The sequence below is a fragment of the Ranitomeya variabilis genome, chromosome 5, assembly GCF_051348905.1.
Source record: "Ranitomeya variabilis isolate aRanVar5 chromosome 5, aRanVar5.hap1, whole genome shotgun sequence".
In the NCBI taxonomy this organism is placed as follows: domain Eukaryota; kingdom Metazoa; phylum Chordata; class Amphibia; order Anura; family Dendrobatidae; genus Ranitomeya; species Ranitomeya variabilis.
In genome coordinates, this window is record NC_135236.1 from 287,003,251 (window position 1) to 287,075,339 (window position 72,089).

The 72,089-nt window shown below is 45.3% G+C and overlaps 1 protein-coding gene across 1 annotated transcript; it reads left to right on the top strand.

The window, feature by feature from the left end:
* Window positions 1-22,727: 22,727 nt before the first annotated feature.
* Window positions 22,728-30,434, top strand: LOC143775830 (carboxypeptidase A2-like). Its single transcript, XM_077264435.1, has 11 exons — window positions 22,728-22,797; window positions 23,829-23,910; window positions 24,903-25,037; window positions 25,708-25,806; window positions 25,919-26,020; window positions 26,239-26,337; window positions 27,370-27,480; window positions 28,722-28,812; window positions 28,891-29,090; window positions 29,188-29,272; window positions 29,894-30,434. Exons 1-11 carry the CDS (start codon window positions 22,733-22,735, stop codon window positions 30,079-30,081), a joined length of 1,257 nt encoding a protein of 418 aa, XP_077120550.1. The 5' UTR covers window positions 22,728-22,732; the 3' UTR covers window positions 30,082-30,434.
* Window positions 30,435-72,089: the final 41,655 nt, after the last annotated feature.

Sequence of the window (72,089 nt, forward strand, 5' to 3'; positions counted from 1 at the left end):
TCTTACCCTTGGGAAAATAAAAAATTGGGGGGCGAAAAATAATTTTTGTGAAAAAATGTGATTTTTTATTTTTACGGTTCTGCATTATAAACTTCTGTGAAGCACTTGGTGGGTCAAAGTGCTCACCACACCTCTAGATAAGTTCCTTAGGGGGTCTACTTTCCAAAATGGTGTCACTTGTTGGGGGTTTCAATGTTTAGGCACATCAGGGGCTCCCCAAACGCAACATGGCGTCCCATCTCAATTCCAGTCAATTTTCCATTGAAAAGTCAAATGGCGCTTCCGAGCTCGGTCATGCGCACAAACAGTGGTTTACCCCCACATATGGGGTATCGGCGTACTCAGGACAAATTGTACAACAACTTTTGGGGTCCATTTTCTCCTGTTACCCTTGGTAAAATAAAACAAATTGGAGCTGAAGTAAATTTTTTGTGAAAAAAAGTTAAATGTTCATTTTTATTTAAACATTCCAAAAATTCCTGTGAAGCACCAGAAGGGTTAATAAACTTCTTGAATATGGTTTTGAGCACCATGAGGGGTGCAGTTTTTAGAATGGTGTCACACTTGGGTATTTTCTATCATATAGACCCCTCAAAATGACTTCAAATGAGATGTGGTCCCTGAAAAAAAATGGTGTTGTAAAAATGAGAAATTGCTGGTCAACTTTTAACCCTTATAACTCCCTAACAAAAAAAATTTTGGTTCCAAAATTGTGCTGATGTAAAGTAGACATGTGGGAAATGTTACTTATTAAGTATTTTGTGTGACATATCTCTGTGATTTAAGGGCATAAAAATTCAAATTTGGAAAATTGCAAAATTTTCAAAATTTTTGCCAAATTTCCATTTTTTTTGCAAATAAACGCAGGTAATATCAAAGAAATTTTACCACTATCATGAAGTACAATATGTCACGAGAAAACAATGTCAGAATCGCCAAGATCCGTTGAAGCGTTCCAGAGTTGTAACCTCATAAAGGGACAGTGGTCAGAATTGTAAAAATTGGCCCGGTCATTAACGTGCAAACCACCCTTGGGGGTGAAGGGGTTAAAAACATCAGTTACTTATTCAAATCTGTGAAAATGGGCTGTTTGCCCACTTTGATGCCAGTTCTGGTGCCCAGAACCCATTTGGGCCAGACTGTATGGACCTGTTTTTGATGTAGGGCTCCCTGTTCTATATGTATGCACTGTGGTATCAGTGGCCCAAAGGCATTTAACCCCTTAAAAACATCAATTACTTATTCAAATCCGTGAAAATTAGCTGTTTGCCCAGTTTGATGCCAGTTTTGGTGCCCAGAGCCCATTTGGGCCAGGCTGAAGGGACCTGGGTTTGATATAGGGCATCAATATCTGTGTATTTTAAGTGTCAGATCAGTGGGCCAAAGGCAGTTAACCCCTTAAAAACATCAGTTACTTATTAAAATCTGTGAAAATGGGCTGTTTGCCCACTTTGATGCCAGTTCTGGTGCCCAGAACCCATTTGGGCCATGCTGGATGGACCTGTTTTTGATGTAGGGCTCTCTGTTCTATATGTATGTGTGGCGCCCCTAGGGGTATTTGCCACAAAAATAGTTATTGACACCAAATACAAATACTAGAATAGCAAGACTGCACTACCATCTCCGGCCAGAAGGGGGAGCTCCAGAGACTCCCCTTGATCTATTCTGGTCTGAGAAAAGGACTGGCAGTTGGGCTGAGGAGCTGAAAGTGAGAGGTCGTATAACTGAACTCCTAACAGCCCTATGACGGATTATAGGCCCGTAATACCCATAGTAGGAAAAGAGGAATAGAGAAAAAGGACAGTGTGAGAACCGGGTAGCAATAATCATTACCCATAATAGGCGCAGAGACGGATACCGGATCCGTGGCTATATTCATTATATATAATACAGCAACCGGAAGGACGTGAGGTGATATCAGCTTCACTAGGGTAAGACGCAGCAACAGACACAGAGTTCAGCGGTACTCCCAGAGGGGGTAAGCCGACAAAAAGGACTCGGGTTGTCCGTCGAACCAGAGCATAGAAGAGACAGATTGGGCCGGCAGCCAGTTCACATACAGCAGCAGGGCCATACAGAAACTGCGCATAATAAGAGGTGGAAATCCTGACAGGGTCAAAGTAATTCCAGAGTTCTTATACAGACTCCGGTGACAGTGTTGGTCACAAATCCCTTTTTGTTGAAGTAAACTGGTTAAACGTTCCAGCGCCTCAGTCTTTCATTTGGACAATAGCCATCAATCCAGGATCGGAGTCATCACAGCTGAGAGGACCTGCTGCTGATCAAGTAAGTGTCTGTTCCTTCATGATATCCCTTACACTGTGCATCGCCTAAGGCCACAGCATCGGGTCAAGCCACTAGTGACATCCCCCTCAAGAGACGGACCTCATTGATCTGGTGCTGGGTACCTCGGTCTCCCGGGCGTCACAACTGGCGTCATGAACAGGATTGGGCCAGCCCGTATACCGGGTATTGTGTGCCGTAATTGGGGTCTGAAACTGTGAAAATTTGGATGAAAAATCTTGGAAATTGACTTTGTTAAAGAAAATCCCCTTCCCCATTGAAAACTATTGAAAGTGACTTTTCTCCATTGGTTATAATGGGGTAAAAATGGCCGCCATCCCCTGATGTAATCATCTCATAACCGTTAGGCACAAAACTGTTAATCGAGCTACGTCATTACCCAAGCCCAAGTCTAACTGAAAAACTTAAAAATCCATCATCACAGAGCGTGCGGCAGTTGGAGGCAGCAGGGGGCGTGTCATTGTCATCCTGCTGCACAGAGGAACGAATCTACATTATCTAGACGGAAGCTGGGACCGGAGGGGTCTGGATTAATTAAGGGGGTACAGTATGTCGCAGCACGGAGACGCCGCAGCACCCGGCGACGCTAATGCAGCTGAAAGACAGAGTGTCGATAGAGAGCCTGACAGCGCAGCAGTGCAAGGAGTGGCACCCATCATGCCGGTGTTGATGCCATATACTCCGGGTGGCCCGTGGCTTCCAATGTATGAAGGTGAACCTAATACCCTTGACGGTTTCAGGGAAAAGATGCTGGCTCATTTTGATATGTTCCCCGTGGGTGAAGCTCAGCGTGTTAGTCTCCTGATGATGCAGTTAAGTGCCCATGCTAAGCGAGAAGTCACGGCATGGGCAACTGATCTAAAAGGTACTGTTGAACGCATATTTGCTGCATTAAAAGCTACATTTGAAACCACTGCCAGCAGCAAAGCTAAAGTACGATGCTTTAATTGCAATCAAAAAGCTAATGAGGGCGTGAGAGATTTTGCCTTAAACCTGCAGGAAGCCCTTAAATCACTTACACTGGCTAAACCCATTTTTAACACAGGAGTCGATAAACTGCTAAGAGATCAATTTATTGAGGGACTCTACACCCCTTCTCACCGGGGGCATGTGAGCATGCTTGTTTTCAAGAACCCTGAATTGACATTTGCCCAATTAAAGGAGAGCACTATACGTCTCCAGCTGGCAGAGGCACCTCGGGATCAGGATCTCACACAACCTATGGCAGATGCACTTCAGCAACGGGGAATGCCAGTGACATCAGCTATGTCCGGTGCCAGTGCTAAGTCCCTGGGGCCCATTACTAATGAGGCTCTTCAGCAAAAGCTTGACTCTTTAACTGATGTTGTTGCTTCAATGGCTAAAACCATGCAGGAGATGAGAGAACCCAAGATGGAGTTGGCAAACCGTAGAGAGGATGTTCCATGGATGAGGTCCTGGAGGTACCCGACATGGAGAGGACGACCCCGTGACCGCTACCAACCGGATGGACGACCCATTTGCCGCCGTTGCCAGCAGCCAGGCCACTTTGCACGAAATTGTGATTTAAACGGGAATCCCCTGGGAATGCGGGCCACTTCGCAGGAATGAATTTTCAAGGCCCAACACCCTGGCACGACAGGTACATCGGAGGACGACCCATCATCCCTATCGTGCTGGACGGAATTCCCCTCAACGCTTTGCTGGATACATGTTCCCAGATTTCATCTATACCATATATCCTTTATAAGAGGTACTGGCCTGAGGTAGATATTGATAAAGGACCCTCTGATGTTGAACTAGATATATGGGCCAGTAATGGTAAGTTGGTACCGAAACTAGGATTCAGGGATATGACCATAAAGATTGGTAAAGCAGAATTGGAGAAACAGGGTATAATTGTCGTTGATGTTGACTGGCAGAACTGTGAACCAGCTGTATTGATAGGAATGAATGTGTTAGAATTGCTTTTCCAAAGTTATTTCTGTCTTACAACAAATTGCTGAAACTGCCCGATCCTGCCAGCAGAGAGTTCTCCGGAAGGAAATAAAAGTATTAATGTTAAGGCAACAGATAGAAGTTGCAGGTGGAGAAATCGGCAGTGTGAGGGTGAGTGATCCAACGTCTATTGTAATCCCACCAAAAACAGAAATGCTGGTATGGTGTAGAGCGGCCATTGGTACTAAAGGACGAGACTATGAAGCCTTAATAGAACCAGCGTACACCGACAGCAGGCCCATTATACTCACGGCACGAGGGGTGGTCGAGGTACACCGGGGACGGGTGCCGGTACGACTTTTGAACTGTGGAGAGGAAGAGGTCACTTTGCCAAGGTACGCTACAGTGGCAAAGTTATATACTGTTGACAACAATGCCATCACAACCGTTGAGCCCTTAGAATCGACCTATCAGGTGGAAAATAACGGCTCAGATGGAGAATCGGAGGATTGGTGCCAACAGCTAGACGTGGGTGTAGATTCAACACCTACCCATCAAGGACAAGGGGTGTATAGATTAGTGACGGATTATGAACAGGTCTTCAGTAAACACCCATTGGACTTCGGACGGATAGAAGGGGTGGAACATACAATCCCCACCGGTGACCATCCCCCGATAAAAGAAAGATATAGACCCATACCGCCCGCTCACTATCAATGCGCGATGGACATGTTGAGAGAGATGAAACAGGCCGGGGTAATAAGAGATAGTTGTAGCCCTTGGGCGGCCCCTCTGGTGATTGTCAAAAAAAAGGACGGAACCACGAGAATGTGCGTAGACTACCGGCGGATTAATAACATCACCCATACAGACGCCTATCCCTTGCCTAGGATAGAAGAGTCCTTGACTGCTTTGAAATCTGCGAATTATTTTTCCACCTTAGACTTAACAAGCGGGTATTGGCAAGTCCCTGTGGCTGAGAGGGATAAAGAAAAAACAGCATTCACCACACCAATGGGTCTAAGCGAATTTAATCGCATGCCGTTCGGACTCTGCAACGCGTCCGGTACTTTCCAGCGACTGATGGAATGTTGCCTCGGACACAAGAACTTCGAGACCGTCCTCCTGTACCTAGATGATGTGATCGTCTACTCAAAGACTTACGAACAGCACTTAACAGACCTGGCAGAGGTGTTCGAAGCCTTATCCAAGTATGGTATGAAAATCAAACCATCCAAATGTCACCTTCTCAAGCCAAAGGTACAATACTTAGGGCACATCGTGAGTTCGGAGGGAGTAGCACCGGATCCCGAGAAAATAACTGCCATAAGGGATTGGCCAAGACCTACCAACGCAAAAGAAGTGAGGCAATTCTTGGGATTAGTGGGTTACTATCGTAGATTTATAAAAGGATTTACTAAATGGGCAGCGCCCTTGCAAGATGCTTTGATAGGGCAGACGAAGAAACCTTCAAACCGAAACCCTCCTTTTCAGTGGAACGACGAAAGAGAAGACTCCTTTGAACAACTAAAGAAGGCACTAACCGGAGAAGAAGTTCTGGCGTACCCGGATTACCATCAACCTTTCATCCTCTACACCGATGCCAGTAATGTGGGATTGGGAGCGGTGCTGTCACAAAAGCAAGAAGGTCGGGAGAAAGTCATCGCCTTTGCAAGTAGAAAACTCCGGCCTACTGAAAGAAATTCAGAAAATTATAGTTCCTTCAAATTGGAGCTACTGGCAGTAGTTTGGGCTGTGACTGAACGTTTCAAACACTATTTGACCGGTGCAGAATTTATTGTCTATACTGACAACAATCCATTGACCCACCTAGACACGGCTAAATTAGGTGCGTTAGAACAGCGATGGATAGCCCGGTTATCTAATTACAACTTCGTGATCAAGTATCGAGCAGGTCGCAAGAATGGAAATGCCGATGCCCTATCCCGGATGCCACACTTGAGAGATGTAGAAGAAGAAACGGGGGAGCTTGAAGAAATTGACCTACCAGCCTTTCATCAGCCCAAGGCAAAGCATCGTCAGTCAAATACCTATCAGAAACAACAAGAAGTGAATTTTAATCCGTTAGCACACCATAGATGGGCTGACACCCAAGATAGCAATCCGGCTGTGAAGCTAGTGAAGGAACTATTGACTGAGCAAAGTGCATATCCCGATGAGGATGCCCCAGAAGAGACGCATCAACTCTGGAAAGAGAGAGGCAAAATGTTCCTGTATCAAGGGAACCTCTGTAGAAGATACACCAATCCGAAAACACATGAATTGGTTTGGCAGATTATCGTGCCTAAACAAGATGTGAAGATGGTCCTCGAGGCTTACCACAATGGTGCTGGTCACTTTGGTTGGAAAAGGCTAGAAGTACTTCTGAGAGAAAGATTTTATTGGGTCGGGATGAGAAAATCAATCAAACAGTGGTGTAGAAACTGTGGCCCGTGCAACCTCAGAAGGAACGATCCAAAGAGCACCACTGCAGCCCATAATCGCCAAACAACCACTTGAACTGGTAGCCATGGACCACATGAAGTTGACACCGAGCCGGTCCGGTTACGTCTATGCCTTGACCATCGTGGACCATTATTCGCGCTTCTTGGTAGTAGTACCTGTAAAAGATCTAACTGCAAAAACAGCAGCCAAAGCGTTCCAAACGTACTTTTGTAGACCCCATGGATATCCGGAACAGGTTCTCACTGACCAGGGTACAGCCTTTGAATCAGAGATCTTCAGAGAATTCTGTAATATGTATGGTTGCAAAAAGATCCGGACGACGGCCTATCATCCGCAAACAAACGGCTTATGTGAGAAGATGAACCATATTGTGATAGACCTACTAAAGACTTTACCTGAAACGGAAAGGAATCAATGGCCAGAGAAATTGCCTGACTTGGTGGATCTGTATAATCATGTCCCGGTGAGCTCTACCAACTGCACCCCAGCTTATCTTATGCGTGCAAGACCCGGCCAATTGCCAATCGATCTAGAAATGGGAATTCTGAAACCGGACGCAGAAGTTCAAGACTCCAATTGGGATGTCGTACGGCAAAAGCAGTATCGCCAAGTACAAGAGAGTGTGGAAAGAAGCCTCCAGCAAACCAGAGAAAGACAAGAGCGAACTTTCAACCAGAATGCTCTAGCAACTCCATTAAGACCGGGTGACCAAGTACTCAAGAGGAATCGTCGAACCAATAAACTGGATAATCAGTGGGAAGCCGTACCCTACACAGTTTTACCAACAAGAATGGATAATCCTAAAATGTGTCTCATTAGCAAAAATGGAGGTTTAACATCTGTACTAGTGTCAAGAGACAATCTTAAATTATGTCCGGAAACGTTGAAAGAGCCAGAAGTTGTCCAGCCAGAATCAGAAGTTATTCAAGCCATTCACGGTGGACTTGCCAACCCCATAGTGGTGGAATTATATTTAGCAGAGAGGGCAGATACTATATCCGCAGTAGAAAGTAGTACACCACATAAAGAGACACCGCTATTACGTAGATCCCAGCGTAGTACCCAGGGTCAATTACCGGCCAGGTATGCGGATTTCCGACTATAAGACTATAGTCATTGTTATCATTCTGTAACGTTTAAGCCCAGTACCTACAGAGACTTACCTGTATGAACTTTTTGCATATTCTTGAACTTTTTATCAGCCCAGAAACACTAAATTAAAGCTCCGGAAAGACTGCTTTGTGAACTTTGCTTCCTAGTACTTTCAAGGATAGAACTGTATTAATGGACGCTATTTGAAGTGACTTTTTACATAATTTTACCATTTTTTTTTTGTTTCTTTGAGTGGTTTTTGTAACTTTTCATTTTTAAGACTCTGTACATATCAATTGTTATTTCAAAATGTTATCATCCCACAGTCCCGGAGTACTGTTCTTAACTAAGGGGGGATGTGGCGCCCCTAGGGGTATTTGCCACAAAAATAGTTATTGACACCAAATACAAATACTAGAATAGCAAGACTGCACTACCATCTCCGGCCAGAAGGGGGAGCTCCAGAGACTCCCCTTGATCTATTCTGGTCTGAGAAAAGGACTGGCAGTTGGGCTGAGGAGCTGAAAGTGAGAGGTCGTATAACTGAACTCCTAACAGCCCTATGACGGATTATAGGCCAGTAATACCCATAGTAGGAAAAGAGGAATAGAGAAAAAGGACAGTGTGAGAACCGGGTAGCAATAATCACTACCCATAATAGGCGCAGAGACGGATACCGGATCCGTGGCTATATTCATTATATATAATACAGCAACCGGAAGGACGTGAGGTGATATCAGCTTCACTAGGGTAAGACGCAGCAACAGACACAGAGTTCAGCGGTACTCCCAGAGGGGGTAAGCCGACAAAAAGGACTCGGGTTGTCTGTCGAACCAGAGCATAGAAGAGACAGATTGGGCCGGCAGCCAGTTCACATACAGCAGCAGGGCCATACAGAAACTGCGCATAATAAGAGGTGAAAATCCTGACAGGGTCAAAGTAATTCCAGAGTTCTTATACAGACTCCGGTGACAGTGTTGGTCACAAATCCCTTTTTGTTGAAGTAAACTGGTTAAACGTTCCAGCGCCTCAGTCTTTCATTTGGACAATAGCCATCAATCCAGGATCGGAGTCATCACAGCTGAGAGGACCTGCTGCTGATCAAGTAAGTGTCTGTTCCTTCATGATATCCCTTACACTGTGCATCGCCTGAGGCCACAGCACCGGGTCAAGCCACTAGTGACATCCCCCTCAAGAGACGGACCTCATTGATCTGGTGCTGGGTACCTCGGTCTCCCAGGCGTCACATATGCACTGTGGTATCAGTGGCCCAAAGGCATTTAACCCCTTAAAAACATCAATTACTTAATCAAATCTGTGAAAATGGGCTGTTTGCCCACTTTGATGCCAGTTCTGGTGCCCAGAACCCATTTGGGCCAGGCTGGAGGGACCTGGTTTTGATGCAGGGCATCACTATATATGTATTTTATGTATCAGATCAGTGGCCCAAAGTCATTTAACCCCCTTAAAAACATCAGTTACTTATTCAAATGGACAAAATTGACTGCCCACTTTGATGCCAGTTCTGATGCCCAGAACCCATTTGGGCCAGGCTGGAAATAACTGGTGTGGATGTGGGGCGCCCTGTTCTATATGTCTGCAGTGTGAGATCAGTGGCCCAAAGGCATTTAACCCGTTCTTCAGCGCTCTTTGGTGCCCACTTTGCCCATTTTTGTGCCAGTTTTATTGTTTTTGTAGCCGTTTTTAAGCGTATTCACATCAGGACACCTCACTGCATTGTCTTTTATTATTGTGATGCTTATTTTTTGTTGTTAAACCTTTAAAATACAGAAAAGAAAAAATTGAAAATAAGAAACTGACGAATAAGAAACCAACTTCAGCTCCGAATAAGAAACTGAACGAATAAGAAACCAACTTCAGCCTCGTCCTCTTAATTAACATACTCCATTGAAGAATAATGTTTACACACACAAAGATAGTTAATAGATAATATATAGATAGATCTATAGATAGAGCGATCTATAGAAGAACCAATAAAGCGGAGCCGCACAATATGTACTCTCGGGTGCACAGGCCTTTACTGCAATCTATCCACTATGCAAATATCTGGGAGATGATTGTCCTGTTTACATTCTATATACCGCACAGTGCACAATGGGCACTTTTTAGGAATCGTCACTTTTTTAGAAATAGTCACATTATGTTGCACATTGAATTTATGAATACCATGTAACGTAGTAAATTTGTTACAAATCATGTTTAAATTATAAATTGTAAAGCTTATGAGCAATTAATGCATGTATTTAAACTCACTGTTGTAAATGATTCACTGCTTGAGAAAGGCTCCATAGGAGCCGAAACGTCGCCTGCCATGTGGGTCTGAAGTAAATCACAGATTTTCACCTAAACAAGAAAGGAGTGCTGCCTTATTTTTTTCTAATGCTATTAGAGCGATTCGTAGATAGATAGATTGATAGATAATACCAAGCCCGATGTTTAGTAATAAACATAATAAAATGGTACATGAAGAGTTAAATAAAGACACAAACACACAAAATCTGCGTTAGGCCAGGGTCACACTTGTGAGAAACTCGCACGAGTCTCGCACCTCAATACCCGGCACTCGGGACCGGAGCGTTCAGCTACATAGAAATACATGCAGCCGCACACTCCGGTCCTGAATGCCGACGGCAGTGCCGGGTATTGAGGTGCGAGAAATTAAAATAATAAACCAACATAAATACTCCCTGTCCGACACAGTCCATTTAATAACGAGTGTCCCGTGACGATCTCCCCATAGAGCTATAAGATCAGGAGATGTGACAGCACTATAGGCCTCAAGTGACACACTGACAGAAGACAATGGCCCCTGCAGTGTTATCACTGAGGGTTCAATGGGCTCTCACTTTACGGCACTGCTGCGTGAGAATTTTCCCACACAGCGGTGCCGCAAGTGACAGTATGAACTATACTGTACTCACGGCGGCGGAGGGATACAGTGCGGAAGGATACCTTCCGTCATTGTATCCCGGAGCCCCTGGAGAGCGGTCGCATCTGCCGATGTGACAGCTCTCCACGGGAGATCGTCGTGGGACACTCGTTATTAATTGGATTACATCGGATCAGGGAAGATATTGTTTTTTTTTATTTTAATTTTTTCCAGGTGATCGAGGGCTTTGGGGACTAGGTGATTGGTGAGTATGTACTGTATGTTGTATGTACAGTATGTGTATATGTGTGTACTTGTTTTTTTTTTTTACACAAACACAGTAGCGGATGATGGACTACTGCTGTCCCATCATCTGGCTACCTGTCACTGTAGCAGGCATAGCCGGATGGGACTAGTAGTCCCATCAGACAAATGTCTGCCTACACGCACATACAGCCCCGCACACACACGCACATCTTTTCCGCACACAAACAGCCACCCACACAGAAACACAGCCCCGCAGACACACATAAACACCCGCACACAGATACGCACATCTCCGCTCACACACATTCTCCGCCCACACACACAGTATCTCCCCACACTCCGCCCACACACTCCGGTCCTGAATGCCGACGGCAGTGCCGGGTATTGAGGTGCGAGAAATTAAAATAATAAACCAACATAAATACTCCCTGTCCGACACAGTCCATTGAATAACGAGTGTCCCGTGACGATCTCCCCATAGAGCTATAAGATCAGGAGATGTGACAGCTCTATAGGCCTCCAGTGACACACTGACAGAAGACAATGGCCCCTGCAGTGTTATCACTGAGGGTTCAATGGGCTCTCACTTTACGGCACTGCTGCGTGAGAATTTTCCCACACAGCGGTGCCGCAAGTGACAGTATGAACTATACTGTACTCACGGCGGCGGAGGGATACAGTGCGGAAGGATACCTTTCGTCATTGTATCCCGGAGCCCCTGGAGAGCGGTCGCATCTGCCGATGTGACAGCTCTCCACGGGAGATCGTCGTGGGACACTCGTTATTAATTGGATTACATCGGATCAGGGAAGATGTTGTTTTTTTATTTACATTTTTTCCAGGTGATCGAGGGCTTTGGGGACTAGGTGATTGGTGAGTATGTACTGTATGTTGTATGTACTGTATGTGTATATGTGTGTACTTGGTTTTTTTTTTACACGAACACAGTAGCGGATGATGGACTACTGCTGTCCCATCATCTGGCTACCTGTCACTGTAGCAGGCATAGCCGGATGGGACTAGTAGTCCCATCAGACAAATGTCTGCCTACACGCACATACAGCCCCGCACACACACGCACATCTTTTCCGCACACGAACAGCCACCCACACAGAAACACCCAGCCCCGCAGACACACATAAACACCCGCACACAGCTACGCACATCTCCGCTCACACATTCTCCGCCCACACACACAGTATCTCCCCACACTCCACCCACACACTTTTCCCACTCCCGATCTGCAGCGTTTCTCGCCGGCACATCCGCAGCAAAACCCCAGATATTTTTTAAACCTGCGGTTTTGCTGCAGATTGGCCTGACACAATGGAAGTCAATGGGTGCAGAAACGCTGCAAATCTACAAAGAGAATTGACATGCTGTGGAAAATACGGAAAATAAAATCCGATTCCGCACATTTTTTTCCGCAGCATGTGCACACCACATGTCACTTTCACATAGACTAACATTGGTTGTGCACTACACGGCGGATTTGATGCAATTATGCGCGTCCAAAAACGCTGCGGATCCACATCAAAATCTGCAAAGTGTGCTGCTCTTTCACGAAGCCTGCGATCCATTCGAACGACCTGCGTCATGGCCTCCTCCAAAGAGTCGGGCGGTGGATGCAAAACCAATGCGTCCTGAAGGTGATCGGACAACCCTCTTCGGAACAACACTCTGAGTGCAGAGTCGTTCCAAGTAAACTCAGGAGCCCAACGTCGATACTCAGAACAGTACCATTCGGCTGAGAGCTTTCCCTGAATGAGACTCATAATCGTGTCCTCAGCCAACCTCACATGATCCGGTTCATCGTAAATCAGCCCCAAGGCCTCGAAGAACCAATCAACAGACATTCTCTCAGGGGCATTGGGAGACAGGGAAAAAGCCCAGCACTGCGGACCCTCCCTCAAAAGAGAAATTACAATGCCCACCCTTTGTGTAATAATTATAGGGGATAACTCAGGAGACTCTGCGTGGAACAAGACAACTACAGGACACAGTTTTATAAGTGGTAAAGTCTATATTATCACACGGTGATTCAAACAGGTGCAGAGAGAAACTCAAGTCCACAACACTTGGAGTAAATATTAAATGCAGCTTAGCAGTTTCTATAGGAAACTTCAGAGGAAAATGCAATCACGCAGAAAGTCTATGAAGCACAATTATTCTTGAGGATTCTTGACATGAATAAGTCCTTGCTTAGTCCAAAACACAGATAGATATGCTTATAAGGCAGTTCAAATAATATCTTAGCTCAACCAGGGAGGCCTGGGTAATAGTCTCAGGTTCTTGCAGAGCAGCAACAGCTTACATGTCCAGCAAATGCAGATGGAAGTAAACACGAGCAGCAGATGAAGGAGGATTACTGAAACTGGTGTATGCAGCAGGAACTCAGAGCAGAGTAGCAGGATAACCCCACAGGTTCACAGGAGCAGGTATATAGCCAGGGAGTCACCAGAGGTCAGGAGCTGGATGCAAGGCAGAATACTCTAGCACAGACTGAAGGCTGGGGTGGAGTTTTATAGCAGAAGACACAGTGCACATGAGACCAAAGACGCCATCTTGAAAAAGGGCAGTAATGCACAAAAGGTAATAAAAAAAGTTCAGAGTCCTGACACTTTGGCTCTCATCGTCTGAAGACCGAGGGCGCAAAGAAAACAGTAGTTTGCATCCCTCCTTAAACACCTGGAACTTAATCTTGTCCCCAGAAAAGGTGTCCGGAGGTTTGACAGAGGGTTCAGTGGAAGGTAATAAAACATCAGACACACCCCCATCCTTACAGCCAGAAATAAAAGAAGCACTCCAAATGGGTTTAACAGTCTCAACCAGTTCTCTCCACACCTGTTGGTGAGATGCCACTAAGGACCTTTGCTCCACAGACAGATTTTGCATCATCTGAGTCAGATTAGTTACCTGCTCAGACAAAGCATGCAGCAGATCCATATACACAGACAAACAAAAAGTGCCCCCAAACAAATTTTAAAAGTGGGTCGGTGATAATGTAATGACACACGGTGTGTATCACATGAGGAGCCTAGGGGGTGCTTGCAGAGGGCCCAGAACCGAGCACAGGGAGGGTGAGAGCTAAAGCACGCAGTGTGCACAGGACCTGACACTAAACAGTCATGTGATCGCAGGGGTGGTAAAGCTACCGCGCGTGAGGACGTGGAAGCAGCTGAGAGCACGGAATATGGGGCACAAAACGTAAACGTCAAATGGAGAGCCAAGGGTCAAAGCCAAACGAGAGCAAGGTGCCTAGGGATGAGACAGCAAGTGAACCGAGACGAGACAAGAGGTCAGAGAACCAGGAAGGACAGGGCAGTACAGAGCAGAACACAGAGGCAGAAGTCAGGGGACGAACGGGTCATACACAGAATAGCTCAAACACACAGAGGCACAACAATTACAGATGAGTAACCTGGGTCAGCAATCCCTAGCCGAGTAAACGGAAGTATCACCAACACTGGACCCAGGAACTACCAGCCTTAAATAGCCACCCCAGAACTGAAAGGCAAAGTACTTAGCCCTGACCTGACTAGGACAGAGCCAGAACCACCCTGTCCTGAGTCATGACACCTCATAGCTCAGGGTGACCTCGCTGGGCAGGTACCCAAAGATATCCAGGGCAAGGGGTTAAAAACTGGACCCACTGGTCCTCAGGCAAATGGTACTGATGACACATATTTTCAAAGGCCAGAAAAAAGTGTCTAAGTCCGCTCCTTTGTTCAACAGAGGGAAGTCCTCCACTCGTAGCTTCGGGACCCGGCTCTGAGGGGACTCGTTACTGGCTGGGATCTGCGGCTGAAGCTGGAGTTGCTGTTGGAGCAATTGTAGCCGGTGCTTGTGCTCATGCTGAAGTTCTGCTGCTGCCATGAAGGTCTTATAGGTGGTCTTGTCTACAGCCTCAAGTCTGGCTAGTGTAGTTGTAGAAGGGTATCCGTGCCTGCTTGCCTGCCTGGTGCAACGGGCAGGTTGCGGGACTGATCACCGACAACTGGCACTTCGGGGAGCCTTGGCTGGCCTCCCCCTTACCTTCAACAACATCACCTTCCACCTCCTGTCCACCGTCCGTAGCACTGGATATCTCCTTTGCTCTGCCCCTGAGTCACAAGTCTGTCACGTTCTCCTGGGAGATTTGAGGCTAGAGGATTACAACGTATTGTGAATCGGAAATATTCCATTTGGTGCTGAAGAGGTTAATGACCCTTTCTATGCTTGTCAGAAACGTGCAGCTCCATATCAGCTGCTTCTGATCTGGTCATTACCTCTCCCTATAAAACCTGGCCAGACCTTCTCTTTCTTGCCAGTGAAAGCTTTGCTTCCGAGCTCCTTGCAGACACTGTGCTGAATTGGAGATCGTTGTTGCTACTTGAGATTGTTGTCACTCTTTTTTGGGTGTATTCTTTCCTCATTGTCCTCTTCCCTTTTGGTTGGTACAGTCCTATCCTTCCCTATATACCACTCTACATTTGGTGAGTGTTTGTATGTTTGTTGCTTTCTGTTATCCCTGTCAGTCTTATGTGTTGATACCCCAACATTTCTGTCCCGGGATGTTGTGAACTCTGTTTTCGGGCTCCCTCTTGTGGTCACTGGTGGTATGGTGTGACTTTTGCTTTGGGCTCCCCCTGGTGGCTTTGTTTGTTATCCTGCTGGTCTCTGGCTATCAGCTGGTTCGTTATCCTCTGGGAGGTTCCTATATAGCTCTGTTTTACTTCCACTTGTGGCCGGCTGTCGATGTAATCAGTGCTACTCAGATTCCTTCTGACTACCTTGCTCCCAGTCCATCCAGGATAAGCTAAGTTTTGTTTGCTCATTTTTAGATCAGCAGTGTTTATCATGTTTTCTGTTCCAGCTTGCTAAAATGTAATTCCCTCGCTTGCTGGTTGCTCTAGTGGGCTGAGTTTCTCCCCACACACCGTTAGTTGGTGTGTGGGTTCTTGAAATCTCAGGATGGATATTTTGTAAGGGTTTTTTTATTGATCGCATAGACCCCTGCTCTATTTTCTGCTTTCTAGTACTAGTGGGCCTCTTTTGCTGAATCTGATTTCATCCCTATGTATGTGCCTTCTTCTTACTTCACCGTTAATATTTGTTGGGGGCTTCTATATCTTTGGGGATTATTTCTCTGGAGACAAGCGAGGTCTTTCTTTCTCTTTAGGGGTAGCTAGTTCCTCAGGCTGGCTCGAGACGTCTAAGAATTTTTTAGGCACGTTCACTGGCTACCTCTAGTTGTTTTGGATAGGTTCAGATTTGCGATCAGTCCAGTTACCATCTCCCTAGAGCTCGTCCTTAGTTTAATCACTTGCTGATCTATTTGTGATCCTCCGCCACTAGGGATCATAACACCGGGACTCCTGGGGGGAGGGGACAGCTTAGGGACTAACAGGAGAACAGTAAGGCTGGTGGCCCAAACCTCCTCACCTTTAGAGGTAACTTTGGGAGCAGGGATAGTTAGGGCCCCAATCCTAGGAATGGTTCTGGGCCCTTTTCCTTAATCATGAACAGTCGCAGCATGACACTCTGGTGCCACTGGCCATCCTTGCAACCTTTGGTCACAGAGCTGCAAGTTAATGCACTCATACACCTCACAGTTTTTGCACTCGTAATGTTTAGTGTTGAGCTGATCTTTAGACCTCAGTGGCAAAAAGCTACTGCTGTTAGCTACTGCTGTTAGTGTTTAGTGTCTGGAAGTATGGGTCCCACTCTCACACATACTATTATCTCGATCCTACTGCACTGCCACCAATATGTGATGAACCAGACTTCGGCCCCACCTGTTACTATTACATCGGAGGGATCACGCGGTACAGTCTCCCCACTTTCACCAACATGATGTTCTGCACCCCATGGAGATATGTAAGGTCAGTTTGGCACAGTTTTACACAGACACCTCCTCTCCACACGGCCCTAGCAAGGCACAGGGAGTGAGAGGATGAAGCCCACGCAGATGCTGGCGTGGCAAAACACTCGCTCACAACCCTGACAAGCTGAGAGATCCCTTTCAGTAGCACTTGTGAAACAGAGCCTTGCCAGCCCGGTAGGATTACCACCAGTTTCTCGTTAGATATAAGTTTGGTCCGTTAACTGGATTATATCGAACCAGAAACCAGCACCGGAAGCATGTGAAGTTAAACCGAGAACACTGACATGTGGATTCATGGATCGAGATAAAAGTGCAGCCTAAGGTTAAATTAGATATTGAATCATCTTAAAGGCACACTAGACAAAACACTATATTCAAAATGGTTATACACATACAATGGTCAGATATGCAAATACAGGAGGTAGTATGAGAAGCATAAGTAGAAGAAACATATCAGTTACCCGCTTGATATTCGGTCTTGTGAGCTGGACCACCAGCTGAGCCATGTGGACTTAAGAAATTATAGGTATCAAAATAGGTACTTAATTTAGGTACCGTACTTATTTTTATTTTCTCTTTTCACAATTTTTACTATTTGTTCTCCCTCCTTTATTTTGATACCTATTATTTTTTAAGTCCACTATTTACACTGGCAACCTATTATCATTTAATAATTCAGCTTAATTTTAATTTGTCACTTTCCCCTTCTATTATAGTTTGCCAATTGGAACACTTTTTTGATCAAGTTACAATGAATTCTTATTACCCTCCTTTTTTTTTGTAGATATATTCCCTTTTTCTTTTCTAACATATTAATTATAACTATTTGGACATGTTTTCCTTTCCTTCATGTTCTTTTTCTGTGTTTTTCATTTTTTACCACGCTGCTCTATACACATTAATTTTTATATTACATACCTGTACAGCTGGTTCATCTCAGCGCGCAGTTGGCACATGCACGGTTACCGGAGTCCTCGTGACTTCCGACCCTGCTCACAGGGTGACGTCAGCGTTCCACGCTTCTGTTCCAAGAGCAGGGACACGGAAGTCACTGTTTGCATAGAGGCAGTCCGGTGAATTACGCATGCGCAGCCATTCTGATTGCATCGATATGATTCTCAGCTGTTTTCATACTATTTAAACATGCATACTACACTCCATACACACATGCTCCCATTGGAAGAAGCCAGATAGGCGAAACGGCGCTGTCGGGGTCACGGCCTTGGTGTGTCGGTTGTTTGAACTAACACTGATGTAAGTTTACTTCAGATTTTGATTCTTATGGCACCCATTTACATGCATTCAAGCACTTTAAACTTCCTTTTTTGATTCACTTATTTTGCTGGTAATTCACTTTGGAAGTTGTTTTTCTTTGATAACATTAGGCACTTTGCACTTTTATTACTTAAAAGGAATATATTCTTTACATATGCATTGGTTGTGAATCCTTCCAAAACCATAAATGCTGCTGCGTTGAACTTTTTTTTTTATTAATAGCCCCACACCTGGCCACTTTTGAGAAAATCCCTTTGTTTTAATTTCTTATAATGTTTTTATTTATTATTCAATAAAATATTGTATTTTATTCATTTTTGCACATGCCTTTTTTTCCCCTTTGTGACATTTCAGACTGGTTTTTTTTTTTTGTATATAACTATACTATACAGAGTCTGCCTATGGGGAGTTAATTATACTATATGGAGGCCTATGGAGAGTGCATTATACTATACTGAGGACTGTATTAAGGATTGCTGGTGCATTATACTTTATGAAGGCTGTCTAGGGGCCATCATACAGTGTGGAGATTACAGTGTTGGAGCTATCAAACAGTTTGTGGGATACAAAGGGGTCAGTATATATACAGTGAGGAGGCATTAGACTGTGTATAAGAGAGCATCATACTGTGTATAGGGGAGCTGTACAGGGGGAGACTCGGGACATTATTAAATGTAAAGTGGGCACTTATTGTTATAGGGGAACTCAGGTAACTGTGACTGTCAAAGGGGTACACAGAGGGCATTATTACTTTCTAGGGGACAAAATGTGGGCTCTGTTTTCTAAGGCATTTGCACCCTGTATTAATATATTCTAGAGGGTTCCTTTAGTATTTAGGTGCAGTAATAGGGACACATACGACAGCAGCGACACAGCATTGGGGTATCAGCAGAATGAGGAGTTTGTACAGGTTGGGGATAGTCCCATTGGGGACAGTGCTGAAAATGTGACAAGTTAAATGTGTCTTTGTTGTAATCTTTGCAGCCGAGTAGTGGCTGGAAGAAGTTGTAATGTCAATCTGGGCCAGATGGAAAAGACGTGAAAAGTGAACAATTACATTGGAAAGAACGTCAGCGGTAAGTCATCTGTAACTATGCTGTGATCTCTTATATGTTCTGTAGGGCTGGTATATACCACTGACCAAATGGCAATAATATCAATATCGGTCTTTATATAGAGATTATCTTCAGTAACAGCGCAGTCATTTGCTGAGGTTCTCCTCCACTATTAGGGTGCATCACACAGTTGTAATCCAGGTTACCTGGTTAGGGGCCCACTCAGAAGTTTCGCCCCCCCCGAACCAAAACCCTAGCTCCACCTCTGTTCCACTTGTTTAAAATCATCTTCCACTGCGAAAGAAGGGAAGATTTGGACACCAAGCCCCTAGGATGCCAGGCACATATCATATATATAACTGAAAGGTACCATTACCATTTCCTCTCACACTTCTTACACTCCTTTTACTATTTACCTGAGTTATCCTCCTGCTTTATTCACTACTTAACTGGGTCACCTTTTTTTCGTTTTCATGTGTGTTTTTCCACAGTGTCATAAAATAATAATCTTTATTTTTATATAGCGCTAACATATTCCGCAGCGCTTTACAGATTGCACACGTTATCATCGCTGTCCCCGATGGGGCTCACAATCTAAATTCCCTATCAGTATGTCTTTGGAATGTGGGAGGAAACCGGAGTACCCAGAGGAAACCCACGCAAACACGGAGAGAACACACAAACTCTTTGCAGATGTTGTCCTGGGTGGGATTAGAACCCAGGACTCCAGCGCTGCAAGACTGCAGTGCTAACCACTTAGCCACCGTGCTGCCCGTGATGTGGCGCCTGGCCATCATATGCCACGTTGCCTGGTCATTTAGGTGCATATATTTATATACATCTGTTTCATTTATGTTATTCTAATATAGGATTATTACCTGATTTCATTATGAGTCTCTGTTGCATCTACTGTATGTTACTATGTTGTTATGATACCCATCTTGGTTACATTGATATTTGCCTTTTTTGGTTTCTTATTGTGTAAGGATCACGTGACTGCACTTCACGTGTTTTGGATTACATAACCTACATTTGCCATTGTCAGACATCTTTGGGGTGTTACATGGGTGCTGCTGATATGTAAGCAGGTTGCGGGATGCAGTGATGGACAGGGGGCAGAGCAAGGGTTAACAAGTTTATTAACGGGAATACTCGCAGGGAGGTAAAGGGATAAACAGGGGATAAAACAGTTCAATGGCAAAGGATATGGTGAGGTGAAGAATGACGGTAATAGTAACGGCAGTTTTGATGAGAGTTAATGATTCCTAGGGCCATGAAACGGTTAGCGCCGACAACAGCTGGCGCGGTATATTTTACCTGTTGGTCCTGTGGGCATCAATGCCCCGTCTTCTGGCAGCAGCGGTTGGTCTCCGGTACCTTCCGCTGAGCCCTAGTCCATATATTGATGTAGCCGGAAGAGCGTGAGCCACGGCACTGTCTAAACCTGACGTGGCCCCTTCACGGCTCTCCTCACAGTCTCTGTCAGTGGTGGCGGTGGCAGTGCTTGGGCGCGGGCTTACGCTGTACATCCGATGCTCTGGGACCGAAGTGCTCACTGTTCCCTGCTGTAGTGTCTGACAAGGGTATGGGCCACAGCCCTGTATGAGCCCAACGTGGCTCAGCAAATCTATAATAGCACAGTCAGGGTGCAAGGGTCTGTCCTGTCCCCGGTCATTCTTATGGGGCACGTGTGTTGTACTCACGGAGACCGTGCGTTTGGTGCCTTGCTCTCTGGTAGTTACCGGTACACTGCACCTCTCTCTGTAGTTGCCAGGCACACACTGTAAATCACTCTTCCCCTCTGGTCCCCACTGCTGGTGGCTGGAAATGGCGGATGCTGGCCTGCATGTTGCTGGTGCTCGCCGGACGGAGCACTCCTCTCTCTGGCTGCTGCTGCTTGACACACAGCTCCCCTCAGCGCAGCAATTCCTGTCCTTCTGGTCTTCTCGGTGTGCACGGCTCTTCTCTGTTCTGCAGCGGTCCCTCTCCAGGTGACGGGGTCTTTCTCTATGCCACCTGTTGCAGCTCTTGTATCTGTGGTGAGGGCAGAGGAGGCAGAGCATGCCGCTCAATGCTCTGCGCGCTGCTCTGCGTTAGCGCCAAACTGACCTCCTGCGCTCGCTTTTATCTTTTATCCCCCCGCTGCTGTGCGCACTTTCTCCTCTTCTTTCTCCGCCCTCCTGGGACAGCAGGAAGGTCCGCACCACTAGCACTTCCCCAGGCAATAGGGGAAGGTCTGGCTTACTCAGGCTTCCCCCCGGGAACAGGGGATGCCGCCTCTCTAGTTCCGGACCCGGCACTCAGGTACCCGCAGTGCTGTCGACCCCCTTACAGATACAGTTGTCATATGCCTGCATTTGTGATCATGTGATCGCATTCCATCACATGATTATTTACTTGCTGGGCAGGTGACAGTACTCTCCTAGTATGTTGCAGTGTCTCCGAACCACTGCATAGGTGCCAGCGCAGCTGACATGGGATCGCATCCAATATGGCCGCTATCACGTGACTTACTTTCGCGATCACATGACCGTTTTACTACATGATCAAGTGACATTCTCACTTACTGCGCATGCATCCTCCAGTATATTGCACCGGTCTCTCTCATTTGTGTTTACATGGTACCCAAGTCCTCTCAATTAGCTATTTTAATTAGCTAATGTTAAGCTTTGATTGGTTTATTCCTCCTTAAATAGTTGGTCTTACCATTTGCGCCATACCCCAGACAAAGCTGCGGCGAAACGCGCATTGGATGTGTTCCAGGGTGGGTATGTGTAGCTGGTGACACATGGCCTCTCATAGTTTTTTTCTTTTGTTACTATTTTCTGGCTGCTATTTTCATTCTGGTTAAGGCTTAAGGTTGTGACATTTATGTCTTTAATGTCTACATTATTAGATATCACTATACCTGGATGATGATTGTATTTTTCAGCTACCCCTGTATCCCCCCGTTTTTTTTCTTCCTATACACACATGATGAGATAACATTTGTGGTGGCTAGCCTTTAATAGGAAGTTCCTCTGTTGCATATTTTTCTGGTGATGCAGTTCAATTAATTATCAACAATTGATTTAATTTCCAATTCTCTCTCAGCCATTTATATTTATTGCATCATATGGAGCCACCACTTATTTAGTGTATACCTTGACCATTACTATAACGGTCTTTTTAAATTGCTTGTTTGTTAGGCAACCCCCAAATGTGTTGGGCTATCTAACAGACGCAAAACATGCAGCTGCAGGGATTAGAACATATTATCCGTGCACGCCCAAGATACTCGGAAAACACCCAAGCATGCTCGGATAACACGTTATCGGAGCATGTTCGCTCATCACTATTTTCTATACGTCAATATAGTCATTGTTCATCCGTAAGTTCATATATTCATGTCCATTTTGTTATATTTCTACACACAATACACTTGATCAAACAGTAAACTTGTTCCATGAAAAGATAGCCAAGTGTTGAGTAATAACCAAGCCTTGTATCGGTGAGTTACCTTGAGATAAACCTGACCATCTGCAGCTTCTCACTGTTAAGAAATTTAGATATCAAATCCTATAAAACCCTATGCCTGGCATACAGAAATGCCACTTTACCATGAAGCTTCTGCTGCTCCTCGTGGCCTTACTGGCAGGTGTGCTCTGTGAGGAGACCTTTATAGGGTAAGTCTATAATTACGCTAATGGCAGCAGGGGGTATTGATCTGTGACTGTTTTTGTGGGCATGAAAAACGGATCTGTTAAGAATTGATTGCTTTCATGTGGTATAAATTTTTAATGGAGCCTCATTTATTGCATAGCCAAGGCTGATCAACATAGGACATATACTGAGTTTAAGGGAACAGACACACAACCGATGTATGAATACTTCTATCAAACTCTATGGGTTCGAGTGCTGTCCGTAAACGTCTGCTATTGCCGTTGTAGTCTACGGAGCTGTTCACATGTTCTTGTTTATTTGTGGACCGTTTGTCCGAAAGAGAATATGGGGAGTAGTGATGAGCGAATATACTCATTACTCGAGATTTCCCAAGCACACTCGGGTGTCCTCCGAGTATTTTTTAGTGCTCGGAGATTTAGTTTTCATCGCCTCAGCTGCATGATTTACAGCTATTAGCCAGGCTGAGTACATGTGGGGGTTGCCTGGTTTTAGGGAATCCCCACATGTAATCAAGCAGGCTAGTAGCTGTAAATCATCCAGCTGCGGCAAAGAAAACTAAATCTCCGAGCACTAAAAAATACTCGAAGGACACCTGAGCATGCTCGGGAAATCTCGAGTAACGAGTATATTCGCTCATCACTAATGGGGAGACATGTCCATTTTTGATCCAAGTCACAGATCAAAATTACACATACAAGTCTATGGGTCCGAGAAAAATCATCTGATGGCATTTTTGTGCAATCCGTGTGCTATTCGTGATTAAAACGGTAATGGATAGGAGAAATTTTGCAATATATTTATTTATTTCTTTGTCAATGAAAATCACAGATGAAACACTGATGGCAAAAACTGAAACACTGACCAAACCATGATGAAAATCGTACAGAAAATACTGATGAACAACAATCCATGTTTTTATGTATGACAAAAATCGTAGTCGTCTGAATGAGATCTTAATATAATAAGGTTTAATTAATACAATAAGTAAAAATCTTACCCGAAAAGATGTGTAAAGCGTAGCTGTCTTTTTCAGTGAGCAAGTGCTTAGGATCAAGGCCAGAAATGGCGACCAAATACATCAGTTGCAAGATCTCCAATCACTGGGTCACCTCCAGGTATGGTTACTTGATTGTAAACATATATGGTTTTAGTATTTATATATCATATATAGATGATTTTTCATGGCTCATGTTATTTTAATTTATAAAAACCAGATTAAATAATATCATTCCCTTTCACTGTGAATAAAATGTGTAATGAACATTGTGAAGAATATGGGACATATAATCTCATGTAAATCATTTGTATCCTATCGGGCATGGGATTACAAAATCCCCTTCAGCGTGCAGCTGTATGGGAACACCTAGCTCAGCAGAGGGTCAAATCTCAAAAGTCTGCAAGCGACAGATCTCACACTTGAGCCAGCTAAGCTCAGGACAAAAGGCTTGCTTGCCACGTCGGTACCATGCGGTCTAACTTCTTTGTTCCAACAGCTATGATTTCATACGGAAAATATGGACATATAGCATGTTCTGTCACACACCTGTTATATTTTCAACATCTCTAGACCGGACCCAACATCTTCCAGGGTATCGATCCATTCTAGCACCACAGGGTGGGGTGATACGTAGAATGGCTAGTAGGAACCAGGTAGCAAACATGTGTTTAGTTTCAACACATAGTAGGAGCCTGGCCAGATTAAATGTCGCCAAAGCCACCTCCCTAGGACCGTTGATTATCTAACCAGGAATTAGTGGCAGTCCTACTGGGCTGGCAGCATTTTGTTCCACTGGTGCTAGTGAAAGAGGCCTCTCAGCCTGTCAGGGTTGTGAGTGAGTGTGGTGCCACATCAGTGATCTCGTGGGCCACATCCTCTCACTCCCTGGGTCTGTGTAAAACTACCAAGCCGATCTTATGTGTCCCCAGGGGGAGTGAATGTCACGTTGGTTAAAGTGGGGAGACCACATTGCGTGATCTGTCTGGCATAATGGTGACATCAAGTGGGGTGGCGAGGAGTGGGTTCATCACATGTGATGGCAGCGTTGGGATTCTGCGTGATCTCTCCGGTGCCATCCTTCATGGAGATGTTACATTTCTTTCTTTGCAGCTTGATTTCTGGACTGAACCTTCTAACCCAGATATCCCAGTCGATATTCGTGTTCCATTCGAGAGTCTTCAGTCAGTGAAGATTTATCTGGAATCCAATGACATTGATTACTCCATAATGATAGAGGATCTACAGGTATACTATTTAAAGGAAATATGTAATAGAAATGTGCAAGTAATCACAAACTGTCTTAAATAAATATCGTAGCCAATTTTTTGTTTTACTTAAGCACATGGGGTACTATACTATGTTTCTAATTGGATGTATTTGCTAATATTATTATTACACCTACTACATATTTGGATAGGAGCTTGAAAATGGGATTATTCCTTTAACATCTAGACACTTCTGATTTTAGCTAACTGCTGCATGAAAATCTTTAGTTACAGTGTCCACAGGGACTGCTTTGCATGACATTTCAATTTCTTTGACTCTCCTAACGGGCACATGGGAGGTCAAGCAATCATGAGACTAAATACATCTTTAGAGCCAACAAAGTACAATTTTATTCAATTAGTATTTTTAAAAGGGGCACAAATAAGGATTATTGAAGTGTGTACAGTTTTTGGGCCATCTTGTATATTTCTTGTTTGCTAAACTCGTTTAATTAAAAATCACAACAGACGTCTACATAACTTCGACAGGAGTCTGCAGGTCCTCTACTTGAAAAGTCTTTTAATAGTGAATGTGATGATGGGAATGGGATGGGTAATAAAAGTGATTGTATATCACTAAAATATGTTTGTATACAGGATTTATTCCATTGCTATAGAGTGTATTGACTACTTTTATCTATTCGTTGTAGGAGGTAATTAATGCAGAGAAGCAGGAGATGGAAATCAATATGAAGAAGGAACGCAACTCTGGTGCTTTCAATTATGGAGCTTACCATACATTAGACAATGTAAGGAAGGAAATGTCTTTATAGGTAGACATAGGGTAATTGTCTATGATTTTATGCAATGTATTAAGTCATATTTGTACAGGACTTATGTAATATTTTTTCTTTATGTCAGCTATTCCACGCCATTGATGCTATTGTTCTGGATTACAAATCAATAGTCAGCAAACAGCAGATTGGACTATCATATGAGGGACGTCCGCTCTATGTTCTTAAGGTAAAAGTAATGAAAAGCTTTTAAAATAATCTGTTCATATGAAAATATTGAATGAGGTGGTCCAACCAGTAAAAGGACTATAAAATAACTGCTTCCAAAATCTGAGATTTAGCCTTAGTGATGAAGAAAAAAAGTCTCATTCAGACAGAGACTAATACATTGTGAACTATCTAAATATACTGTACTTATTTTACTGAAACTGCTAATTGACATTACAGTTCAGCACTGGTGCCAATCGCCCTGGCATATGGATTGATGCAGGCATTCACTCCCGCGAATGGGTCACCCAAGCTACAGCTCTCTGGACTGCACACAAGGTAATTGTCATCAATATCTAGAGAGTTTCAATACTCCAAGTCGATCACTATTTTGAAAGATTTTGTTTTTAGCCTATTACATTAATTTTACACCCCATCTTCATGTTAGACTAAAGTTGTCTGAACCTGCCAATCAGCCGACAGTCTAATGTGTAAAGGGACTCTCCCCCACCTGAGGATGTTAGGGGAGAGAAGGATCCGACTGCTGAATCTCAGCAGATGATCCATTTGTTCTCCCTGGAGAAAAGTCAAAGTCACCAACAGAGGAACTTCACAGCGGCTCTCTCAAAGAGAACTCAGAAGTGCTCAGCCGAGTGTTCCTGTGCCATGGGGGAGTCGGGAGAGACAAGTGTCGACAGATCAAATGTCCAGCCAACAGCTATCTAATGTGTATGGGGGTCTTTAGTTTGAAATGGCAAGAAAAATCTGCTTTGAAGTCCTGTGAATGACAGTATCAAGAGAATTAGGGAGTAATTTATGTTACAGTAATGTGAAGTACTTAAAAGAAAATTATGTTAATATTTGTCTACAATACTGGAAACATTTTCACAATTTAAATAATTATATATAACCAAAATAAAAAGGTATAAAAAATACCATTAAGGAAATAAATTAAAAAAATATGATATATATTCATACACTGTTACACCATAGATATAAATATTTCATATTTATGTCTTTACAATAAAGATGATGCCAATGGTGCTGTGTGCAATGATCTCCCAGGACTATGATATAAGAGGGTTCACGAGCAGAAATGTAAATCATACTAAGGTCCTAGCCACATTTAGCAGCTTGTATTGAAACCATAGGGCAAAACACAGTAGAATATTTAATGCTCCAGATGCAAAGTTGTCGTATTTCATTATAATCTGTTATAAACAACATTTTTATATGTATTACACTTATTAAAAACTATTTTCAAAGGATTCATAAAATTTTTAAATAATAAATGATGTATTTTCACAAATTGTGGACTGAGTTGTAAGATATTGTATACATTTACGATAATGCTTCACTTTCTACTTACAGCTTGCTCACGATTATGGAAGGGATTCATCTGTAACCTCCCTGTTAAATACTCATGACATATTTCTCTTGGTTGTCACAAATCCCGATGGATATGTCTACTCGCACACAAACGTGAGTATAAAAGGTAGAAAAGTGCTATTCTAGGTATCATTATTACTATTGTTTAATGACTCATAGGATGGTTGTAGGAAGCGAGGTGTATTATACTTTGTTCATAGAATCTAGACAGTTTCCATTTGTAAAACTTAAAGGTAACCTGTCACTTGATTCATGCTGTCCAAACCATGGACATCATGAATCAGAGTGCATCTGCTTGATTGCAGCCTGAATGTCTTAGGCTTCTTTCACACTTCCGTCAGTACTTGGCCGTCACGAAGCGTCGGCGCGACGTACCGACGGAAGTGTTTGCTTTCACATTTCCGTCTGTGTTGCCGAGCAGGAAAGATTGTGAGAGCGATATTTCCTGCTGGGCATGCGCAGTGTGAAACACTGAATGCGACGTACGGAAAAACGTTCCCTTGAACGTTTTTCCGAGACAACGGTCCGCCAAAACCTGACGCATCCAGTGGACGACACATGCAACGTATGGCCATACGTCACAATGCGTCACTAATGCAAGTCTATGGAGAAAAAAACGCGGGCAACTTTGCAGGATGCGTTTTTTCTGCAAAACGACGCATTGCGACGTTGGCCAAATGATGGAAGTGTGAAAGTAGCCTTACTCGGAAGTGCTGCAGGGTTTCAGAGAAGACATAGTTTGGAAAGGCGACCATAGGAATGGACGAGACTAGTCCTGTGTAGGCCGCTGCCACCTTTTCCCCATTCTTGTAGTTGATTGACATGTCTCACCCATGTATATACAAAAAGAGAGATCTGTCAATCACCTGGGGCAAGGCGGGAAGAAGCCAGTTGGAAGCCATGCCGGACTAGTCCGTTCTCACCCTGTGAAACCCGGCGGGCTTTTCAAGCTATGTTTTCCTGAAACATTGCAGCGTTTCATAGTAAAACATACCTGGCTGCAATCATGATGTCTTCGTATTTGTGATTGGTGGGGTTACTACCTATGCCATGAATGTTTTGATCGTAGAACTAACTCTTTAATCGAAAATAACAGTGAAATATTTACTCAGTGAAAATGTCTGTAGAGTTAAACCCTACTTAATTTGTGACATTTCCTATGTAAAACATACTATAGCATAGCAATACCTCAATCACATTTGGCTTATATTGTGCAAATTGTAAAATACATTTTTGTTCTTCAGTTTATGATGATGTCATATACTTATTATCTTAATGATGTCAGTGTAAGTTAAAGTGCAATGCTATCTAAATGTAAATTTCTGTGCTGTCAGAACCGTATGTGGCGTAAAACTCGCTCCATTACCAGTAGTAGCCGATGTGTTGGCGTAGACCCTAACAGAAACTGGAATGCTGGCTTTGGGGGTAACTAAAATTTCACGTGTAATTACATAGAAGGATGTAAATTATAAATGTGTGACTCTTAACTGAAATTCTTTGTAGGTCCAGGAGCGAGTTCTGATCCCTGCTCCGACTCATACTTTGGACCGAGGGCAGAGTCTGAGGTGGAAGTAAAGTCAATTGCTAACTTTATTAGAGGACACGGCAAAATCAAAGGTTTCATAAGCATCCATAGCTACTCCCAGCTTCTGCTTTTCCCTTATGGATATAAGTGTAGCAACCCGGCTCACTTTACAGAACTTGTAAGTCAGTTGAAAAATACTATGCAGTAGAGCAAGACTCACATTCTATTATATAGTGATAATTAAGCCAAATTAAATATCTTTTGTGTTTTTCTAGAACAGTGTTGGTAAATCTGCAGCTAGTGCGTTGAGCTCTTTGTACGGCACCCAGTACAAAGTTGGAACGATCTGCTCCACTATCTGTAAGTGACCCAATGGACAACTTTGAAGTTCTAGGGCTTTATCTGGTGATGAAGAACATCCATAATTTTAGTATCTATCCTTGGTGATCCAGGATCCAGGATGTGCCACCCCGGCGACATTTTTTTTATCCAGTGACTTAGTTTGTGTTCTCTCTTTAATGTTTGTGTTTCCTGTGGTGCGTTGTCCATCTTTGATGATCATTAATTTTAGTGAAAATTCAGCATTTTACCTTCTGGTTCCAGAGATGTCCTGAGATGAAGACATCCTTGATTTTCCTATTTCCAGCTTTATGCTACTTATTGTAAAATGTCACCCTAGAATTGTAACATCTCTGAGAATAGAATGTTGGTTTATTATATATGATTTATTATGTTTTCATTTATATGTATTCATTTATGTATTAATTTCAGTTGAAGGGGTTGCCCATTACTTTGACAAACCCTTGAATAGACGGTAGGCTACAATACCCTAGAGGGGGCACTAAGCAGTGTATGGAGCTGTTCTGGCTCTTTACACCGTGTACATACGTCCATGCAAGGTGTCGAACATCACCATTCTGAAGTTGATGACTTTTTCTAACAACCCTCCTAACATACCGTAACTTTTTTTTCTTGCTGCAGATCAAGCCAGTGGTGGAAGCATTGACTGGACCTATGACATTGGAATCAAATACTCATTTGCCTTTGAACTAAGGGACACAGGACGATATGGTTTTCTTCTTCCAGCTAATCAAATCCTGCCAACAGCACAGGAAACCTGGCTGGGGCTGCAAAAGATACTGGAGCACATACGAGACAACCCTTATTAAACTATGATCTATTAGTCGAAAACTAGAGTCTATATAAAATGTCAATCGAAATTTCTCAAGTTTAAAGAAAATGCTTAACATTTTTTTTTATTCTATTGATTTCTCAAAAACCTCCATATACCAACAATATCATTGTATATTCAGAAATAAAGATATTGCAGACTATAAATCATCACACTATATTTTTTTATACAAACACATCCATGAAGGGTAAACTCATATGTCTAGATTTTAAATGTTCGATCAAATCTTGACTGTGTGGTGGGCAGCTTGTGTCCTTTACATTTGCTATTTGGGTAAACAACGGTTCCTTCGCTTTCTGAAATCTAAGAATAAAGTAATATCCTGGCACCAATAAAAACCTCTACGAATTGGAATAATCATCAAAAAAAGGATATATTCCTATGAACACAACACTAGAATACTGTAATTAAGTTAAGGCGTGCAAATCTAAAACAAATATAGTGAATAATACCAATAGAATCCAGGAGATGTATAGGTATATACAGGGCCGGCCCCAAGTTTTCATGGGCCCTGGGCGAAAGAGTCTCAGTGGGACCCTTTAACACATACGATACTTCATGATGCACAGATACAGCAGAGAAATATAGGTAAAGTACACGGTGGGCCATTTATATGGATACACCTAAATAAAATGGGAATGGTTGGTGATATCAACTTCCTGTTTGTGGCACATAGTATATGGGAGGGGGAAAACTTTTCAAGATGGGTGGTGACTAGTGTTGAGCATTCCGATACTGCAAGTATCGGGTATCGGCCGATACTTGCGGGTATCGGAATTCCGATACCGAGATCCGATACTTTTGTGGTATCGGGTATCGGTATCGAAACAACATTAATGTGTAAAAGAGAGAATTAAAATAAAAAATATTGCTATACTCACCTCTCCGACGCAGCCTGGACCTCAGCGAGGGAACCGGCAGCGTTGTTTGCTTAAAATTCGCGCGTTTACTTCCTTACGTGAAGTCCCGGCTTGTGATTGGTCGCGTGCCGCCCATGTGGCCGCGACGCGACCAATCACAGCAAGCCGTGACGTAATTTTAGGTCCTTCAGGATTTTAAAATTACGTTCTGGCTTGTGATTGGTCGCGTCGCGGTCACATGGGCGACGCGACCAATCACAAGCCGTGACGTCACGGGAGGCAGGACACGCGCGCATTTTAAAATGAAATATAAAAATCACAAGCCAGAACGTAGTTTTAAAATCCTGAAGGACCTAAAATTACGTCACGGCTTGCTGTGATTGGTCGCGTCGCGGCCACATGGGCGGCACGCGACCAATCACAAGCCGGGACTTCACGTAAGGAAGTAAACGCGCGAATTTTAAGCAAACAACGCTGCCGGTTCCCTCGCTGAGGTCCAGGCTGCGTCGGAGAGGTGAGTATAGCAATATTTTTTATTTTAATTCTTTCTTTTACACATTAATATGGATCCCAGGGCCTGAAGGAGAGTTTCCTCTCCTTCAGACCCTGGGAACCATCAGGGATACCGTCCGATACTTGAGTCCCATTGACTTGTATTGGTATCGGGTATCGGTATCGGATTGGATCCGATACTTTGCCGGTATCGGCCGATACTTTCCGATACCGATACTTTCAAGTATCGGACGGTATCGCTCAACACTAGTGGTGACATTGGCGGCCATTTTGAAGTTGGCCATTTTGGATCCAACTTTATTTTTTTCAATGTGACACATCAAACTTATTGAGAATTTCACAGGAAAAACAATGGTGTGCTTGCTTTTAATGTAACTTTATTCTTTCATGAGTTATTTACAAGTTTATGACCACTTATGAAATGTGTTCAAAGTGCTGCCCATTGTGTTGGATTGTCAACGCAACCCTCTTCTCCCACTCTTGACACACTGATAGCAACACCGCAGAGGAAAGGCTAGCACAGGATTCCAGTATCCATTGTTTCAGATGCTGCACATCTCGTATCTTCACAGCATAGAAGATGTGAAGCATGTGAAACAACATATACTGGAAGCCTGTGCTAGCATTTCTTCTGCGGTGTTGCTATCAGTTTGCAGACACCTGTAGCGTACTGGGGGTACTGTAGCACCCGCATCTCTGCCTGCAGTCCCTCTCTCCCTGCAGAGACACCAGTGTACTCACCGTCGAGGCTCCTGTCGTGTTCCTTCCGGGTCTGCTGCTGCCCGTAGTGCGTGCACTCCTGGGAAGTCTCCGGGCACTGTGTTTAGCGTGCGTGTGCACACTTCCTCTTTCTTAACCCCTTCCCGACCTGTGACGCCATGTAGGCGCCATGAAAGTCAGTGCCAATCCGACCTGTGACGCCTTTGTGGTGTCATGGAGGGATCGCGTCCCTGCAGGTCGGGTGAAAGGGTTAACTCCAATTTCACCCGATCTGCAGGGACAGGGGGAGTGGTACTTCAGCCCAGAGGGATGGCTTTGCCCCCACGTGGCTATGATCGCTCTGATTGGCTGTTGAAAGTGCAACAGCCAATCAGAGCAATTTGAAATATTTCACCTATGAAACTAGGTGAAATACTACAATCCAGCGATGGCCGAGGTAAATCCGCAAGTAAAACGCAGTGCCTTTTACCTGCAGATTTTTCAAAAATGGTGTGGAAAAATCCGCACATGAATCCGCAACGTGGGCACATAGCCTTAGGGTTAGGGCTGGAACTAGAGTTAGGGTTGGAATTAGGGTTAGGGTTAGAATTAGAGTTAAGATTAGGGTTAGGGGTGTGTTAAGGTTAGGGTTAGGCTTGTGGTTAGGGTTATGGTTAGGGTTGGGATTAGGGTTTGTTTTGTGTTGGGGTTAGGGTTGTGGTTAGAGTTGGGATTTGGGTTAGGGGTGTGTTGGGGTTAGGGGTGTGTTGGGGTTAGGGTTGTGATTACGATTGTGGTTAGAGTTGGGATTAGGGGTGTGTTGGGGTTAGTGTTGGAGTTAGAATTGAGGGGTTTCCACTGTTTAGGCACATCAGGGGGTCTCCTATCATGACATGGCACCACCATTGATTGCAGCTAATCTTGCATTCAAAAAGTCAAATGGTGCTCCCTCCCTTCCGAGCCCCGACGTGCATCCAAACAGTGGTTTACCCAAACATATGGGGCATAAGCGCACTCAGGAAAAATTGTACAACAATTTTGGGGGTCTAATTTCTCCTGTTACCCTTGGAAAAATAAAAAATTGGGGGCTAAAAAATTATTTTTGTGGGGAAAAAAATGAATTTTGTTGTTTCACGGCTCTGCGTTATAAAATTCTGTGAAGTACTTGGGGGTTCAAAGTGCTCACCACACATCTAGATAAGTTATTTTGGGGGTCTAGTTTCCAAAATGGGGTCACTTGTGGTGGGTTTCTACTGCTTAGGTACATCAGGGGCTCTGCAAACGCAACGTGACGCCTGCAGACCATTCCATCAAAGTCTACATTTCAAAACGTCACTACTTCCTTTCCGAGCCCCGACGTGTGCCCAAACAGTGGTTTACCCCCACATATGGGGTATCAGCATACTCAGAACAAACTGGACAACAACTATTGTGGTTCAGTTTCTCCTGTTACCCTTGTGAAAATAAAAAATTGCGGGCTAAACAAATCATTTTTGAGGAAAAAAATGATTTTTTATTTTCACGGCTCTGCGTTATAAACCTTTGTGAAGCACTTGGGGGTTCAAAGTGCTCACCACACATCTAGATAAGTTGCTTGGGGGGTCTAGTTTCCAAAATGGGGTCACTTGTGGGGTCTTTCTACTGTTTAGGCACATCAGGGGCTCTGCAAATGTAACATGACGCCCGCAGACCATTCCATCAAAGTCTGCATTCCAAAGCATCACTACTTCCCTTCCGAGCTCTGCCATGCACCCAAATAGTGGTTTACCCCCACATATGGGGTACCAGCGTACTCAGGACAAACTGGACAACTTGTGGCGTCCAATTTCTCCTATTATTCTTGTGAAAATAAAAAATTGTGGGCTAAAAAATTATTTTTGAGGAAAGAAAAATGATTTTTTATTTTCATGGCTCTGCGGTATAAACTTCTGTGAAGCACTTGGGGGTTCAAAGTGCTCATCAGACATCTAGATATGTTACTTGGAGGGTCTAGTTTCCAAAATGGTGTCACTTGTGGGGGAGCTCAAATGTTTAGACACACAGGGGCTCTCCAAACGCAACATGGTGACCACTAACGATTGGAGCTAATTTTTCATTCAAAAAGTCAAATGGCGCTCCTTCCCTTCCGAGCCTTGCCGTGTGCCCAAACAGTGGTTTACCCCCACATGTGAGGTATCGGTGTACTCAGGAGAAATTTCCTAACAAATTTTAGGATCCATTTTATCCTGTTACCCATGAGAAAATGAAAAAATTGAGGCTAAATTTGTTTTGAAAAAAAAGTACTTTTTAATTTTTACAGATCAATTTGTGAAGTACCTGGGGGTTGAAAGTGCTCACTATGCATCTAGATAAGTTTCTTGGGGGGTCTAGTTTCCAAAATGGGGTCACTTGTGGTGGGTTTCTACTGCTTAGGTACATCAGGGGTCACATGTGGGGGAGCTCCAATATTTAGGCACACAGGGGCTCTCCAAACACGACATGGTGTCCGCTAAAAATTGGAGCCAATTTTTCATTAAAAATGTCAAATGGCGCTCCTTCCCTTCCGAGCCCTGTCGTGCGCCCAAACAGTGATTCCCCCCACATTTGGGGTATCGTGGTTCTCAGGACAAACTGTACAACAACTTTTGGGGTCCAGTTTCTCCTTTTACCCTTGGGAAAATAAAAAAATTGTTGCTAAGAGTTAATTTTTGTGACTAAACAGTTAAATGTTCATTTTTTCCTTCCATGTTGCTTCTGCTGCTGTGAAACACCTGAAGGGTTAATAAACTTCTTGAATGTGGTTTTGAGCACCTTGAGGGGTGCAGTTTTTAAAATGGTGTCACTTTTGGGTATTTTCAGCCATATAGACCCCTCAAACTGATTTCAAATGTGAGGTGGTCCCTAAAAAAATGGTTTTGTAAATTTTGTTGTAAAAATGAGAAATCGCTGGTCAAATTTTAACCCTTATAACTTCCTAGCAAAAAAAATAAATATTTCCAAAATTATGCTGATGTAAAGTAGACATGTGGGAAATGTTATTTATTAACTATTTTGTGTCACATAACTCTCTGGTTTAACAGAATAAAAATTCAAAATTTGAAAATTGCAAAATTTTCAAAATTTTCGCCAAATTTCCATTTTTTTCACAAGTGAACGCAAAAATTACACAGGTCAACAAAAAAATTTTTTTTTCTGGTGTCCAAAATATTTTAATGAATTTGGGGTATTTTTGGGGTGCTGATTCTGAATATGCTAGCAGTTTTGCCAGATTGGCTCAAGTTTTTGAGATTTTTGGTATCTTATTTATAGCACTTGTTGGTAAATGCGACGCATCATCTCATTAATTTCTTTGGATTAGTACTTGAACTGAGCAGTTCTTAATATAGTTTTGTGTTAATTAGTGTTCTAAAAGTTTGTTCATAGCTTGATTTTTGCACTAACTTTAAATTGTTGTCTGTTTTCCAGTGAAAAGCATGAACTCATCAAGAAGAAGTTGTCTTAACGATCCAGACTCATTCTGTTACATTTGTGGTGAATACACACTGCCAAAACATAGAAGAAACATAACAGACTTCGTAAAAAAGTGTATTTTGCCTATTTTGGGGTTATGCTTGGGGACCAAGACAAGTTTTGGGCACCACACATAGTGTGCAAAGCATGTATCGAATTATTACGAAAATGGAGCAAAGGACAAAGAAAAAGCTTCAAATTTGGTGTTCCAATGGTGTGGAGAGAGCCAAAAAATCATCATGATGACTGTTATTTCTGTGCAGTGCAAGTGCAAGGATTCAATAAGCATAAGAAACGAAAATGGGAGTAACATGGAATCTGCAAGAAGGCCTGTCCCTCATTGTGAAGATGTGCCTGTACCTGTGTTTACCATAAATAAGTCATCATTAGGGTTGAGCGACTTTCATTTTTTTAAGATCGAGTAGGGTTTTGGGAAACCCGATTTTGTCCAGAGTCGAGTCGAGTGCAGTCGGCCGATTATCGCTAAAAGTCGGGGATCGACCGAAACACGAAACCCAATGCAAGTCAATGGGGAAGCATAGTCGGCAGTGAGTGGAGGCCAGGAAAACACCTACAGTGCCCATTTTAATGCCAAAAACATCCATTCTTGTTTCTGAAGCTTGCCAATCTTAATTAACTGTATAATAATAGTTGGGCATAGGGAATTGGGGGAAAGTTGTGGGGGGAGTAGGGCTGGCTCAAGTTTTTCGTGGGCCCAGGAAATGCGGACTACGTCACGGCGGTGTTGCAGGGAAAGGTAAGTATTTAAAAGTTGCAAGTGCTGTGATCCTGAGCAAGCAGGGGGGGCCCACTCGTTCGCATTGCCACTGGCACAGGGCCCCTCAAAGTACGGCGGTGTGTTTGCATGGCGGGGGCGCCTCCCACCAGCAGCGACACTTTTGCGTACTCTGAGGGGCCCTGTGCCAGTGACGTCGCCAACGAGTATGCCCCCCCACCTGATGAAGGAACCTGCACTTTCATCTGCACCTTCCTCTTTGTCCCTGTGTAAGGTGGTATAACATGCGGGAAGGGGAACCTTACTTTCAGCAGGGACAGATTCTGGCTGTGTAGAGTACAAGGGGAATGTAGTGGTCTAGGTCAATGTACCAGCAGACTCATTTAGCAGTGGCTGGGCAATGGGCAGGATGAGGAGGAAACAGATATAGGGCCAAAGAATAAAGTAGGCTACATGCAGTTCAAAATTGGTAACAGGACTAAACAGGCGGCATTGCTTTGTTCAGTGGAGTAGCAAACCCAAGAGCAGCAGACACTGTTTCAAGGGCCTAACCACACTAGTAGGCCAAATGCAGTTTAATATCTGATAGTATAGGGCGAAAGCCAGAATGTGGAAGCTCAGCTTTGTTCAGTTGAGGACAACACCAGGGAGGGGCAGACACCTTTAGTAGGCCGGAAAAGCCTATTGCATTTTTTAAAATGGTAATTTGGAGCAGAAGGTTGAAGCTCAGCTTTATTTAGTTGAGGGCAACACCAGGGAGGGGCAGAAGCCGTTAGTAGGCCCTAACCACCATTTTTTTTTTTTTTAAAACCACTTAATGAGAGCCGGAAGGTTGAAGCTCAGCTTTATTTAGTTGAGGACAACACCAGGGAGGGGCAGAAGCCGTTAGTAGGCCCTAACCACCATTTTTTTTTTAAAACCACATAATGAGAGCCGGAAGGTTGAAGCTCAGCTTTATTTAGTTGAGGACAACACCAGGGAGGGGCAGAAGCCGTTAGTAGGCCCTAACCACCATTTTTTTTTTAAAACCACTTAATGAGAGCCGGAAGGTTGAAGCTCAGCTTTATTTAGTTGAGGACAACACCAGGGAGGGGCAGAAGCCGTTAGTAGGCCCTAACCACCATTTTTTTTTTTTTTAAAACCACATAATGAGAGCCGGAAGGTTGAAGCTCAGCTTTATTTAGTTGAGGACAACACCAGGGAGGGGCAGAAGCCGTTAGTAGGCCCTAACCACCATTTTTTTTTTTAAAACCACATAATGAGAGCCGGAAGGTTGAAGCTCAGCTTTATTTAGTTGAGGACAACACCAGGGAGGGGCAGAAGCCGTTAGTAGGCCCTAACCACCATTTTTTTTTTAAAACCACTTAATGAGAGCCGGAAGGTTGAAGCTCAGCTTTATTTAGTTGAGGACAACACCAGGGAGGGGCAGAAGCCGTTAGTAGGCCCTAACCACCATTTTTTTTTTTTTTAAAACCACATAATGAGAGCCGGAAGGTTGAAGCTCAGCTTTATTTAGTTGAGGACAACACCAGGGAGGGGCAGAAGCCGTTAGTAGGCCCTAACCACCATTTTTTTTTTTAAAACCACATAATGAGAGCCGGAAGGTTGAAGCTCAGCTTTATTTAGTTGAGGACAACACCAGGGAGGGGCAGAAGCCGTTAGTAGGCCCTAACCACCATTTTTTTTTTTAAAACCACATAATGAGAGCCGGAAGGTTGAAGCTCAGCTTTATTTAGTTGAGGACAACACCAGGGAGGGGCAGAAGCCGTTAGTAGGCCCTAACCACCATTTTTTTTTTTAAAACCACATAATGAGAGCCGGAAGGTTGAAGCTCAGCTTTATTTAGTTGAGGACAACACCAGGGAGGGGCAGAAGCCGTTAGTAGGCCCTAACCACCATTTTTTTTTTTAAAACCACATAATGAGAGCCGGAAGGTTGAAGCTCAGCTTTATTTAGTTGAGGGCAACACCAGGGAGGGGCAGAAGCCGTTAGTAGGCCCTAACCAAAGTTGAAGGCCAAATGCAGTTTAATTTCTGATACTATAGGCCGAAAGCCAGAAGGTGGAAGTTCCGATTTAGACAGTGGAGGACAATTTGAATTAGGGACTGCAGACAGACTTAGTAGGCTGTCCCCTGTGGACCATGCATCCACCACATTAACCCATTGCGCCGTAATGGACACGTAATCTTCCGTGGCCATGCCTACAGGTCCATGCGTCTGTTGTCAGGTGCACCTTTGTACTCACAGATTGCCAGAGTGCATGGACAATGCGGTCTTCTACATGCTGGTGGAGGGTTGGGATGGCTTTTCTCGCAAAAGAAGTGTCGACTGGTTAGCTTGTAGCGTGGTACAGCGTAGTCCATCATGGCCTTATTAATAGTAAATAAAATATATAACTAGGCTCTATGAACTTTTAAATAGGTTCCAGGGGTACACGGGCAGCATTGGTGTGGTCAGTGGAGGAGTATTGCAAGTAGGGGCTGCAGACAGGCTATCAAAGGCCTAAAATAACAAACAGTAGGCAGTCATGGCAGTTTTACATCGGTTACATGGATACACAGGCAGGCACTCCAGGCAGCATTGTGCTCAGTGGAGGAGTATTGCAAGTAGGGGCCGCAGACAGGCTATCAAAGGCCTAAAATAACAAACAGTAGGCAGTCATGGCAGTTTTACATCGGTTACATGGATACACAGGCAGGCACTCCAGGCAGCATTGTGGTCAGTGGAGGAGTATTGCAAGTAGGGGCCGCAGACAGGCTATCAAAGGCCTAAAATAACAAACAGTAGGCAGTCATGGCAGTTTTACATCGGTTACATGGATACACAGGCAGCTAGGTGGTGAGTGGAGGAGTATTTAAAGTAAGGACCGCAGACAGGCTATCAAAGGCCTAACATAACAAACAATAGGCTCATGGCAGTTTTACAGCGGTTACATGGATACACGGGCAGGCAGCTTGGTGGTGAGTGGAGGAGTATTTAAAGTATGGACCGCAGACAGGCTTCGAAGGCCTAACACAATAAAATGGGCTGGCTGTAGGCACTTTAAAATTGGTTCCAGGGGTACACGGGCAGCAGTGGTCTGGTCAGTGGAGGCCTAGTGGAAGTATGGACCGCAGACAGGCTTCGAAGGCCTAACACAATAAAATGGGCTGACTGTAGGCACTTTAAAATTGGTTCCAGGGGTACACGGGCAGCAGTGGTCTGGTCAGTGGAGGACTAGTGGAAGTATGGACCGCAGACAGGCTTCGAAGGCCTAACACAATAAAATGGGCTGGCTGTAGGCACTTTAAAATTGGTTCCAGGGGTACACGGGCAGCAGTGGTCTGGTCAGTGGAGGCCTAGTGGAAGTATGGACCGCAGACAGGCTTCGAAGGCCTAACACAATAAAATGGGCTGACTGTAGGCACTTTAAAATTGGTTCCAGGGGTACACGGGCAGCAGTGGTCTGGTCAGTGGAGGACTAGTGGAAGTATGGACCGCAGACAGGCTTCGAAGGCCTAACACAATAAAATGGGCTGGCTGTAGGCACTTTAAAATTGGTTCCAGGGGTACACGGGCAGCAGTGGTCTGGTCAGTGGAGGACTAGTGGAAGGAGGGAGCGCAGAAAGGCTTCAAAGGCCTAACATAACAAACAATAGGCTCATGGCAGTTTTACAGCGGTTACATGGATACACGGGCAGGCAGCTTGGTGGTGGTGAGTGGAGGAGTATTTAAAGTAGGGACCGCAGACAGGCTATCAAAGGCCTAACATAAAAAAACAATAGGCTCATGGCAGTTTCACAGCGGTTACATGGATACACGGGCAGGCAGCTTGGTGGTGGTGAGTGGAGGAGTATTTAAAGTAGGGACCGCAGACAGGCTATCAAAGGCCTAACATAACAAACAATAGGCTCATGGCAGTTTTACAGCGGTTACATGGATACACGGGCAGGCAGCTTGGTGCTGAGTGGAGGAGTATTTAAAGTATGGACCGCAGACAGGCTTCGAAGGCCTAACACAATAAAATGGGCTGGCTGTAGGCACTTTAAAATTGGTTCCAGGGGTACACGGGCAGCAGTGGTCTGGTCAGTGGAGGACTAGTGGAAGGAGGGAGCGCAGAAAGGCTTCAAAGGCCTAACATAACAAACAATAGGCTCATGGCAGTTTTACAGCGGTTACATGGATACACGGGCAGGCAGCTTGGTGGTGGTGAGTGGAGGAGTATTTAAAGTAGGGACCGCAGACAGGCTATCAAAGGCCTAACATAAAAAAACAATAGGCTCATGGCAGTTTCACAGCGGTTACATGGATACACGGGCAGGCAGCTTGGTGGTGGTGAGTGGAGGAGTATTTAAAGTAGGGACCGCAGACAGGCTATCAAAGGCCTAACATAACAAACAATAGGCTCATGGCAGTTTTACAGCGGTTACATGGATACACGGGCAGGCAGCTTGGTGCTGAGTGGAGGAGTATTTAAAGTATGGACCGCAGACAGGCTTCGAAGGCCTAACACAATAAAATGGGCTGGCTGTAGGCACTTTAAAATTGGTTCCAGGGGTACACGGGCAGCAGTGGTCTGGTCAGTGGAGGCCTAGTGGAAGGAGGGACCGCAGACAGGCTTCGAAGGCCTAACACAATAAAATGGGCTGGCTGTAGGCACTTTAAAATTGGTTCCAGGGGTACACGGGCAGCAGTGGTCTGGTCAGTGGAGGACTAGTGGAAGGAGGGAGCGCAGAAAGGCTTCAAAGGCCTAAAATAACAAACAATAGGCTCATGGCAGTTTTACAGCGGTTACATGGATACACGGGCAGGCAGCTTGGTGGTCAGTGGAGGAGTAGGGACCGCAGACAGGCTATCAAAGGCCTAAAATAACAAACAATAGGCTCATGGCAGTTTTACAGCGGTTACATGGATACACGGGCAGGCAGCTTGGTGCTGAGTGGAGGAGTAGTGCAAGGAGTGTCTGTCCCAGTACTCCCAAAATATAAATAGATGTTAATGTCTCGCAAAACAACCAAAACAAAAAAAAAGATGGCATACTTAGGTACAGGGGTGGGCTCATCTGCTGTGTTTCTGACATAGTAATTTGGCAGTAACTATTTAATGGTGCCAATATAGGACACAGACACAGACTACTTTAAGTTGCATCATAGATGTCTACAAATTTGTATTGTCAGTGCCAGACATTGAATGATGTCAGCGAATAGACTAAAGATTGGTGGAGCTGTGCGACATAATTTTGCACGTAGTAGAGCCCAGTTTGAGCTGGGGTAGGGGGGAACTCTCTTGAGGCCGGCGGGACCGCCCCAGGGCCACTCATGTTACAACGGTGTGTCTGACGTTGGGTGCGCACCACCACCGCCAGAGACACTACATTGTACTATGAGGGACCCAGTAGCAATGCCGTCAACCAAAAGCGAGCACACCCACCTCTTCAGACAAACAGCAGTCTCACGGGTGCTTGCGCCAAGTCGCGATACCACGGCCCCGTGTGGGGAGTTTGGCCATTTAGGGAGGTGTAAACATGTCGTATGCTGTACAATCTGCAGCAGCAAATTAGACATTAGAAAAGTAATTCACAGGCAAGAGCTTTTCATAGGAAAGCTAGGTGTCGGCCGGGCAAGGTGGGGCAAAAGATTTTGAAATCCAGTTGTGGTTCATTTTAATGAATGTTAGATCGTCAACATTTTGGGTAGCCAGACGAGTCCTTTTTTCGGTTAATATTGACCCTGCAGCACTGAATACTCTTTCTGATAGGACACTTGCTGCCGGGCAAGCAAGCTCCTGCAATGCATATTCTGCCAATTCTGGCCAGGTGTCTAATTTGGAGGCCCAGTAATCAAATGGGAATGACGGTTGAGGGAGAACATCGATAAGGGATGAAAAATAGTTAGTAACCATACTGGACAAATGTTGTCTCCTGTCACTTTCAATTGATGCAGCAGTACCTGTCCTGTCTGCGGTCATAGCAAAATCACTCCACAACCTGGTCAGAAAACCCCTCTGTCCAACGCCACTTCTGATGTGTGCACCCCTAACACTCCTAGTCTGCTGCCCCCTGGAGCTCGTGTGAGAACGATCACGTGCGCTGTGTGCTGGGAATGCCTGAAGCAAACGGTCAACAAGAGTTGATTGTTTGGTTGCTAATATTAGTTCCAAGTTCTCATGTGGCATAATATTTTGCAATTTGCCTTTATAGCGTGGATCAAGGAGGCAGGCCAACCAGTAATCGTCATCGTTCATCATTTTCGTAATGCGTGTGTCCCTTTGTAGGATACGTAAGGCATAATCCGCCATGTGGGCCAAAGTTCCACTTGTCAAATCTCCGGTTGTGATTGGTTGAGGGGCAGTTGCAGGCAAATCTACGTCACTTGTGTCCCTCAAAAAACCAGAACCCGGCCGTGACACGCAACCAATTTCCTGTGCCCCCGTGAAAGTTTCCGCATTAAAAATATACTCATCCCCATCATCCTCCTCGTCCTCCACCTCCTCTTCGCCCGCTACCTCGTCCTGTACACTGCCCTGACCAGACAATGGCTGACTGTCATCAAGGCTTCCCTCTTCCTCTGGTGCAGACGCCTGCTCCTTTATGTGCGTCAAACTTTGCATCAGCAGACGCATTAGGGGGATGCTCATGCTTATTACGGCGTTGTCTGCACTAACCAGCCGTGTGCATTCCTCAAAACACTGAAGGACTTGACACATGTCTTGTATCTTCGACCACTGCACACCTGACAACTCCATGTCTGCCATCCTACTGCCTGCCCGTGTATCCTCCCACAAATAAATAACAGCACGCCTCTGTTCGCACAGTCTCTGAAGCATGTGCAGTGTTGAGTTCCACCTTGTTGCAACGTCTATGATTAGGCGATGCTGGGGAAGGTTCAAAGACCGCTGATAGGTCTGCATACGGCTGGCGTGTACAGGCGAACGTCGGATATGTGAGCAAAGTGCACGCACTTTGAGGAGCAGGTCGGAGAACCCAGGATAAGTTTTCAATAAGCACTGCACCACCAGGTTTAAGGTGTGAGCCAGGCAAGGAATGTGTTTCAGTTGGGAAAGGGAGATGGCAGCCATGAAATTCCTTCCGTTATCACTCACTACCTTGCCTGCCTCAAGATCTACTGTGCCCAGCCACGACTGCGTTTCTTGTTGCAAGAACTCGGACAGAACTTCCGCGGTGTGTCTGTTGTCGCCCAAACACTTCATAGCCAATACAGCCTGCTGACGCTTGGCAGTAGCTGGCCCATAATGGGACAACTGGTGTGCAACAGTGTCATCTGCCGATGGAGTGGTTGGCCGACTGCGTTCTGTGGAAGAGCTGTAGCTTCTGCAGGAGGACGAGGAGGAGGAGGAGGGGGTGCGAACGCCTACAGCCAACTGTTTCCTAGACCGTGGGCTAGGCACAACTGTCCCTAAATTGATGTCGCCTGTGGACCCTGCATCCACCACATTCACCCAGTGTGCCGTGATGGACACATAACGTCCCTGGCCATGCCTACTGGTCCATGCATCTGTAGTCAGGTGCACCTTTGTACTCACAGATTGCCTGAGTGCATGGACGATGCGCTGTTTAACATGCTGGTGCAGGGCTGGGATGGCTTTTCTGGAAAAAAAGTGTCGACTGGGTAGCTCGTATCGTGGTTCAGCGTACTCCATCAGGGCTTTGAAAGCTTCGCTTTCAACTAACCGGTAGGGCATCATCTCTAACGAGATTAGTCTAGCTATGTGGCCGTTAAAACCCTGTGTACGCGGATGCGAGGATAAGTACTTCCTTTTTCTAACCAGAGTCTCATGTAGGGTGAGCTGGACTGGAGAGCTGTAGATCGTGGAACTTTCGGGTGTGCCGGTGGACATGGCAGACTGAGAGACGGTTGGAGACGGTATTGTTTCCGCCGGTGCCCTACATGCAATATTTCCTCCTACAAAACTGGTGATTCCCTGACCCTGACTGCTTTTGGCTGGCAAAGAAACCTGCACAGATACTGCCGGTGGTGCGGAAAATGGTGGCCTTACAGTGACGGAAGGGATGTTGCGTTGCTGACTAGCTTCATTGGCCGAGGGTGCTACAACCTTGAGGGACGTTTGGTAGTTAGTCCAGGCTTGAGAATGCATGGTGGTTAAGTGTCTATGCATGCAACTAGTATTTAGACTTTTCAGATTCTGACCTCTGCTTAAGCTAGTTGAACATTTTTGACAGATGACTTTGCGCTGATCAGTTGGATGTTGTTTAAAAAAATGCCAGACTGCACTCTTCCTAGACTCTGATCCCTTTTCAGGGATTGCAGACTGAGCTTTAACCGGATGGCAACGCTGTGCTCCAACAGGTTTTGGCTTTGACACGCGTTTTGGTCCAGATACGGGCCCGGCAGATGGAACCTGTTGCGATGTTGATGCCTGCTGCGGCCCCTCCTCCACCTCCGCTTCTGAACTACTGCCGCCTGCACCCTGTTCCCCCAATGGCTGCCAATCGGGGTCAATAACTGGGTCATCTATTACCTCCTCTTCGAGCTCGTGTGCAACTTCGTCTGTGTCACTGTGTCGGTCGGTGGTATAGCGTTCGTGGCGGGGCAACATAGTCTCATCAGGGTCTGATTGTGGATCTGTACCCTGAGAGGGCAATGTGGTGGTCTGAGTCAAAGGAGCAGCATAGTACTCTGGCTGTGGCTGTGCATCAGTGCACTCCATGTCAGAATATACTTGTAATGGGCATGGCCTGTTAAATGTTTCACTTTCTAAGCCAGGGACGGTATGTGTAAAGAGCTCCATGGAGTGACCCGTTGTGTCGCCTGCTGCATCCTTCTCTCTTGTTGTAGTTTTTGCTGAGGAGGACAAGGAAGCGACTTGTCCCTGACCGTGAACATCCACAAGCGACGCGCTGCTTTTACATTTACCAGTTTCGGAAGAGGAGGCAAAAGAGCTAGAGGCTGAGTCTGCAATGTAAGCCAAAACTTGCTGTTGCTGCTCCGCCTTTAAAAGCGGTTTTCCTACTCCCAGAAAAGAGAGCGTTCGAGGCCTTGTGTAGCCTGACGACGAAACTGGCTCCACAGCTCCAGACTTAGGTGGAATATTTTTATCCCCACGACCACCTGATGCTCCACTACCACTACCATCATTACCAGCTGACAATGAACGCCCACGACGACCTCTTGCACCAGACTTCCTCATTGTTTTAAAATCTTAACCAAAGTAACTTTATTTGTTGCTATCAAACAACTTACACGGTGAGCTATAACTTCAGTATGATTTCAATATCCCTTAACAGGTTGGTGAGACCACAAGGAAAATCAGGCACAATGTTACACACTCTGTTTTCTGTGGCACAAAATCACAGAGATGACACACACGCAGGACTGTCACTCAAGCACTAATGTCAATATTAATCTCCCACCTAATTTATTTATTTTTTTTTCTCAGGGAGACTTTAGAAACCAAATAATATTAAAAAAAAAAAAAAAAAAGGCTTTCTATGGCCCACAATTAGAGAGAGAGAGGTGGCACAACCAGGAGTCAAGACTGGCGCACAAGCTGAAAGGGCAATATTACTCTCCCACTGTTTTTTATGTTTTTTTTGTTTTTTTCAGGGAGACTTTAGAAACCAAATAATATTAAAAAAACCAAAAAAAAAAAAGGCTTTCTATGGCCCACTGAATGAGAGGGAGAGAGGTGGCACACCCAGGAGTCAAGACTGGCACACAAGCTGAAAGGGCAATATTACTCTCCCACTGTTTTTTTATGTATTTTTTGTTTTTTCAGGGAGACTTTAGAAACCCAATAATATTTAAAAAAAAAAATAAATAGGCTTTCTATGGCCCACTGAATGAGAGGGAGAGAGGTGACACACCCAGGAGTCAAGACTGGCACACAAGCTGAAAGGGCAATATTACTCTCCCACTGTTTTTTTAGGTTTTTTTTTTTTTTTCAGGGAGAATTAGAAACCAAATAATATTAAAAAAAAAAAAAAAAATAGGCTTTCTATGGCCCACTGAATGAAAGGGAGAGAGGTGGCACACCCAGGAGTCAAGACTGGCACACAAGCTGAAAGGGCAATATTACTCTCCCACTGTTTTTTTATGTATTTTTTGTTTTTTCAGGGAGACTTTAGAAACCCAATAATATTTAAAAAAAAAAATAAATAGGCTTTCTATGGCCCACTGAATGAGAGGGAGAGAGGTGGCACACCCAGGAGTCAAGACTGGCACACAAGCTGAAAGGGCAATATTACTCTCCCACTGTTTTTTTAGGTTTTTTTTTTTTTTTCAGGGAGAATTAGAAACCAAATAATATTAAAAAAAAAAAAAATAGGCTTTCTATGGCCCACTGAATGAAAGGGAGAGAGGTGGCACACCCAGGAGTCAAGACTGGCACACAAGCTGAAAGGGCAATATTACTCTCCCACTGTTTTTTTATGTATTTTTTGTTTTTTCAGGGAGACTTTAGAAACCCAATAATATTTAAAAAAAAAAATAAATAGGCTTTCTATGGCCCACTGAATGAGAGGGAGAGAGGTGGCACACCCAGGAGTCAAGACTGGCACACAAGCTGAAAGGGCAATATTACTCTCCCACTGTTTTTTTAGGTTTTTTTTTTTTTTTCAGGGAGAATTAGAAACCAAATAATATTAAAAAAAAAAAAAATAGGCTTTCTATGGCCCACTGAATGAAAGGGAGAGAGGTGGCACACCCAGGAGTCAAGACTGGCACACAAGCTGAAAGGGCAATATTACTCTCCCACTGTTTTTTTATGTATTTTTTGTTTTTTCAGGGAGACTTTAGAAACCCAATAATATTTAAAAAAAAAAATAAATAGGCTTTCTATGGCCCACTGAATGAGAGGGAGAGAGGTGGCACACCCAGGAGTCAAGACTGGCACACAAGCTGAAAGGGCAATATTACTCTCCCACTGTTTTTTTAGGTTTTTTTTTTTTTTCAGGGAGACTTTAGAAACCAAATAATATTAAAAAAAAAAAAAAAAAAAAAAAAATAGGCTTGCTATAGCCCACTGAATGAGAGATAGCACACACAGCAGTGGCACACAAGCCCTGACTGAGGCCAATATTTTTCTCCCACTGATTGATGTAGTGTTTTTGTGTTGAGGTAGAATTTAGAACACAAATCACGGAAAAAATAAATAGGCTTTCTATGGCCCACTGAATGAAAGGGAGAGAGGTGGCACACCCAGGAGTCAAGACTGGCACACAAGCTGAAAGGGCAATATTACTCTCCCACTGTTTTTTTATGTATTTTTTGTTTTTTCAGGGAGACTTTAGAAACCCAATAATATTTAAAAAAAAAAAAAAGGCTTTCTATGGCCCACAATTAGAGAGAGAGAGGTGGCACAACCAGGAGTCAAGACTGGCGCACAAGCTGAAAGGGCAATATTACTCTCCCACTGTTTTTTATGTTTTTTTTGTTTTTTTCAGGGAGACTTTAGAAACCAAATAATATTAAAAAAACCAAAAAAAAAAAAGGCTTTCTATGGCCCACTGAATGAGAGGGAGAGAGGTGGCACACCCAGGAGTCAAGACTGGCACACAAGCTGAAAGGGCAATATTACTCTCCCACTGTTTTTTTATGTATTTTTTGTTTTTTTCAGGGAGACTTTAGAAACCCAATAATATTTAAAAAAAAAAATAAATAGGCTTTCTATGGCCCACTGAATGAGAGGGAGAGAGGTGGCACACCCAGGAGTCAAGACTGGCACACAAGCTGAAAGGGCAATATTACTCTCCCACTGTTTTTTTAGGTTTTTTTTGTTTTTTCAGGGAGACTTTAGAAACCCAATAATATTTTAAAAAAAAAAAAAGGCTTGCTATGGCCCACAATTAGAGAGAGAGAGGTGGCACAACCAGGAGTCAAGACTGGCGCACAAGCTGAAAGGGCAATATTACTCTCCCACTGTTTTTTATGTTTTTTTTGTTTTTTTCAGGGAGACTTTAGAAACCAAATAATATTAAAAAAACCAAAAAAAAAAAAGGCTTTCTATGGCCCACTGAATGAGAGGGAGAGAGGTGGCACACCCAGGAGTCAAGACTGGCACACAAGCTGAAAGGGCAATATTACTCTCCCACTGTTTTTTTATGTATTTTTTGTTTTTTTCAGGGAGACTTTAGAAACCCAATAATATTTAAAAAAAAAAATAAATAGGCTTTCTATGGCCCACTGAATGAGAGGGAGAGAGGTGGCACACCCAGGAGTCAAGACTGGCACACAAGCTGAAAGGGCAATATTACTCTCCCACTGTTTTTTTAGGTTTTTTTTGTTTTTTCAGGGAGACTTTAGAAACCCAATAATATTTTAAAAAAAAAAAAAGGCTTTCTATGGCCCACAATTAGAGAGAGAGAGGTGGCACAACCAGGAGTCAAGACTGGCGCACAAGCTGAAAGGGCAATATTACTCTCCCACTGTTTTTTTAGGTTTTTTTTGTTTTTTCAGGGAGACTTTAGAAACCCAATAATATTTAAAAAAAAAAAAAAGGCTTTCTATGGCCCACAATTAGAGAGAGAGAGGTGGCACAACCAGGAGTCAAGACTGGCACACAAGCTGAAAGGGCAATATTACTCTCCCACTGTTTTTTTATGTATTTTTTGTTTTTTTCAGGGAGACTTTAGAAACCCAATAATATTTTAAAAAAAAAATAAATAGGCTTTCTATGGCCCACTGAATGAGAGGGAGAGAGGTGGCACACCCAGGAGTCAAGACTGGCACACAAGCTGAAAGGGCAATATTACTCTCCCACTGTTTTTTTAGGTTTTTTTTGTTTTTTCAGGGAGACTTTAGAAACCCAATAATATTTAAAAAAAAAAATAAATAGGCTTTCTATGGCCCACTGAATGAAAGGGAGAGAGGTGGCACACCCAGGAGTCAAGACTGGCACACAAGCTGAAAGGGCAATATTACTCTCCCACTGTTTTTTTATGTATTTTTTGTTTTTTTCAGGGAGACTTTAGAAACCCAATAATATTTAAAAAAAAAAATAAATAGGCTTTCTATGGCCCACTGAATGAGAGGGAGAGAGGTGGCACACCCAGGAGTCAAGACTGGCACACAAGCTGAAAGGGCAATATTACTCTCCCACTGTTTTTTTAGGTTTTTTTTTTTTTTCAGGGAGACTTTTGAAACCAAATAATATTAAAAAAAAAAAAAAAAAAAAAAAATATAGGCTTGCTATAGCCCACTGAATGAGAGATAGCGCACACACAGCAGTGGCACACAAGCCCTGACTGAGGCCAATATTTTTCTCCCACTGATTGATGTAGTGTTTCTGTGTTGAGGTAGATTTTAGAACACAAATCACGGAAAAAATAAATAGGCTTTCTATGGCCCACTCAGTGAGAGATGGCACACACAGGGATGGCACTGTAGCAGAAATGCCAATCTTAATCTCCCACAAAAAAAAAACAAAAAAAAAAAAAAAACTGTCCTACAATTACTATCTCCCTGCAGTAATGTAAGCCAGGTATGGCAGGCAGCAATAGGAGTGGACTGATGCACAAATTAAATAAAAAGTGTGGACAAACAAAAAAGATAGCTGTGCAGAAAGGAAGGAACAAGAGGATATGTGCTTTGAAAAAAGCAGTTGGTTTCCACAGTGGCGTACACACAGCAATACAGCTATCACGGAGCCTTCTAGGGCAGCCCAATGAGCTACAGCGCTGAGGGGAAAAAAAAAAAAAAATAGCTTCCACTGTTCCTGCACACCGAAGGTGGTGTTGGACAGTGGAAATCGCTGCAGCACAAGCGGTTTGGTGGTTAGTGGACCCTGCCTAACGCTCTCCCTGCTTCTGATGAAGCGGCAGCAACCTGTCCCTAAGCTCAGATCAGCAGCAGTAAGATGGCGGTCGGCGGGAACGCCCCTTTATAGCCCCTGTGACGCCGCAGACAGCAAGCCAATCACTGCAATGCCCTTCTCTAAGATGGTGGGGACCAGGATCTATGTCATCACGCTGCCCACACTCTGCGTTCACCTTCATTGGCTGAGAAATGGCGCTTTTCGCGTCATTGAAACGCGACTTTGGCGCGAAAGTCGCGTACCGCATGGCCGACAAGCACAGGGGTCGGATCGGGTTTCATGAGACGCCGACTTAGCCAAAAGTCGGCGACTTTTGAAAATGATCGACCCGTTTCGCTCAACCCTAGTCATCATTATGATTTTTTGGCTCTCTCCACACCATTGGAACACCAAATTTGAAGCTTTTTCTTTGTCCTTTGCTCCATTTTCGTAATAATTCGATACATGCTTTGCACACTATGTGTGGTGCCCAAAACTTGTCTTGGTCCCCAAGCATAACCCCAAAATAGGCAAAATACACTTTTTTTACGAAGTCTGTTATGTTTCTTCTATGTTTTGGCAGTGTGTATTCACCACAAATGTAACAGAATGAGTCTGGATCGTTAAGACAACTTCTTCTTGATGAGTTCATGCTTTCCACTGGAAAACAGACAACAATATAAAGTTAGTGCAAAAATCAAGCTATGAACAAACTTTTAGAACACTAATTAACACAAAACTATATTGAGAACTGCTCAGTTCAAGTACTAATCCAAAGAAATTAATGAGATGATGCGTCGCATTTACCAACAAGTGCTATAAATAAGATACCAAAAATCTCAAAAACGTGAGCCAATCTGGCAAAACTGATGACATATTCAGAATCAGCACCCCAAAAATACCCTAAATTCGATGAAATATCTTTGGCACCAAAAATGCTGTTGACCAGTGTTATTGACCTAAATTTACCACTAACATGAAGCTCAATATGTCATGAAAAAACAGTCTCAGAATCGCTAGGATCCGTTTAAGCGTTCTTGAGTTATTACCTCATAAAGGGACACTGGTCAGAATTTCAAAAAATGGCCAGGTAATTAAGGTCAAAATAGGCTGTGTGATGAATGGGTTCAAGGAGCTGTGCGCGTACCTCTAAAGTGTCCCCAGCTAATAGCTGGAGGTCACTTACTATTTAAAACACCTCTTCCAACATGGAGGTGCCTGTGCAATGTTGTGAGTTTGTTCCTACCACACTTGTCAGTTCTCAGGTCCCAGTACTTGCATCTCAGCCTGCTGCACCTGCCAGTGCTTCTTTCAATGGTAGCCGAATCCACTGCACCCACCAGTGCTCACCTCAATGGCAGCTGAGCCAGCTGCACCCGCCAGTGCTTACCTCAAAGGCAGACAAGCCAGCTGCACCTGCCAGTGCTCACTTCAACGGCAGCCGAGCCAGCTGCACCCACCAGTGCTCACCTCAACAGCAGCCAAGCCAGTTGCCCTCACCAGTGCTCATCTCTCTGTCAGACTGTCCTGTCTGTACCTGCAGTGTTGTGAATTTGGTTTCTGGGCTCCCCCGGTGGTTACTGGTGGTACTGAACTTGTGTGCTTCATCTCCTCTGTTCACCTGTTTCCATCAGGATGTGGGAGTTTCTATTTAGCCTTGCTCCTCAGTCATTTCTATGCCGGCCAACAATGTTACCAGAAGCCTTTCTGTTGCATGTTCCTGCTCCTAGACTACTATCAGCTAAGTTGGACTTGTAGTCCTAAGATTGTTTTGCATTTTTGTTCCAGTTCTCTGTTTTTGAATATTTCTGAGGCTGGAAGCTCTTGTGAGCTGAAATTGCCACTCTGGTGTCATGAGTTGATATTAGAGTCTTAAAGTAATTTCAGGATGGTGTTTTGAAAGGGTTTTCAGCTGACTGTGAAGTTCCCTTTTCTGTCTTCCTACTATTTAGTAAGCGGACCTCAATTTGCTAAACCTATCTTCATACTTCGTATGTCATTTTCCTCTAAAATCACCAACAATATATGTGGGGGCTACTGTCTGCCTTTTGGGGAAAATTTCTCTAGAGGTAAGCCAGGTCTGTATTTTCCTCTGCTAGGGTCAGTCAGTCCTCCGGCTGGCGCTGGGCGTCTAGGGATAAAACATAGGCACGCTACCCGGCCACTGTTAGTTGTGCGGTAGGTTTAGCTCACAGTCAGCTCGAGTTCCCATCTTCCAAGAGCTAGTCCTTTTGTATGCTTTACTACGGTCTCTTGCCATTGAGAACCATGACAGTTTGGCCGGCCGAGAGTTAAAATAATTGGCAGAAGAAAGGAGAGAAAAGAAGTCTGCAGAGAATTTTTTTTTTTTTTTTTTCTGAGTTTGCTCATTAGTTGATTCACTTGCATCTCTGCTTACTGCAGCCTTCGTCTCTCTCTCCTTCTAATCCTTGAATGGTTCTGATTTCACCTGATTAAAATGGATCCTCAGAGTTTAGCTACTGGTTTGGATAATCTCGCTATGAAGGTTCAAAGTTTACAGGATTTTGTAATTCATGCTCCTATATCTGAACCTAGAATTCCTTTACCTGAATTTTTCTCCGGGGATAGATCTCGCTTCCAGAATTTCAAACATAATTGTAAATTATTTTTGTCTCTGAGATCTCGCTCCGCTGGAGATCCTGCACAGCAGGTCAGGATTGTAATTTCCTTGCTCCGGGGCGACCCTCAGGATTGGGCATTTGCTTTGGCACCAGGAGATCCTGCGTTGCTCAATGTGGATGCGTTTTTCCTGGCTTTGGGGATGCTTTATGAGGAACCTCATTTAGAGATTCAGGCTGAAAAAGCCTTGATGGCCCTGTCTCAAGGGCAAGATGAGGTTGAAATATACTGCCAAAAATTTCGTAAGTGGTCTGTGCTTACTCAGTGGAATGAGTGCGCCCTGGCGGCGAATTTCAGAGAGGGTCTCTCTGATGCCATTAAAGATGTTATGGTGGGGTTCCCTGTGCCTACAGGTCTGAATGAGTCCATGACAATGGCTATTCAGATTGATCGGCGTTTGCGGGAGCGCAAACCTGTGCACCATTTGGCGGTGTCTACTGAGAAGGCGCCAGAGATTATGCAATGTGATAGAATTCTGTCCAGAAGCGAACGACAGAATTTTAGGCGAAAAAATGGGTTATGCTTCTATTGTGGTGATTCAACTCATGTTATATCAGCATGCTCTAAACGTACTAAGAAGGTTGATAAGTCTGTTTCAATTGGCACTTTACAGTCTAAGTTTATTCTATCTGTGACCCTGATTTGCTCTTTATCGTCTATTACCGCGGACGCCTATGTCGACTCTGGCGCCGCTTTGAGTCTTATGGATTGGTCCTTTGCCAAACGCTGTGGGTTTAATTTAGAGCCTCTGGAAGTTCCTATACCTCTGAAGGGTATTGACTCCACGCCATTGGCTAGTAATAAACCACAATACTGGACACAAGTAACTATGCGTATTAATCCGGATCACCAGGAGATTATTCGCTTCCTTGTGTTGTATAATCTACATGATGTGTTGGTGCTTGGATTGCCATGGCTGCAATCTCATAACCCAGTCCTCGACTGGAAAGCAATGTCTGTGTTAAGCTGGGGATGTCAGGGGACTCATGGGGACGTACCTTTGGTTTCCATTTCGTCATCTATTCCCTCTGAGATTCCGGAATTTTTATCTGATTATCGTGACGTTTTTGAGGAGCCTAAACTTGGTTCACTACCTCCGCACAGAGATTGCGATTGTACTATAGATCTGATTCCGGGCAGTAAGTTTCCAAAGGGTCGTTTATTTAATCTATCTGTGCCTGAACATGCTGCTATGCGGGAATATATTAAGGAGTCCTTGGAAAAGGGACATATTCGTCCTTCGTCATCTCCCTTAGGAGCCGGTTTTTTCTTTGTATCTAAAAAAGATGGCTCTTTGAGGCCGTTGTTGTGAATTTGGATTCTGGGCTCCCCCGGTGGCTACTGGTGGAATTGAACTGGTGTCTTCATCTTCTCTGTTCACCTGTTCCCATCAAGATGTGGGAGTCGCTATATAACCTTGCTGCTCTGTTAGTTGCTTGCCGGTCAACAATGTTATCAGAAGCCTCTCTGTGCTTGTTCCTGCTCCTAGACAACTACTAGATAAGTTGGACTCTTGTCCATGTTTGTTTTTGCATTTTGTTCCAGTTCACAGCTGTAGTTTCGTTACTGTGTCTGGAAAGCTCTTGTGAACGGGAATTGCCACTCTGGTGTTATGAGTTAATGCCAGAGTTTTAAAGTAATTTCTGGATGGTGTTTTTTGATAGGGTTTTCAGCTGACCATGAAAGTGTCCTTTCTGTCTTCTGCTATGTAGTAAGTGGACCTCAAATTTGCTAAACCTATTTTCATACTACGTTTGTTATTTCATCTCAACTCACCGCCAATACATGTGGGGGGCCTCTGTCTCCTTTCGGGGTATTTCTCTAGAGGTGAGCTAGGACTAAGATTTCCTCTGCTAGCTTTATTTAGTCCTCCGGCTGGGCTGGGCATCTAGAATCAACGTAGGCATGCTACCCGGCCACTGCTAGTTGTGCGTTAGGTTTAGTTCATGGTCAGCTCAGTTCCCATCTTCCAAGAGCTAGTTCCTATATATGCTTATGCTATGTTCTCTTGCCATTGAGATCATGACAGTTTGACCGGCCCGCAAAGTGTTAATTGTTTGGGCTGAAGCAGGAGAAAAAGAAGTGTTGAAGGGAAATTTTTTTTTTTTTCCCCTCAGAGTTTTGCTGCCTAGCCCTTAATTGCTGTCTAGCTGCTTCTTACCTCCTCTTAACCCTTGAATGGCTCTGTGTCCACCTGTTTGTAATGGATCTTCAGAGTGTAACTGCAGGTTTGAATATTCTCGCCACGAAGGTACAAAATTTGCAAGATTTTGTTTGTCATGCACCTGTATCTGAGCCGAGAATTCCTTTGCCGGAATTTTTCTCGGGGAATAGATCCGGGTTTCAGAATTTTCGAAATAATTGCAAATTATTTTTGTCTCTGAAATCTCGCTCTGCCGGAGACCCTGCACAGCAGGTCAGGATTGTGATTTCCTTGCTCCGGGGCGACCCTCAAGACTGGGCTTTTTCATTGACACCAGGAGATCCTGCGTTGCTCAATGTGGATGCGTTTTTTCTGGCCTTGGGGTTGCTTTATGACGAACCTCATTTGGAGCTTCAGGCAGAAAAAACTTTGATGTCCCTATCTCAGGGGCAAGATGAAGCGGAAATTTACTGCCAAAGATTCCGTAAATGGTCTGTGCTTACTCAGTGGAATGAGTGCGCCCTGGCGGCGACTTTCAGAGAGGGTCTCTCTGATGCCATTAAGGATGTTATGGTGGGGTTCCCTGTGCCTGCGGGTCTGAATGAGTCCATGACAATGGCTATTCAGATCGATAGGCGTTTGCGGGAGCGCAAACCAGTGCACCATCTGGCGGTGTCCACTGAGAAGTCGCCAGAGAGTATGCAGTGTGATAGAATTCTGTCCCGAAGCGAGCGGCAGAATTTTAGACGGAAAAATGGGTTGTGTTTCTATTGTGGTGATTCTACTCATGTTATATCAGCATGCTCTAAGCGCACTAAAAAGCTTGATAAATCTGTTTCCATTTGCACCTTACCGTCTAAATTTATTCTATCTGTGACCCTGATTTGCTCTTTGTCATCTATTACCACGGACGCCTATGTCGACTCTGGCGCCGCTTTGAGTCTTATGGATTGGTCCTTTGCCAAACGCTGTGGGTATGATTTAGAGCCTTTGGAGACTCCTATTCCTCTGAAGGGGATTGACTCCACCCCATTGGCTAATAATAAACCACAATACTGGACACAAGTAACTATGCGTATTAATCCGGATCACCAGGAGATTATTCGCTTTCTGGTGCTGTATAATCTACATGATGATTTGGTGCTAGGATTGCCTTGGCTGCAATCTCACAACCCAGTCCTCGACTGGAGAGCTATGTCTGTGTTGAGCTGGGGATGTAAGGGGGCTCATGGGGATGTACCTGTGGTTTCCATTTCATCATCCATTCCCTCTGAAATTCCTGAGTTCCTGTCTGACTATCGTGACGTCTTTGAAGAATCCAAGCTTGGTTCGTTACCTCCGCACCGAGAGTGCGATTGTGCCATAGATTTAATCCCGGGTAGTAAATACCCAAAGGGTCGTTTATTTAATCTGTCTGTGCCTGAACATGCTGCTATGCGAGAATATATAAAGGAGTCCTTGGAAAAGGGACATATTCGTCCATCGTCATCTCCCTTAGGAGCCGGTTTTTTCTTTGTGTCAAAAAAAGACGGCTCTTTGAGACCATGTATTGATTATCGGCTTTTGAATAAAATCACTGTTAAATATCAATACCCATTGCCGTTGCTGACTGATTTGTTTGCTCGCATAAAGGGGGCCAAGTGGTTCTCTAAGATTGACCTTCGTGGGGCGTATAATTTGGTGCGAATCAGGCAGGGGGATGAGTGGAAAACCGCATTTAATACGCCCGAGGGCCACTTTGAGTATTTAGTGATGCCTTTTGGTCTTTCTAATGCTCCGTCAGTTTTCCAGTCCTTTATGCATGATATTTTTCGCGATTATTTGGATAAATTTATGATTGTGTATCTGGATGATATTCTGATTTTTTCGGATGACTGGGACTCTCATGTCCAGCAAGTCAGGAGGGTTTTTCAGGTTTTGCGGTCTAATTCTTTGTGTGTGAAGGGTTCTAAGTGTGTTTTTGGGGTACAGAGGATTTCCTTTTTGGGATATATTTTTTCCCCCTCTTCCATTGAAATGGATCCTGTCAAGGTTCAAGCTATTTGTGATTGGACGCAGCCCTCTTCTCTTAAGAGTCTTCAGAAATTTTTGGGCTTTGCTAACTTTTATCGTCGATTTATTGCTGGTTTTTCGGATATTGCTAAGCCATTGACCGATTTGACTAAGAAGGGTGCTGATGTTGCTGATTGGTCCCCTGATGCTGTGGAGGCCTTTCGGGAGCTTAAGCGCCGTTTTTCCTCTGCCCCTGTGTTGCGTCAGCCTGATGTTGCTCTACCTTTTCAGGTTGAGGTCGACGCTTCTGAGATCGGAGCTGGGGCAGTGTTGTCGCAGAAAAGTTCTGACTGCTCCGTGATGAGGCCTTGTGCCTTCTTTTCCCGTAAATTTTCGCCCGCTGAGCGGAATTATGATGTTGGGAATCGGGAGCTTTTGGCCATGAAGTGGGCTTTTGAGGAGTGGCGCCATTGGCTTGAGGGGGCCAGACATCAGGTGGTGGTATTGACTGACCACAAAAATTTGATTTATCTTGAGACCGCCAGGCGCCTGAATCCTAGACAGGCGCGCTGGTCATTATTTTTCTCTCGGTTTAATTTTGTGGTGTCATACCTACCGGGTTCTAAGAATGTTAAGGCGGATGCCCTTTCTAGGAGTTTTGAGCCTGACTCGCCTGGTAACTCTGAGCCCACAGGTATCCTTAAGGATGGAGTGGTATTGTCAGCCGTTTCTCCAGACCTGCGGCGGGCCTTGCAGGAGTTTCAGGCGGAGAGACCTGATCGTTGCCCACCTGATAAACTGTTTGTTCCTGATGATTGGACCAGTAGAGTCATCTCTGAGGTTCATTCTTCTGCGTTGGCAGGTCATCCTGGCATTTTTGGTACCAGGGATTTGGTGGCAAGGTCCTTCTGGTGGCCTTCCCTGTCACGAGATGTGCGAGGCTTTGTGCAGTCTTGTGACGTTTGTGCTCGGGCCAAGCCTTGTTGTTCTCGGGCTAGTGGATTATTGTTGCCCTTGCCTATTCCTAAGAGGCCTTGGACGCACATCTCGATGGATTTTATTTCAGATCTGCCTGTTTCTCAGAAGATGTCTGTCATCTGGGTGGTGTGTGACCGTTTTTCTAAGATGGTCCATTTGGTTCCTCTGCCCAAGTTACCTTCTTCTTCCGAGTTGGTTCCTCTGTTTTTTCAAAATGTTGTTCGTTTGCATGGTATTCCTGAGAATATCGTTTCTGACAGAGGGACCCAATTCGTGTCTAGATTTTGGCGGGCATTCTGTGCTAGGATGGGCATAGATTTATCTTTTTCGTCCGCTTTCCATCCTCAGACGAATGGCCAGACCGAGCGGATTAATCAGACCCTGGAGACATATCTGAGGTGTTTTGTGTCTGCTGACCAGGATGATTGGGTTGCTTTTTTGCCATTGGCGGAGTTCGCTCTCAATAATCGGGCCAGCTCTGCCACTTTGGTGTCCCCGTTTTTCTGTAATTCGGGGTTTCATCCTCGATTTTCCTCTGGTCAGGTGGAATCTTCGGATTGTCCTGGAGTGGATGCTGTGGTGGAGAGATTGCATCAGATCTGGGGGCAGGTGGTGGACAATTTGAGGTTGTCCCAGGAGAAGACTCAGCTTTTTGCCAACAGCCACCGTCGTGTTGGTCCTCGGCTTTCTGTTGGGGATTTGGTGTGGTTGTCTTCTCGTTTTGTCCCTATGAGGGTCTCTTCTCCTAAGTTTAAGCCTCGGTTTATCGGCCCGTATAAGATATTGGAGATTCTTAACCCTGTTTCCTTCCGTTTGGACCTCCCTGCATCCTTTTCTATTCATAACGTTTTTCATCGGTCATTATTGCGCAGGTATGAGGTACCGGTTGTGCCTTCCGTTGAGCCTCCTGCTCCGGTGTTGGTTGAGGGTGAGTTGGAGTACGTTGTGGAGAAAATCTTGGACTCTCGTGTTTCCAGACGGAGACTCCAGTATCTGGTCAAGTGGAAGGGATACGGCCAGGAGGATAATTCTTGGGTGAATGCATCTGATGTTCATGCCTCCGATCTGGTTCGTGCCTTTCATAGGGCCCATCCTGATCGCCCTGGTGGTTCTGGTGAGGGTTCGGTGCCCCCTCCTTGAGGGGGGGGTACTGTTGTGAATTTGGATTCTGGGCTCCCCCGGTGGCTACTGGTGGAATTGAACTGGTGTCTTCATCTTCTCTGTTCACCTGTTCCCATCAAGATGTGGGAGTCGCTATATAACCTTGCTGCTCTGTTAGTTGCTTGCCGGTCAACAATGTTATCAGAAGCCTCTCTGTGCTTGTTCCTGCTCCTAGACAACTACTAGATAAGTTGGACTCTTGTCCATGTTTGTTTTTGCATTTTGTTCCAGTTCACAGCTGTAGTTTCGTTACTGTGTCTGGAAAGCTCTTGTGAACGGGAATTGCCACTCTGGTGTTATGAGTTAATGCCAGAGTTTTAAAGTAATTTCTGGATGGTGTTTTTTGATAGGGTTTTCAGCTGACCATGAAAGTGTCCTTTCTGTCTTCTGCTATGTAGTAAGTGGACCTCAAATTTGCTAAACCTATTTTCATACTACGTTTGTTATTTCATCTCAACTCACCGCCAATACATGTGGGGGGCCTCTGTCTCCTTTCGGGGTATTTCTCTAGAGGTGAGCTAGGACTAAGATTTCCTCTGCTAGCTTTATTTAGTCCTCCGGCTGGGCTGGGCATCTAGAATCAACGTAGGCATGCTACCCGGCCACTGCTAGTTGTGCGTTAGGTTTAGTTCATGGTCAGCTCAGTTCCCATCTTCCAAGAGCTAGTTCCTATATATGCTTATGCTATGTTCTCTTGCCATTGAGATCATGACAGGCCGTGTATTGATTATCGGCTTTTGAATAAAATCACGGTTAAATATCAGTATCCTTTGCCACTGCTTACTGATTTGTTTGCTCGAATAAAGGGGGCCAAGTGGTTCTCTAAGATTGATCTTCGTGGGGCGTATAATTTAGTGCGAATTAAGCAGGGGGATGAGTGGAAAACCGCATTTAATACGCCTGAGGGCCATTTTGAGTATTTAGTAATGCCTTTTGGTCTTTCAAATGCCCCTTCAGTCTTTCAGTCTTTTATGCATGACATTTTCCGTGAATATTTGGATAAATTTATGATTGTGTATCTGGATGATATTTTGATTTTTTCGGATGACTGGGACTCTCATGTCCAACAGGTCAGGAGGGTTTTTCAGGTTTTGCGCTCTAATTCCTTGTGTGTAAAGGGTTCTAAGTGTGTTTTTGGGGTTCAAAAGATTTCGTTTTTGGGGTACATTTTTTCCCCCTCTTCCATTGAGATGGACCCTGTCAAGGTTCAGGCTATTTGTGATTGGACGCAACCCTCTTCTCTTAAGAGCCTTCAGAAGTTTTTGGGCTTTGCTAATTTTTATCGTCGATTTATAACTGGTTTTTCTGATGTTGCTAAGCCGTTGACTGATTTGACTAAGAAGGGTGCTGATGTTGCTGATTGGTCCCCTGCTGCTGTGGAGGCCTTTCGGGAGCTTAAGCGCCGCTTTTCTTCCGCCCCTGTATTGCGTCAGCCTGATGTTACTCTTCCTTTTCAGGTTGAGGTCGACGCTTTAGAAATCGGAGCTGGGGCGGTTTTGTCGCAGAAAAGTTCCGACTGCTCCGTGATGAGACCTTGCGCGTTCTTTTCTCGTAAATTTTTGCCCGCTGAGCGAAATTATGATATTGGTAATCGGGAGCTCTTGGCTATGAAGTGGGCTTTTGAGGAGTGGCGTCATTGGCTTGAGGGGGCTAGACATCAGGTGGTGGTATTGACCGACCACAAGAATTTGATTTATCTTGAGTCTGCCAGGCGCCTGAATCCTAGACAGGCGCGCTGGTCGTTATTTTTCTCTCGGTTTAATTTTGTGGTTTCTTACCTACCGGGTTCTAAAAATGTGAAGGCGGATGCCCTTTCTAGGAGTTTTGAGCCTGATTCCCCTGGTAATTCTGAACCTACAGGTATCCTTAAGGATGGAGTGATATTATCTGCTGTTTCCCCAGACTTGCGACGGGTCTTGCAGGAGTTTCAGGCGGATAGACCTGATCGTTGCCCGCCTGGTAGACTGTTTGTTCCGGATGATTGGACCAGTAGAGTCATCTCGGAGGTCCATTCTTCTGCGTTAGCTGGTCATCCTGGAATCTTTGGTACCAGGGATTTGGTGGCTAGGTCCTTCTGGTGGCCTTCCCTGTCGCGAGATGTGCGAGGTTTTGTGCAGTCTTGTGATGTTTGTGCTCGGGCCAAGCCTTGTTGTTCTCGGGCTAGTGGATTGTTGTTATCTTTGCCTATTCCGAAGAGGCCTTGGACTCACATCTCCATGGATTTTATTTCTGATCTCCCTGTTTCTCAGAAGATGTCTGTCATCTGGGTGGTGTGTGACCGTTTCTCTAAGATGGTCCATTTGGTCCCCTTGCCTAAATTGCCTTCCTCATCCGAGCTGGTTCCTCTGTTTTTTCAAAATGTGGTTTGCTTGCATGGTATTCCGGAGAATATCGTTTCTGACAGGGGAACCCAATTCGTGTCTAGATTTTGGCGAGCGTTCTGTGCTAGGATGGGCATTGATTTGTCTTTTTCGTCTGCTTTCCATCCTCAGACTAATGGCCAGACCGAGCGAACTAATCAGACCTTGGAGACTTATTTGAGGTGTTTTGTGTCTGCGGATCAGGATGATTGGGTTGCCTTTTTGCCCTTGGCGGAGTTTGCCCTCAATAATCGGGCTAGTTCTGCCACTTTGGTTTCTCCTTTCTTCTGTAATTCGGGGTTTCATCCTCGTTTCTCTTCCGGTCAGGTGGAGTCTTCGGATTGTCCTGGAGTGGATGCTGTGGTGGAGAGGTTGCATCAGATTTGGGGGCATGTGGTGGACAATTTGAAGTTGTCCCAGGAGAAGACTCAGCATTTTGCCAACCGCCGTCGTCGTGTTGGTCCTCGTCTTTGTGTTGGGGACTTGGTGTGGTTATCTTCTCGTTTTGTCCCTATGAAGGTTTCTTCTCCTAAGTTTAAGCCTCGGTTCATCGGCCCGTACAAGATATTGGAGATTCTTAACCCTGTGTCCTTTCGTTTGGACCTCCCTGCATCTTTTTCTATTCATAATGTCTTCCATCGGTCATTGTTGCGCAGGTATGAGGTACCGGTTGTGCCTTCCGTTGAGCCTCCTGCTCCGGTGTTGGTTGAGGGTGAGTTGGAGTACGTTGTCGAGAAGATCTTGGACTCCCGTGTTTCCAGACGGAGACTTCAGTATCTGGTCAAGTGGAAGGGCTACGGTCAGGAGGATAACTCTTGGGTGACAGCCTCTGATGTTCATGCCTCCGATTTGGTCCGTGCCTTTCATAGGGCTCATCCTGATCGCCCTGGTGGTTCTGGTGAGGGTTCGGTGCTCCCTCCTTGAGGGGGGGGTGTTGTGAATTTGGATTCTGGGCTCCCCCGGTGGCTACTGGTGGAATTGAACTGGTGTCTTCATCTTCTCTGTTCACCTGTTCCCATCAAGATGTGGGAGTCGCTATATAACCTTGCTGCTCTGTTAGTTGCTTGCCGGTCAACAATGTTATCAGAAGCCTCTCTGTGCTTGTTCCTGCTCCTAGACAACTACTAGATAAGTTGGACTCTTGTCCATGTTTGTTTTTGCATTTTGTTCCAGTTCACAGCTGTAGTTTCGTTACTGTGTCTGGAAAGCTCTTGTGAACGGGAATTGCCACTCTGGTGTTATGAGTTAATGCCAGAGTTTTAAAGTAATTTCTGGATGGTGTTTTTGATAGGCTTTTCAGCTGACCATGAAAGTGCCCTTTCTGTCTTCTGCTATGTAGTAAGTGGACCTCAAATTTGCTAAACCTATTTTCATACTACGTTTGTTATTTCATCTCAACTCACCGCCAATACATGTGGGGGGCCTCTGTCTCCTTTCGGGGTATTTCTCTAGAGGTGAGCTAGGACTAATATTTTCCTCTGCTAGCTTTATTTAGTCCTCCGGCTGGGCTGGGCATCTAGAATCAACGTAGGCATGCTACCCGGCCACTGCTAGTTGTGCGTTAGGTTTAGTTCATGGTCAGCTCAGTTCCCATCTTCCAAGAGCTAGTTCCTATATATGCTTATGCTATGTTCTCTTGCCATTGAGATCATGACAGTTTGACCGGCCCGCAAAGTGTTAATTGTTTGGGCTGAAGCAGGAGAAAAAGAAGTGTTTAAGGGAAATTTTTTTTTTTTTCCCCTCAGAGTTTTGCTGCCTAGCCCTTAATTGCTGTCTAGCTGCTTCTTACCTCCTCTTAACCCTTGAATGGCTCTGTGTCCACCTGTTTGTAATGGATCTTCAGAGTGTAACTGCAGGTTTGAATAATCTCGCCACGAAGGTACAAATTTGCAAGATTTTGTTTGTCATGCACCTGTATCTGAGCCGAGAATTCCTTTGCCGGAATTTTTCTCGGGGAATAGATCTGGGTTTCGGAATTTTCGAAATAATTGCAAATTATTTTTGTCCCTGAAATTTCGCTCTGCCGGAGACCCTGCACAGCAGGTCAGGATTGTGATTTCCTTGCTCCGGGGCGACCCTCAAGACTGGGCTTTTTCATTGACACCAGGGGATCCTGCGTTGCTCAATGTGGATGCGTTTTTTCTGGCCTTGGGGTTGCTTTATGACGAACCTCATTTGGAGCTTCAGGCAGAAAAAACTTTGATGTCCCTATCTCAGGGGCAAGATGAAGCGGAAATTTACTGCCAAAGATTCCGTAAATGGTCTGTGCTTACTCAGTGGAATGAGTGCGCCCTGGCGGCGACTTTCAGAGAGGGTCTCTCTGATGCCATTAAGGATGTTATGGTGGGGTTCCCTGTGCCTGCGGGTCTGAATGAGTCCATGACAATGGCTATTCAGATCGATAGGCGTTTGCGGGAGCGCAAACCAGTGCACCATCTGGCGGTGTCCACTGAGAAGTCGCCAGAGAGTATGCAGTGTGATAGAATTCTGTCCCGAAGCGAGCGGCAGAATTTTAGACGGAAAAATGGGTTGTGTTTCTATTGTGGTGATTCTACTCATGTTATATCAGCATGCTCTAAGCGCACTAAAAAGCTTGGTAAATCTGTTTCCATTTGCACCTTACCGTCTAAATTTATTCTATCTGTGACCCTGATTTGCTCTTTGTCATCTATTACCACGGACGCCTATGTCGACTCTGGCGCCGCTTTGAGTCTTATGGATTGGTCCTTTGCCAAACGCTGTGGGTATGATTTAGAGCCTTTGGAGACTCCTATTCCTCTGAAGGGGATTGACTCCACCCCATTGGCTAATAATAAACCACAATACTGGACACAAGTAACTATGCGTATTAATCCGGATCACCAGGAGATTATTCGCTTTCTGGTGCTGTATAATCTACATGATGATTTGGTGCTAGGATTGCCTTGGCTGCAATCTCACAACCCAGTCCTCGACTGGAGAGCTATGTCTGTGTTGAGCTGGGGATGTAAGGGGGCTCATGGGGATGTACCTGTGGTTTCCATTTCATCATCCATTCCCTCTGAAATTCCTGAGTTCCTGTCTGACTATCGTGACGTCTTTGAAGAATCCAAGCTTGGTTCGTTACCTCCGCACCGAGAGTGCGATTGTGCCATAGATTTAATCCCGGGTAGTAAATACCCAAAGGGTCGTTTATTTAATCTGTCTGTGCCTGAACATGCTGCTATGCGAGAATATATAAAGGAGTCCTTGGAAAAGGGACATATTCGTCCATCGTCATCTCCCTTAGGAGCCGGTTTTTTCTTTGTGTCAAAAAAAGACGGCTCTTTGAGACCATGTATTGATTATCGGCTTTTGAATAAAATCACTGTTAAATATCAATACCCATTGCCGTTGCTGACTGATTTGTTTGCTCGCATAAAGGGGGCCAAGTGGTTCTCTAAGATTGACCTTCGTGGGGCGTATAATTTGGTGCGAATCAGGCAGAAGGATGGAGTGGTATTGTCAGCCGTTTCTCCAGACCTGCGGCGGGCCTTGCAGGAGTTTCAGGCGGAGAGACCTGATCGTTGCCCACCTGATAAACTGTTTGTTCCTGATGATTGGACCAGTAGAGTCATCTCTGAGGTTCATTCTTCTGCGTTGGCAGGTCATCCTGGCATTTTTGGTACCAGGGATTTGGTGGCAAGGTCCTTCTGGTGGCCTTCCCTGTCACGAGATGTGCGAGGCTTTGTGCAGTCTTGTGACGTTTGTGCTCGGGCCAAGCCTTGTTGTTCTCGGGCTAGTGGATTATTGTTGCCCTTGCCTATTCCTAAGAGGCCTTGGACGCACATCTCGATGGATTTTATTTCAGATCTGCCTGTTTCTCAGAAGATGTCTGTCATCTGGGTGGTGTGTGACCGTTTTTCTAAGATGGTCCATTTGGTTCCTCTGCCCAAGTTACCTTCTTCTTCCGAGTTGGTTCCTCTGTTTTTTCAAAATGTTGTTCGTTTGCATGGTATTCCTGAGAATATCGTTTCTGACAGAGGGACCCAATTCGTGTCTAGATTTTGGCGGGCATTCTGTGCTAGGATGGGCATAGATTTATCTTTTTCGTCCGCTTTCCATCCTCAGACGAATGGCCAGACCGAGCGGATTAATCAGACCCTGGAGACATATCTGAGGTGTTTTGTGTCTGCTGACCAGGATGATTGGGTTGCTTTTTTGCCATTGGCGGAGTTCGCTCTCAATAATCGGGCCAGCTCTGCCACTTTGGTGTCCCCGTTTTTCTGTAATTCGGGGTTTCATCCTCGATTTTCCTCTGGTCAGGTGGAATCTTCGGATTGTCCTGGAGCGGATGCTGTGGTGGAGAGATTGCATCAGATCTGGGGGCAGGTGGTGGACAATTTGAGGTTGTCCCAGGAGAAGACTCAGCTTTTTGCCAACCGCCACCGTCGTGTTGGTCCTCGGCTTTCTGTTGGGGATTTGGTGTGGTTGTCTTCTCGTTTTGTCCCTATGAGGGTCTCTTCTCCTAAGTTTAAGCCTCGGTTTATCGGCCCGTATAAGATATTGGAGATTCTTAACCCTGTTTCCTTCCGTTTGGACCTCCCTGCATCCTTTTCTATTCATAACGTTTTTCATCGGTCATTATTGCGCAGGTATGAGGTACCTGTTGTGCCTTCCGTTGAGCCTCCTGCTCCGGTGTTGGTTGAGGGTGAGTTGGAGTACGTTGTGGAGAAAATCTTGGACTCTCGTGTTTCCAGACGGAGACTCCAGTATCTGGTCAAGTGGAAGGGATACGGCCAGGAGGATAATTCTTGGGTGAATGCATCTGATGTTCATGCCTCCGATCTGGTTCGTGCCTTTCATAGGGCCCATCCTGATCGCCCTGGTGGTTCTGGTGAGGGTTCGGTGCCCCCTCCTTGAGGGGGGGGTACTGTTGTGAATTTGGATTCTGGGCTCCCCCGGTGGCTACTGGTGGAATTGAACTGGTGTCTTCATCTTCTCTGTTCACCTGTTCCCATCAAGATGTGGGAGTCGCTATATAACCTTGCTGCTCTGTTAGTTGCTTGCCGGTCAACAATGTTATCAGAAGCCTCTCTGTGCTTGTTCCTGCTCCTAGACAACTACTAGATAAGTTGGACTCTTGTCCATGTTTGTTTTTGCATTTTGTTCCAGTTCACAGCTGTAGTTTCGTTACTGTGTCTGGAAAGCTCTTGTGAACGGGAATTGCCACTCTGGTGTTATGAGTTAATGCCAGAGTTTTAAAGTAATTTCTGGATGGTGTTTTTGATAGGCTTTTCAGCTGACCATGAAAGTGCCCTTTCTGTCTTCTGCTATGTAGTAAGTGGACCTCAAATTTGCTAAACCTATTTTCATACTACGTTTGTTATTTCATCTCAACTCACCGCCAATACATGTGGGGGGCCTCTGTCTCCTTTCGGGGTATTTCTCTAGAGGTGAGCTAGGACTAATATTTTCCTCTGCTAGCTTTATTTAGTCCTCCGGCTGGGCTGGGCATCTAGAATCAACGTAGGCATGCTACCCGGCCACTGCTAGTTGTGCGTTAGGTTTAGTTCATGGTCAGCTCAGTTCCCATCTTCCAAGAGCTAGTTCCTATATATGCTTATGCTATGTTCTCTTGCCATTGAGATCATGACAGGGGGGGTACTGTTGTGGTTTTGGTTTCTGGGCTCCCCCGGTGGTTTCTGGTGGTACTGCACTTGTGTGCTTCATCTCCTCTGTTCACCTGTTTTCCATCTGGATGTGGGAGTTTTCTATTTAGCCTTGCTCCTCAGTCATTTCTATGCCGGCCAACAATGTTACCAGAAGCCTTTCTGTTGCATGTTCCTGCTCCTAGACAACTATCAGCTAAGTTGGACTTGTTGTCCTAAGTTTGTTTTGCATTTTTGTTCCAGTTCTCTGTGATTGAATTTTCTGAGGCTGGAAGCTCTTGTGAGCTGAAATTGCCACTCTGGTGTCATGAGTTGATATTAGAGTCTTAAAGTAATTTCAGGATGGTATTTTGAAAGGGTTTTCAGCTGACCGTGAAAGTTCCCTTTTCTGTCTTCCTACTATCTAGTAAGCGGACCTCAATTTGCTAAACCTATCTTCATACTTTGTATGTCAATTTCCTCTAAAATCACCGCCAATATATGTGGGGGCTACTGTCTGCCTTTTGGGGAAAATTTCTCTAGAGGTAAGCCAGGTCTGTATTTTCCTCTGCTCGGGTCAGTCAGTTCTCCCGCTGGCGCTGGGCGTCTAGGGATAAAACGTAGGCACGCTACCCGGCCACTGTTAGTTGTGCGGTAGGTTTAGCTCATGGTCAGCTCGAGTTCCCATCTTCCAAGAGCTAGTCCTTTTGTATGCTTATTACGTTCTCTTGCCATTGAGAACCATGACAGCGCGGCCTTCTTGGTGAAGTCCTTGATGAACCTCCGGTAATAGCCTACCAACCCGAGGAACTGCCGGACTTCATGGAGGTTGCTGGGCTTCGGCCAGTCCTTAATCACCGTAACCTTGTCGGGGTCTGGGGCCACTCCTTCAGCACTCACCACATGGCCAAGATACTGCACTTTGGGTTTCAGCAGGTGGCAATTGGATGGTTTCACCTTTAAGCCAAAGTTGGATAGGGCTTCAAACACCTTGGCCAGGTGCTTCAGATGGTCTTCGTAGGTCTTGGAGAAGACAATGACATCGTCCAGATACAGCAGTAAAGTTTCAAAGTTCTTGTGCCCCAGACAGCACTCCATCATCCTCTGGAAGGTCCCCGGGGCATTGCACAATCTGAAAGGCATGTAGTTGAATTCACAAAGACCCATCGGCGTTGTGAAGGCCGTCTTCTCCTTGTCCGCCTCCGCCACGGGAACCTGCCAGTACCCACTGGTGAGATCCAATGTAGAGAAGTAGTTAGAAGATTTTAAAGCAGCCAGGGACTCCTCTATCCTGGGCAGTGGGTATGCATCTTTATGTGTAATGTGATTTAACTGTCGATAATCCACACACATTCTCATTGTGCCATCTTTCTTCTTAACAAGGACTAATGGAGCTGCCCAGGGGCTACAACTGTCCCACACTACCCCAGCCTCCTTCATCTCTCGCAACATGTCCTTGGCACACTGATAATGAGCTGGGGGTACAGGACGGTATCTCTCTTTTATGGGTCGGTGATTCCCTGTGGGGATATGATGTTGGATCCCCTTTACCTGTCCAAAATCTAGGAGGTGTTTGCTAAAGACCCGCTCGTACTCATGAAGCACCCTGTAGACCCCCTGTTTCTGGTGAGGTGGGGTAGAGTCAGTGCCCACATGTAATTCCCGACACCAATCCTTCGGTTGCCCTGCAGAACCGTTGTTCTCTGCCGGATTGGACGGGACCAAGGGCCCAGGTGCCTGTATCACACTACTATTAACAGTAAACAGTTTGGCAAGTGTGGCATATTTGGCTAGCTGGACTTCTTTTTCCCCGCAATTGAGAACACGTACTGGCACCCTTCTCTTGCGGACGTCAACCACCCCTCTGGCTGTCAGCAGGGTAGGCCTATTATCCGAATATACAGGTTCTACCAGCGCCTGATAGTCTTTACCCCTGAGGCCTATGGCTGCCCGACACCATATTAACATTTAACTCCTGGGGGGTATCGCAATGGGGTTTGAATCACTCACAGTGACACGACCAATTTCACCACCAGCCAGCTCCACCTGCTGTCTTTGCATCAGGGCCCTGATTTCTTTTTGCAGGGCACGTTGTTCACTGTAGCCAGCTGTTTCTGCTACCTGTTGCAATAGGACAATAACTTCTGCAAGACAATTTTCTATAACATTAGTACCAATGGTCATCATGGGATTACACTCACGGCGGTCAATATCAACAATTACAATCCCTTGGGCCTTCAATTCCAACCGCCCCTCTTTGATGGTGACCTCTTTATACCCCACTTGTAGCAATGGCTGACCATTACTGACTATTATGGTGAAATCTTCATCGGGGCCACGAGTAATATCGGTGTCCTCCCAATACCGTTTATAAAGCACATAAGGCATAGTCGTCACCTGAGAACCGGTTCTCCAGCAAAGCGTTCATGGGGATACCGTCGATCACAACAGGAAGAACTGGTCGCCCTCCAACGTATTTGGCTCTCCAATGCTGCGGGCCTGATCATCCTACTCCTGGGGGTTGGCCCTTTGCCCCAGGGGTTGCTCGTTTAAAGGACAGTACCTTGCAAGATGGCCCACCTGGTGACAGCGGCGGCAGATAGGTCGTCCGTCCTGATGAAAGCGATCGTCGTCCCTGCCTCTGGTCGGCGGAGTCCTCCTCTGTCGCATCCAGGGGACATCCTCTGGTCTGGAGGCCAGCTGGATCTTCTCCTTGGGGGCCTCCTGTAGGGACTGCACAATCCGGGCTAGGGCAGCAACGCTCTTGGTCAGCTCCTGCATCTGGAGGCGGAGTCCTGCGGGGGAGTCGTCCTCTAGGCTCTGGGCATCGGCCTCGGCGGCAACTGGGGCATCCGGCGCCACCTCCTGGTGGTATGTGAGAGCTGGACGCCTGGGAGGCACTGCACGGCTGGACTGTCGCTCTTGTAGCGCCTGGATGGCTTTATCCTTGAATTGCACAAAAGTCAGATCTGGGTTCTGCATGGCCAGGAAGTGCAGTTGACCCCTTTGGTGGCTGCACAGGAGCCCCTCAATGAACCGCTCCTTCAGGAGTTTATCTTCATCTTGCATGCTGCCGGGGTCACTCTGCTTGATGGCCCGCAGCGCCTCCTGGAGGTTAAGGGCATAGTCCCGTAGGCTATCCTGCGGCCTCTGTTTGCCCCCATAGAAAGTCAACTTAATTTATGTAGCGGTGCGGGTGTCAAAGGTGGCTTTAAGCTTTGCAAAGACCTGCTGTGCAGTTCCCTTATCCGCGGTGGGCCAGGACTTCACTTCTCTCAGATCCGCCCCAAAGAGTTGGCCGGTTATCATATGAACTTTCTGAGGCTCTGTCAGAGGATAGAACTCAAGCAGGCTGCAGATCCCCTCTTTAAAGTCAGTTAATGTATGGGACTCTCCAGAGTATCGCGGGAGCCAGGCTGCTCCAGGTAGGTACGGCATGGAGAAGGGCATTATGGCTGTTGTAGCCGCAGCAGCCTCTGGCTGGCGGATAGGGGCGGCGAGCTCTGCGGCAATCGGCTGTGGTACAAGGCCTGCGGCTGCGTCTACTGCGGGGGCCGGAGATGCCCCTGGGTCTACGGCTGCGACCGCCACCTCTGCTCCCCCCGACTCAGACATGGTCGCTCCTTCCCCCTGCTGACCTGCTGGAAGTTGGTGTTCCTCTTCCGGGATCGTCGCTTTACCGCGTCTTCTTCTTCTGGTTCCACGCTCTTTTTGACCGGCTCCGCCCACGAAGCTATGGCTCTTCCCTTCGAGCATGACGATGGCGGATTTTGGCGGCAAATAGCAACACACAGTCTTTGCAATAAATCACAGTTCAATCACAGTTCCAAGGCACACATGACCCGATTTGTCAGGCTTAAGTAGATCCTGTTTGTGACGCCAAGGTTGGAGCGCCCCCAGACACAGGGCCGCGGGGTACTCGATACCGGGCCTCTCTGTCTCAGTTCTGGGGTTGTCACGGTGGCTAGACCCGGTCCGTGACCCTGCAAAGGGGCGTCCAATGAAAGTTGTAGGTGGTGGTGCGAGGTGCAGGTCGCGATGAATAACGAGGACACAGGGTTGCAGTCTCTTTACCTCTTTACTGAAGGCTTCAGGGTCCGCAGTCCAGAGCACTGCTATCAGGGCTGTCTGAGACCGGCCGGTCCGAAGGCACATCCAGAGTTTCCTTTGCAGATGGAAATCAGTCTCTACCTTCTAGCGCCTGTGTGTTGTAGTACCTCCCTGCTAAGCACCACAAGATAGTCCTCACAACTGTCGTGTATATTTCTGGTCTCTCTCTCTCTTCGTCCCCCAGATGATGTGGATAGGACGCACCCGTATGACGGGGTAGGCCTGGAACTATTTTATAGGGACCCTAGGGACGCCCCTCTCCCACAGTTCGCCTCCGTTGTCTTCGTTAGGTGTAATGGTGAGACAGCCAACCTATGGTTAACTGCCCGGCCGTAGTTTAAAGTAATGCGTGGAGTCTCTTACTTTCTCGGCGTTCCGGCCACCGGCTACGCGCCTCAGAAGGATGTTGCTGTTCTTGAGGCACGACTCCTTCTGGTGTTATCTCCTTTTTGCTGTATTCCCATTTCTCACTTCTCCACAATCAACCTCGCTTCTTGTCCTTTCTTAGGAGTCTGCCGCTGTAAGGCACAGGCACAACTCTGTAACGATCTGTCCCTTTCTAGGACTCTGTCAGGATCCCACCACCGACAGGTCCTCTCCCGAGCTCTTCCCAGATACTTTCTCACTAACTTCCTATCCAACCCCCAGTTTTACCAGAGTGTGAGGAGTGGCCTACTAGATAGAACCACCCCCCCTGGTGGCCGGAGTGTGAAGTGTCATGTGTGTCCGTGATACCTGGTCAGGTGAACTCCTTTAGTGCCATCAGACATACCATCACTCCCCTTAGCGGCGGAGCGACAGTACTGCAACGACCAGGGCTCTGGGGCGCTGCACTTCCAACCCCACCTGGCTAGGATTCCTAAATCACTTCCAAGCCGGCCAGACCACACCAGCACCCGTGATCCGTACCCTGGACTGTGGCTGCCTTACACCAGTAAAAAGGTAA

Excerpts from the sequence above, each read along its gene's own strand:
- LOC143775830 (XM_077264435.1), top strand. The coding sequence starts at position 22,733 with ATGAAGCTTCTGCTGCTCCTCGTGGCCTTACTGGCAGGTGTGCTCTGT. Across the intron at positions 25,038-25,707 it reads TAATGATAGAGGATCTACAG|GAGGTAATTAATGCAGAGAA; the intron begins GTATACTATTTA and ends TATTCGTTGTAG. Across the intron at positions 29,273-29,893 it reads AACGATCTGCTCCACTATCT|ATCAAGCCAGTGGTGGAAGC; the intron begins GTAAGTGACCCA and ends TTCTTGCTGCAG.